Genomic DNA, 71207 nt, shown 5'->3' with positions numbered 1-71207 from the left:
TACATGACAGCCCTCGTTTTGTCTCGCAGACCTTTTATTTGTCACAATTTTACGTTTAATTTGCGTGTGTGTGAGAGAGAGAGGAAGCATGGCGGCAGATGGGTGTGCTGGAGACTCCAAAAGCTGCTGCAAATAGCCTTTCGGGGTCGGAGTTGGGGAAACAGAGCACATACTGCCGAGCTTAAAATCATGGCAGTCTGTTCTTGTGAAACATCTGGACTCTGTAAGCATGACTGGCTCATTTGTGTGTATGAAAATGTAGACAAAACAATAAAATAAAGCGACGGAACATTGACACGACTGTCTCAATGTTTATGTAACGCGCGCACACACACATCTCATCCTTGCTCAATGTTTTGGATGATGGGGAACTTACTACGATCGGGCAATCTCGCGAGAGTGTGGCTAACAAGAGTGTGGTTGGGCATTGTAGTCTTCCCTTTTGGGGAGCACATTTTTGCATGTTACGACAGAAATGTCTGTGACGGAGTTATCTGGAACAAAGAATTTAATCGGGGCACTAAAAAACCCTTCGCCGCACTTATCTCTGCATATTTAGTAGTTATCAGCAGTGTGATGCAAACAGAATACCTAAAATAGATGACTAACTCGGATCTAGCTAGGAACAGGCTGACCTCACTGATTGGCAATCACTTCAGCCAATAAAGCATGTCCAAATGCTCTCCATTGGGCGGGAGGACGCGCACATTTTTCACCAATGAGAGCATCCTTTCATTCATAAAGTGGTGTGGGCAGTTTTTTTTCGCAGGCGTGGGTTTGGAGGGTTTCATAATCCTGACTGAAACCGTCAAACCTGTTCTGGTGAGAGCCAATACCTGACTCAGGATGGGAGCTGCCGTAATGTTTGTCCAATCACTCCTCATCCCGGTCTCCCTTTGACCCACCCCATTTCATACAGAAAATCGAATGAATGGGGGAAGCTCTGCTTTTGACTGACGCGCAAAGCAGCCTATAGAGGGGCTGGATCAGTCGACGGGCACCTACTGCAGGCAGTGAGGAACAGGGAAGGGCGGTGCAGAGTAGGAGGTGGGCGGTGCACTTTAAATCAGGCTAGACAAGTGTTGGGGGAGTGTGTGTGATGCTACAACCTCCTTATAAAGGGACTCTCTCACGTTGTGGCTTGGAAATTAGAGCACATTGCCTAAAATTGAGGTCTCCACATACACACTCACACACACGCAGAGTCACCGAGAGCCGCTGCCGTGAACTGGATGAACGTTGAGGAAATGATCAGCTGGGCCGAAACGCCTCTCTTCTGGGTCGGTGCATTCACTGTGGCCTCCCTGACGCTGTGGTTGCTCTACAGGCTGCTCACAGGCTTTAGGATCTGGGTTTTGGGAAATGGACAGCTGCTGTCTCCGAAGCTAGGCAAATGGGCAGGTGAGTAGGGTCACATCAATTTCCAAGCCACCTACAGCACATTCACGGTCACGAAGAGGGCAGCTCAGAAGTAGGCAGGTGGACTCTGCTCGAGCACCAGAATGAGGTTATTGAGCGCAAACTTGACTTTGGCACACAAAAAACTGCGTTCTGCGTTTTTTCTTTTTTTGTGGATTCATTCAAGGGGAAGTTGGTGTTGCGTAACAGGCGCAGGTAAGCAGCTGATTGACTGAGAAGATAATTGTCCTTATTACCTCCAACTGTTTTCATTTCTTCTCACGTCAAACACAGCACACAGTCTCCTGCCAAGGGCTCCAGTCAGCGTTTTCAAAGCACATTTGGAACGGTGCGGGGATGCCCCACATTGGTGAGCCAGGAGCCAAATTGCGCAGGCTATGCGCACTTTTCACAGAGCTGTTTTATGTGGGTGAGCTCTTAGCCGGAGCACTACTGAACCACATTAACCCATCCGCATGATGTAGGACAAACCCATATGCTTAATTAAAACGTGACCTACATCTAGATCATCTTGCATGTCATTTTCAGTGGTTTACCCGTAATTCTTGAAACGTGCCTGAAAAATGTGTTCCCCTTCCACAGCATATTTATACTGGCGGCATTTTTTGTATTTCTCATGTCGCCGGTTTCTCACTAATCAGGTCTTCTTGTCCTGTCCTTCGGTTTGCCTTGCAAACCTTTCTCATAAGATTAATGTGTCATTATTGGATTTGACTGTATAATTTACACTAAAAAAACGTTTTTGTCAAAACGGAAGTGACTTCGGAGTCATACCTAAGTGCGTTATGGTTTGATAGAGACTTGTCTCATAGGAATCGCCCTGCCATGGCTTGACCCACTTCTCTAGTCCCTGTTTGGAGAAGACTGCTGCGTCTGGAGCGTCTTGCTGCGCAGTTTGGCAGGCGCTCTCTTTCGCGTCGGGATAGGTGGATATTCTACCCCCTTCCTCTCCAAAAGCCAGGCGGATAATATAAATGCTTGTTTTCCTTTTTCTTTCAGTCACACAGATGTTTATCTGTACATTGTGGCGCACTTCTTGACGAAACCGTCAGTTTTGTAAAATGTATGTTTAATTGAGGCCCTTTGCGCCATTAGAGGGGCTGAAATGTATGACGCAAAGGTAGGGCGGTAGGATGCCTTTAAGAACGACTAATGCACGTTTTTAAGTGATTCTGATGGAATATGCGGAGGAATGTCGGTGCACACCGATGAGTCATGCGCTTGTTCATCGCTTCGTCATCCTTTGGCCATATAGGAATGCCACCTTCACGTCATCCCACCCACCCACAGTATGTTATCAAGTGCAGCACTAAACTTCGCATTAATCTTTTTCCTGCATTTTTATTTACCTCGACTGTTTCATTATACAGTTTTATTCTAGCACAGCCCATTTTGTGTGCGTTTCAAATAAATGTGATCTTCGTTATTTGTAAAGCTCCTGAGTTAGGGGCGTAAAGGATGCTCTAAACTAGAAGATTACATGGATCTTTTTTTTTTTTTTTTTTTTTTTTTTTTTTTTTTTTTTTGGAAAAGGATTCTTACGGAACTTTCCCACTCCGTCACATTTGTTCTTCTCTTACGCTTTACGTAAGATGTGAACATGCCACTCCCTGAAACCAATTGGTGCCACCAGTCTGACAAGTCTGGCGTACGTTTCCAATCACAACGGTCGGAGATGGCAGGACGAAAACAGGTGTGCGCGTTAGGAGAGGTGGGGGCATGTGTGATCGGGATGAGGCGTGCGCCTCCGCCGGTTACACCAGATGTGCGGGTTTGGCCAGTTTAGGCAGTGGTCTGGTTTCTTTAACGCATGCACGATACATCGTTTTACTACCGGTCCCCACCTTTCAGAGATCCTTGTTGCAACAAGTCCTCCTTCTTCCAGCTATTGGATAGTGTGGGAAATCGCTATTTATTTATACCCTTTGCAGTTGGGCAGCATGAATTTAATCTGTAGTGCTGTTCAGTTTTAGTTTCCTACAAGAACAATATGTCCTCTGAATTTATAACTTTTATCATTTTAGAGAATTTAGAGTTTCTATTTACTAATGACAGTGAATAGTCCGTCTGTCATATACAGTTTCTTTGTCTAAGAACACATTTGAAACTGAACTGAAGTATTTGATCAGAAATGCAATTTAAACGTATAGCTTCTTAAACGTATGTGAAGTTGTATTTGGTGGGGGAGGGGGTCATTGTACTTTATTTTAGATGCATATTTCTAGAACGGGCTTGCTTTCTATAAAAATCTCAGAGGAGGCGACTAGTATTTCCTGCTGAAACGAGTTTCAACGTTTGAAGGTAGGTTTAGGTGAAGAACTTGCTTCGCTTTCTATTCAGATATTAGTTTGTAAGGTTTTGTTTCCTCGTAATCACTGTACACGCTGTCTGTGTTGGGCTAAAACTCTGCTGCTCTCATATGCAGAGCAGGGATTTCTCAGGAGTTCCTCTGCCAGTGGTTTTCCCCTTAGTGGATGGGACTCCTAGTGGCTGAACAGCAGCGCTGCAGTATGAGTCAAGGCGGCTTCCCCAGCCTCTCTATTGCACTGTTTTCACATACTCACCCTCCCCATCCCCTGCCAGTCTGAACCATCTCTACAGCTCAGTTCTGTTAAAGATATTCAGCAAAAGAATGGCAGCTCTCTAAAAGACATTTGAAATTTACATTTAATTGCCCTTTTATTTATTTTTATTTAGCAGCTTTTTAAGATTATTTGTGGATTCATGGGGGGGTATATTGCACAAATCTGCCTTTCAGGCATTTGATAACAGTTTAAAGGATTTAATATTTGGTGGTATAATGTTATCAAATTGTTTAGCATTTAGCATTGCTTTCAGTTCCAGTAGGGAAGCTTTCCAGTCTAACATGCAGCAGCCCTCGGTTTTCTGGTTTTTCTGCTCCGTGCTCCCTCCTCCAGTCTTAGCCCCCAGCATCCTGTATTATGTAAGGGAGCCGGTGTCGGTCCTGTTGCATGTGTGTAGATACAGGGAAATAAACTGAACCAAAGACATGCCCCCCCCCCCTTTCCTTTTTTGTTAAAGCAAAGGTGGGGGGCATAGTGATGTTACATGTGCCCTGGAATCCACCCCTCCGGCCCTGTTCCCCCAATTCCCTTGACAGCAGAGTTTATTGAGGAAAATGGTCCCATTATATAAGAAGGATGCAGCCATTCATCAGCTCAGCACATGAGTGACAAAGGCTTGGGTCAGCACTTATGCAAGAATTTTGCTCAGTTCGGCTCAGAGAATAAACCAGGGATTGCGAGTTTATCAACAGACCCAGCAGGCAAACCAGAGTTTCAGTGCTGATTATTATGGGAGAGTAATCTTCAGTGCATTTTTTGTGAATAGACATAAGGCTTCATTCATGTTAAAAAAAACAAACAAAAAAACATCCACATGTGTGAATGAAAGCCAGCTTTGTGTGTGTGCGCGTTTCAACTGAGGCAGGGTCTCCACTTTATCCTTGTGAATGTGCCTTCCCTTACTGCTTTGTGTGAGTGTGGGCGGAGAGGAGAACACTGCTGTTCATGTGATGAACACGCTCTGTGACACGTGCCTGAGCCAGGGATGTTGGGTTTTAAAAAAAAAGAGGGGGGGCAGAGAAAAATCTTCCTCATCTCAACCCCCCACCTCACTTCATTTCACCCATCTCCCCATACAGCAAGTGGGTCTGTTTATAGCTACAGTATATTCCTCTGAGTATGTTGGCTTCAGTTTTATTTTTGTTTCACAATTCTGCATCACTTGAAAATTAATGTATTGGGGTTTCAATAACTGAGGCTCATAGAAGAGCAGTTAAACATCTGATCCTTTCTTTGTATATTATCTGTATTTTGGATCCATTTGCGACTAAATTCTGACAGTTGTATTCTTGCATGATTGTTTGGCGTCTCTAGAACTTAGACAACTTTACTACAAATTTGTCTGTTGCTCCACTAAACATTTCTGCTTTCAAACTGCCACTTAAAGCCCTTAAGCTTTAAAAAACTAGCAGAAATCCCTCCAAATGTTAAAATATGAATGAATTACATTTATTTGGCTGCAGTGTTTCTAGCTGAAGCTCCAGCACCTTCCAGATTACTGACATTTTAAGACATGCACACATAACCAAGATGTAGAACAGTTCAGCAACTGTCATCTGAAAGCGCCGTACTGGACCAGCAACATATTTCTTGTTGCTGGTTTTACTGCCTCGTGTCAGGTTACATCAGTAATTTGGTTGCGAGCCAACATGCCAGCGAGGCAGTTTGTTCAGTTTTAAGTGTCTGTTGAAATGAACTGCTAACATTTTGGGTGTCATTCTTTCTGGGTTGTACCTATGCACAATAATGTACTGTATCAAGTTTTAAAAAGGCCCAAAACATCATAAAAGACACCTCACATCCTGGCCACTCCCTGTTCGAACTGTTGCCCTCAGGCAGACGGTACAGGGCAATCAGAGCAAGGACTAACAGACTCAAACACAGTTGTTATCCAACTGCAATAACACATCTGAATACTACAAAAAAATGTCCATCACGCCACTCTTGTGTTAATCTATGCACGGTCTGAAGCATGTGTGTGGGAATGTATGTGAATGTTTTACTGTTAAATCTTATTAGTATTTTAAGTATTCGATCTATTTTATTTATTGAATTTTATTGTTTTATTTATATTTTGATATTGCTAGGGATGATGCAATGATTGGGGACCATTCTTAATTTCGTTGTTCTCATGACAATAAAGATTCTGATTCTGAAGATGGGTACATAACTAACTGCTACATTTACACTTGTTTTAAAGATGTAATCAAGCATACAAGTGGTTGAAAGCTATCATTTTTCTTTTTTTAGTAAGTAATAGAAGCATGGGTGTAATTCACTTTAGTTCTGTACAGCATGCTATTTCATTGTACGCTTTGTCTGAAAGGTGAAAACAAATCTCCTTACTGAACACACTGCACATTCCATCCTTGCCTTAGCAGCACACGGTCAAAGAGCAAAGTTTTTCCAGCTCAGAAATCATCTAGTCTCAAACCAAGTACTTGTGTGAAAAGAAATAGATTTTTAAACAAGGCATGTGACTGAAGGTGGGAGAGGGGGACAGGACTATTTTTTTTGCTCTGTACCCAAATATAGATGCTGCTTCTATCTTTGGCAGCTCTGAAATACACATTCTCTTCTCTGTCTCACACCCACCCTCCCCTCATCTCTTCTCCCTGTTCAAGCTTATTTTATATCAACCATGTGACTTGCCTCCCCTGCTATTTAAAGCTGTGTGGGTGGGGGGCTGGAGAATAGGGGGGGAGGGGTATTTTGGTTAAGGGATGTAGACTTTGGAGGAAGGGGCGGGTTTGTCTTTGGCTCTTCTGCTGCATCCCTCCCTCCGTCCCCCCCTTTTTTTTTTTCTTTTTTTTTTTTTTGGGAGACATAGGAGGGGCTGCTCGTTGATAGGCAAGTTTAGGGTGCGACAGATTACATAACAGTACGTAACAGGAGTGGGGCATACAAGGACCGCAGTCTCTCCTCACTGAGAATCTTAATTGGGGGTTTGGTGTTGGTGGCGGGGAGGGTTCTGGGGAGTTTATAGAATTATTTTAGTTTTGCCCTCCTGTCTGTAAGTTCATTTTTCTGAGATGAAATAAGACTACACCATGCGGGTAAACACCCCTAAAAACTAATTATTTTACTCTCATTGTGCCAGTGAATGATCGGTATATTAATAAAGATTGGATGTTGTGTCTTTGTCCTTTAACAGCTGCTTACCCTCTCATATAACAGCTCATGCAATGCAGGTTAGTCTAAACCGAAGATCCTTTAAATATCATGAGATGAAGACATTGTGCTCTTTGTCTGCCGCTCACCATATCCTTTTTGTTTTATTTATTTTCCCCCTAGCCTGCAGTGCTTTAGTTGGTGTTGGGGCTTCAGTTGGAGAGATCGGGATGCAGCAGCAGCAGCCTGGCTGTTGTGACAATGGTTGTGGGGGATCTTGTTGGTATTCAGGTGTTGCGGCAGGCAAGCAGGCAGCTCCCAGACAAGGCAGTGCAGGCGCTGCTATTTTTACTCCTCCTGCTGCTTTTTTTAGACCCTCGAAATAGTGAGCAGGCAGTGGCAGGGCTGCTCCACTGCTGAAGAGGGAGGGAGGGAGACGGAAAAGGCTGGGGGGATGTCAATACCTCAGGACATGTTGTGCAGCACTAAGCACAGCAGAGCTGCAGTGCAAACGCGCCCCCGTCAGGGCGCATCAAAGCCTACATGATGGACCAGTTTTCTCTGAGGTGTTGAAATGGGGTGGGGTGGGGGAAGACACACTGGGGGGGGACTGGGTTCAGAGCTGAATGAGAAGCAGTGGTGCACACACAATGGTGCCAGCGTGTGGCGTCAGTGTTACGGTCACTCACGTGCTTGCTTGCATAGATCCTTCCTTGCGAAATTGCATCTGTGTGTCACTTTTGTTCACGTAAGAGCGATTCTCTCCTGCTGGGAGGCCACTGGCACATGGGTGTCACTGACTGAACTGTGTCTTTTGAACATTGTGTTCTCCGTACATAATTCCATACTTGTAAGTTTCAGGTTATGCAGCTTAGCTCCACTTATGATGGCTCAAACACAAAATCTCTTAAAACCAGAAGAACCGTGTCGTCATCCCACTGTACTAGCTTCCCCATTCTTCACACGGGTGAAGACGCACACGTACACACATTTGACTGTCACTCAGTCCTAGGAAATGATTATTGAGAAAATGGTCCTATTATATAATGGGTGGGAGGAGTATAGTCATTCATAAGTGCAGCACGAGGACTTGGAGAGTGCGGCGAGGGGGCATAAGGCCTGGGGAAAGTGTGCAGGGTGGACTTGGTTGTCTGATGCACTGTGGAAAATCACAATTCACAGTATGGTGACCTTAAAGAGTTCTGATGAGTTCTGAGTATTTTTCTCTTTCATTGTTGACTTTAGTATAAAACAGTTTTGTTTGTTTTTTTTGGTTTTTTTTTGTTCCCACTTTCCTGTACAGCAAACAAATCACATCACCATTATAAACTTTAGGTTTCCACTCTCTAATTGTCACTCCAGAATCATTGCTCATCAAATGGAAGATAGGCCAAATGGGTTTTAAGGGCAGGAAAAAAAATGTTAAAGGTTTTTGTATTCTTGAAATGCTTGATATTCATAACCTGAGCGCATGTATCTAAGTGATAGATCAGATGAGTAATGTCATGTTGCAAAAGATGATGCATTTGTAAGGCATGCAAATGTATTCTTGCACAGGATCTTCTTTCAGGTTAAAGTTCAAGCAGCGTTGATGCGTACGCATTTCTGCTGCATTTTTGATGCATTCCTGCATACAAGTGTAATCCGCAGGTTAGTCATGCAAGAAAATGATACTCGTGTCCCAGCTGCCCATCTGTGGGGTGAATTTTCCCCAGTGTACTGAAACTCAACTGGTTCATCTAGTACTTTGGTTTCAGCTGTCATTCTTGTCATTCTTGGTTTCATGGCTTATCAGTTTGTCGTCCTTTTTTTTTTTTTTTTTTTTTTTTTTTTTTTTTTTTCCCTTTCCCCTTTTTAGTCAGGGCTTTTCCTCAAATGTTGATGCAAGTTGTTTCAGAAAAAGCTTTCTCTCTCCGTTACCTCCAGCAACCTTGTGACTCCAGCTGTGCTCATTTCTGTCATCTAAAATAGTTTCACACTCATCTTTGTTTGAGTTCATTATACTTGAACAGATGAGAGCTAAGATCAAAACTCGCATGAAGGTCATCAGGAAAGAGGCTGCTGATCCAGTTCTCGCTAAGCACGTCTCATGGGATGATGTTTTCACTTACTGTTATATTGTGCGTTTATGGCTTTATTTAAAAGAATAAGGCCTGTAGCTCACAGGAAATAAACCCCATCTGTTTCAGAATGTACCACAAAATATATTTTTATAGACATTTTTACCTTGCAGCGGCTGTCTTGTTGCCTTTTTAAGCTGCCACCTGCATCTGCATCAAGAGCCTGATTTGGTACATCCCATGCCCATTGAAGCTTTTCTGCTAGGAGCATTTCATTCGTAACATAGGGGGGACGTTTAAAAATAACCAGGGATCCTGCTCTCTTTTTCACTTCCGACTTTGTGCTACTCTCTCTCACTCCTTTCACTCCCCTTTATCCCCTCTACCCTCCCCATCTCCCTCTCCTCCACCGCAATCCCTATTCCGTGTCTTTCTCCTTCACTCAGTCGCTCTCTTGCTTCGCTCCTGTTCTATTTTTAGCCACCCCTAGGATCCCTCCTCTCCCTCCCCACCACTGCCACTCTCCCTACCCCACTTCCCCCTCCTCTTTCTCCTGCTCTATGTTCGTCATCGCTCCCTCCTCTCTGCATCCCCTCTCTCATCTTGTCTTTTTTTTCCAGCTCTTTGCCAGAGAATGTCCTATGCCTCCATTAATCTTTCATCATGCCTTCCTATTATATTAATGATTTACAACTATGTGCTTGTATATTTGTAAGTACCCCTCACACTCTCACAGCCTTTTTTTTTTTTTTTTTTTTTTTTTTTTTTTTTTTTTTTCCTCTCTCCCTTCTCCCCACAATCCTCTATCAGTCAAGTAGAGGCTGGGGTTGATGGGCAGTGAAGGTTTAAAAATAACAGTTTGCTTTGCAAGGTGAGGGAAAACTCACTCTGAACATCAGCCTCAATCTCTGCATTGTGGTCTCCTTGTGTTTTTGGCATTTCTTCATTAATTTTTTTTTTTGTCTTTTTTTTTTTTGTTAATCCTCTGCTGTTACCAAACAATTTCATTTTTGCTGCTTTCACCTACAATTTGCAATATATGCACCCCTTGTGCATATACTCTTAATTTGAAAATCGGTGAGTATTTAAGTCAAAATGGACTTGACTTATCGGAAAAGCTGTCGTCATAGAACTTAAAGCAAGGCCTCCCTAAACGGCAGGTGAATAGTATTGTAGGGCGTGTCTGCCACATAAATCAGACTTATGTACATGTCGTTCAGAGATTGACATGCAGAGATGACGTCCGATAAGATGGTGACAGACTGACTCCGTTTTGCAGTCACCTGCTGCTTCTGATGATGAATTGTGGCTCATTCAATTTAGTTTACCTAGATTGGGGAACTAGTTATTTCAGTCCTGAAGTCTTCCTCATTATTTGAATACAATTCAACTTGACCCCGGCCTTGCTGTGTCACTGTCTCAAGAGAATCTGTACTGAATCCTGGCTTCTCTGTTTCTCTACAGTTGTGACAGGAGCCACAGATGGAATCGGGAAATCCTATGCGGAGGAGGTGAGGCTCCCGAACCCTTATTTATTTCATTTCTTTCACTGAAAATCTATGACTCATGCACATGTGTGTGTATATAGATATACACCATGTACACTCGTAGGGGAGAGCTCTTAAAGGCCTATTAACATGTAAAAGTCCTCCCTCTCTCTCTCTCTCACACACACACACACACACACACACACACACACACACACCTCTCTCTTATTGGTGCTTGTACAAGGTAACAGCCACACGTTGAATAGGGGCTACCCTGCCACGTGTCTTCGCACATAACAGAGTGGGAGATCCGGCTGTATCATGGTCATGTAGAGCCTTTGACTCATACTGTTAGGGCTACAATGTGTCTTGTTGTTTGTCATGCAGTGATGGGCAGCATTTTGTTCCTTAAATGTTTAGGTATATTGGTAATTGTGCACAAGCACTTGATAGAAATGCTACTTTATTTGTGTATCGGTTCAAAATAATGAGATTCACACCAGATTCAGTCAAAGGGCTCGACCTGTGCTATAGAAGCAACAAACAACATAAGTGGTCAACAGGACAAAGATCTGAATTGTCACAATCGCTAGTCTAAAGCCTTTTTAGTTGGAAGGATTTCCACAACACAGTTGACAGAACAAATGTGTTCATATATGAAAGTTTGAGTCTTTGTACTGGATACTTTTTGCATTATTTTTGTATGCTGGGTTTCCTTCTTTGAAAAATTATTGTATTGTAAAACACAAATTTGCCTTCTAAGCTTTGTGTGGTACACAGTTGTAGTCACAGCATTCCAAATTACTGCTGTTTAAAGGCTGTTCTGACCTGATTTGTTATCTGAACTTTTGGAAACTCTGTGGGTTCTTCAGCTGAAAACCTTTTGCTCATGGTTGAAGTTCTGATCACCAGCAACAATCCTCCACCTTAAATTTATTTAAAGCAAGGTTGTGTACTCTGCACATGTTTGTGTGCCAAGAAATCACTGTGCGCAGTGAAAGTGGTTTTACAAACAGAATTTCCGGAGAGTGACATTTAAAAAGCTGCTGTGGAAGCAATGATGACAGGTTTGAGAAGATGATCTTGAATGGAAGAATATAATAGACTAACAAAATCTGTTGCATTCATCTGCAATGCTACAGAACAAACATTTACAGCTAATGGCTTGTTACCTACTGTGACATTGTCCTCTGTGTGTTGAAAGTATGGTTGAACTTGTGTCACTAACTGTTTTTTGTGCTCTAGTTGGCTCGTCGAGGATTTGCCATGATGTTGATCAGTCGTTCTCAGGAGAAGCTGGATGATGTGGCCAGGTCAATTGGTAAGCGTGCATAAAAGCGTGCGTGTGTGTATTTGTCTCTTCAACCTGTTCAGGGTTGAGAGCACAGCGAGTGGGATGATGAGGATGCGTGTATGACAGCGCAGTGCTGCCTAACGGGCCGTCAGCTACAGGATTTCCGTTCAAGTGTTTAGATATTGAAAATGAGGAGTTGGACTTTAGCCAGAAAGTTTACTTATTTTAAAACAAAAAGATCTGAAATGTTTCACTTTGTTGGGGAAGGTACTAGTGTGCATATTCAAAATTTGTTTTACAGACTGTAGCATTGTTGAGAGCAGTTTCACTATTTAGATTTGTTCTCCAAATCCCGTTATTTCACGCTTTGTGCACCCTGCCAACTCAAGGTTTACTCTGCTACAACACTGACCAACTTGTAAGCGAACAGAGCAGGGTGTGTTTTATTTCCTTTGTGGATTAAGGCTGACGGGTCAAATATCTGGCCTGATTGAGGAAACTCTCAAACGTATTCCTGTTGCAATATGTTTCACACGGATGAGGTTTCCCCATATTTGAGTACATGATGAATGGTAAATGAGTGTCCGTATGATTTTGGGTGTGGGTGGATAAAAACTTTTGTCCTCTCCTATTTTGTCCAGTTGCCAGATCTAAACAGAGACCCCCACCCCCTTTGCTGTTTAATGGTGTCCTCTCTGCAACTCTCTCTTTCCATGTCTCTGACGTCTCCCACAGCGCAATTTCCCCTGTCGTGCTTAAAGTCCACAGAGGGGGCTGATGGGTAGTCACGAGCAGGGTGCAGCGTGCCAAACTCTGGCACTCCTCCCTCACGATTAATCTGACAAAAATGTCCCTCCTTAACATGTAACCAAGACAACCCACCCTGTCCCACCTATCGTCATGGGTTTTTTTTTTTCTTCTTCCTCTCCTCACTGCAGTCATTTCATTTGACTCTCGATGGCACTCATCAACCACGTCAAATTACTTATCCCGTTCAGCAATCAGTGAATTAATATTTGTGCTTCATCACCACATCACCAGCCGCATTTAGCAATCTCACTGACAGTAGCTATGATGGCTAATGATGATCTGAAGTCGATAAACATTTTTCAGAGAGGCCCTCTGCTTCTTTTTTTTTTTTTTTTTCTTTTTTTTTTTTCTCTTCCCCCTGTAAATCTCGTCTCAAGTCTGACTGCACACACACTGACACACTACTGGTTTTGGCCAAGGCACATCAGAGGAATTTTCCTCTTGTAACTCCCTTGGCCGCCTATCAGCTAAACGAGTCTTTGGACAAAATTCTAATTGCAGCAGGCACGTCAAACATGACGAAGGAATGGGGGGGAGGGTGCATGACGGAGGGGGAGACCAGCAGGCTGGTTTGTTGGTGCACAGTGCCCTCTGCAGTTGATCTGTCACAGAGTGGTTTCATGCTGCTATCTACGTTCATTTGAAGGTTTTGAGACACAGAGCTGCACTGTTGTTGAGCCGTGTAATGAGCTTTTAAACAAAGTCCTGGATCATTTGTGAGACATAATATGAATATTTGACGTGAAGGCATCACCCACTTGCATGAATGCTTTTAAACAAAACCTAAGTCATGCATCCTCCTTGCCTTTTTTTTAAAACTTGTTGTCACACAATTTGTTCAATACAACTTGGATTTTTTTTTTTTTTTTTTTTTTTTTTTTTTAATGGTTTTGGGTTCTGGGGGGTTATGCTTCCATTCCTAAATATCACTAACTATGAATAACTGAAACGTGTGTCTGCTTCACAGAGGAGCAGTTTAAAGTGGAGACCAGGACTATTGCTGTTGACTTTGGCAAGACTGACATCTACTCGAAGATTGAGGAAGGTCTGGCTGGTCTGGAGATTGGAGTTCTTGGTAAGGGCTGACTGCAGCTTTTCTTCTTCTTTACCTTTTGATGAGGACAGCATTAAGAGGCTTCCTTGATCTTCACTTTACTGTAGACAACTTCACACGGCTTCTCTTTAGATGTCAACAAAAAAATGGACATTCCCCTATCATATACATTCAGTCATCATAAATTGCTTCCTTAGCATGTGGGTGCGATGTTTATCAAGCCGTGCTTATTATAGAATTTGAACTTGATATTGAAGATTTTGGTGAAGGCAGATGTTTCATACTTACGTTCTGCATGTGCGAATCAAATAAAAATGAAGTTGGTCTGAACTTCTTCTGAAGAGCAGGTTTAGGCACTTTTTTTTTTTTTAGTTTAACATTAAGGGCAAAGCTGGCGACTTGTACTTGCTTTTCAGTCATGTTTAGCGGTGTTGGGTCATCTTCAGCATAGTTTCATAATAATTTAGTCAAGGACTCGTTTCATATATTCCACCTTTCTTTTGTTTGTCCTGAGATTAATCTTCATGTGTTTCATAAAACAAGTGTTTTCAAACTGAATTTCTCAAGGCATGTTACATATTTATAGATGCACTCTTGGTTCAGCTGTTGCTTTTTTTTTTTTTTTTTCTTTATTGCTTAGGCTCCAGAATTCACACTGTCATTTTCAGCTTTACATTTAAGGAACCCTTTGTTCTTTTTATGATACCAGTTGTGCTCTACTGGTTACAAGGTGTGGCTGTGTCTACTGTGGAGTTGAATGCCCGTTTCTACCTTTTTTGCTTTTGCTGCCACCTAGTGGTGAATAATTGAGGTGGTTCCAGTTCTCCAGCTATATGTAATTGAATTAAAATAGCAGAATAATTGATGATTGCTCCCCTTTTGTCATTAACAGTTAACAATGTTGGTGTGTCTTACCCCTACCCGGAGTACTACCTCCACATTCCTGATCTGGATAATGTGAGTAATCTTTACTTAAAGATGGGAACTTTCAGTTATTGCATGTTTTCTGTGATTGCAAGTGTAAAGTCCCGATATTTTTAGTCTTTCCTGCTCGTTTAAGACATACTAAGTATTTGTTTCTACAACTAAGAGCAGGCAATCAACACAAATGGTGCTTTTTTTTTTTTTTTTTTTTTTTTTTAGTTCATCACAAATATGATCAACGTCAACATGACCTCAGTATGCCAGGTAAGTGTGTTTCTGTCTGAAAAAAATTTCCGAATGGATTGAGCCCAGTGATTGCAAACTACATACACTTATGCATGTACTTGGTGTTTTGGGGTTTGTTTGTTTTGGCTTGGATTAGTTTTTGTATGGCTCAGGCTTTATTTCCCCCTGTTGTCATTGTTCTCCATTTTCATTTTCCTCTTCTGCTGTTCCTACCATGGTACCTGCAGTGTCTCAGTTGTTCCCAAAGCAACGGTGAACTACACCAACGCTGTCTGTGCTCACCACCCACGCATCTCTCTCTCTCTCTCTCTCTCTATTTCTCTCTCCCTACTTTTAGTATTTCTTTTTAAATAAAAGTCTATCCTCTGTTTTGCCCCCCCCCCCCCCCCCTTCTAAGTTGTCATTGTCTCTGATTTTTCACTGAACTTGTGTTATTATTTTTAGATGACCCGTCTTGTGCTACCAAGAATGTGTGAGAGGTGAGTTATATGATGGGGCTTCCATGTTTTGCGACATTACTGCAGTCAAAATATTCCTGTAGTAAATGATGGATGGTGGCACCGAGCTACTCAGGGAATCTTTATATTTAACAACACCCCTCCACCCTTTTCTTTTAGAGCAGTATTTAGGAGATGACTGTAACAAAAGATGGCTTTTTTTTAGGGGGGGGGGACAAGAAATCTTCACCTAGCATTTTCCATGACTGCATCTCTTTCCCTCTCCTTTGTTCGCAATGCTGACAAGCTTTCAATTCACACAAAGTGCTCTTCCCACCCGATTGGCTGCTGCGTTCCCATGTGATTCCTGCCAGCCAATGGTAGTGCAGGCACATTTGGTGCCGTGTGAGGCTGGAGCGTCTCCACTACATCACTGCAGCAACCGGCTGCCATGGCAACGCAAACAGCCACTACCACACTGTTTTAGTGTGTGTGTGTGTGTGTGTGTGTGTGCAGTATCACTTTGTAATTGTCGGTGCAATAAGCATGCATAGACACAGGGCTTCCACGGGTAAAAATCTTATTCTGTGGATTTGATGATTAAAAATAAGGTCTTAAAGTGTAGCCATTGATCTGTGATCAATGTTTCAGGAAAGCTTTTTAATGTAGGATTGTCATGATACTGAAATTCCAGGTTTGACTTAGGCTTTGTTTGCTTGTTTGTTTTGATGTGGCAAATATGCAAGTAAAAATCAACCCTGTAATGTGTAATTTTAAGTGATGATTGTTCCTGGAACTTGATGATCTCTGTGTGCTGTAGCCCAAAAAGAGCCATCTTCATTTCACATACAAAATAAGTTCAACATTTACCTTCCTGTGCTTTCCCCAGGTCCAAAGGTGTTATCCTAAACATCTCCTCTGCCAGTGGCATGTACCCATTGCCTCTGCTCACTGTCTACTCTGCAACTAAGGTATGTACAGTGTGTTTGGCACTTCTAAAGAGGCAAGACTTCTTTTCTAGGAAATGAGAAGATGAACACAACCTTTTTTTTTTTTCTTTTTTTTTTTTTGTTTGTATATTTTGGACTGTCTTAGTAATTTTGGCGATCTTTCATTCGTGCAGGCGTTTGTGGATTTCTTCTCTCGTGGCCTTCAGGAGGAGTACAGACGTCAGGGGATCCTCATCCAGGTAAGTAGAGTCTGAGAAACATGACAATCATTGAAGCCTGGATATGAGTCTATGATCTATGAGAGACTAACTAGGAGCTTTCATTATTTGTCAGCGTGTGTGCACATTAACTTTTAAAAATGTTGTACAAAATCATGTAAAGGTCATTAAAAGCTTTTCTGAACTTCACTCTTTTGGACACAAAGTAAAGACTGGAGTGGCTGTTAGACCAAAGTCAGTCAGCCCTATTCTTGAAACAGAATCTTGCAAGTTTTGGAAATCTTAATGCACTTAGGTTTTTAATAACAAAGTTAAACATCTTTTTTCAAAGAGTCTTCATTGAAGGAGTAATGAAATGAACACACAGAAGTGTTCTGCTTTTAATGAGAAGCATTTTTTTTTTTAAACCTGATGTTCCACATAAAGCTGGTTTGTTCTGTTTTTAGAACTCTGTAGTCTTCACTCATGTGCCACCTTGTGGTTGGACCAGGTATAGGAGTTTAAGTATAACACAAAGTTCAGGGTCTGCCTTTTGTTTTTTCCTTGCATTCCAAATCATCACTTTACAGCAAAGATTTTGTCTTTTGGGTTAAAGAGCATGTTACATATTAAATATGGCTTACCCGAAGTTAGTTTAGCTTTCGTGATTTAAACAGTCTGCTGGGAGTGCTTTGCATATTTTCTAAGCTTGCTGCATCTTTTTTTTTTTTTTTTTTCTTGCTCCTGCAGAGCGTGCTCCCCTTCTTTGTGGTCACTAAAATGACTCGTATCAAGAAACCCACCTTGGACAAGCCCACCCCAGAGCGCTATGTAGCAGCTGAGCTCACCACTGTGGGTCTGCAAAGCCAGACCAATGGCTACTTCCCTCATGCTGTCATGGTAAGAGATGGCAACCTCAACAAAATTAGTAATGTTGATAGATGTGCAAAATGTTGGGGCCCAAATGAATAATTCTTATTGAAAAGCTTGAATGCTGAACACATTTTAAAGTTGCAGTTTAAATTCATTTTAATTGTGAATCCAGGGCTGGGTGACCACCAAGCTGGTTCCAACCAGCATTGTTATCTTCCTGGGAGCCACAATGAACCGCCTGCAGCGTACGGGATACCTGCAGAGGAGGAAACTGCGAGAGCAGAAGAACGGACAGAGTTTGAAAACTGAATAGGACTGTGGCTGATGACGCTGCCAGCAGCCACATTGTTGTGACCCACTGCAGCATTTAAGGAAGAGGGGAATGTGTATGATTTATCTGCCAGGGTTGCCTGAGATTTCACCTTTTGTGCCTACAGTAAATTTGCACATCAGGGCACGTGTGGCTCTGACTAAAACTGCAACCTTCTATCCTTATATTTATCTGGGCAGACATGACCAAAGAAGCTTGGAAGTGAAATGAGGATAAAATGCTGCTTTTGGAAAAGGACATTGATATTAGTCACTGACACTGATGGTGGAAATGATACAGCCAAAAACAGAGGGATTTGTTAACCCTGCTGTTGTAAGCAGTGGAAAATGGTGGTGGGCATCTTTTTATATACATTTATAGGCTACACCAATCAGCCACAACATTAAAACGACTTGCTGAAAATTGATTAGGTATATCTTGTGCTGTTAAAACTGCTCCAGACTGTCTGCATGGACATGGGACCACTGAATTGTTTGCAGCAGATTATTTGGTGCTGTGGGTTGAGGACTGGTGCGTCTGTGTCAGTCTTTCTGGCATAAACCATGAATGCTCATTCAGATAAGGATCTGGGGAATTTGAAGGCTGAGTCTATATCCTGGATTCTGCTGTATTCCTTGAACTTTTCCTGAGCAGGTTTATGTATTATGGCAGGACGCACAGTCTTGCTTTAGGGGCCTTAGGGGTATGTTCGGTCTGCATAAATGTTTAAAATTTATATTGTGGAAAAATAATCAAATTTATTCACCTTACTTGGTGGTTTAAATGTTGTGGCTGAACGGTATTTATGATCTATTTATTTTATATTTGTATGAACACAGAAGCCAAACTCTGACTTTAAAAAAAACAACAACAAATTTTTAACTTAGTTCTATTTACAAATTGAGCTGTTAAATGATGGCAGTGCCTGCTTTCTGTTGTGCCAGTTTATTTGCACCACTGAGCTCATCTTATGTTGCCTCCTTTTCTTTCTTTCTTTTTTTTTTTTTTTTTTTTTTTTTTTTCTGATTGAATGTTTAAAATGACACTTTGTGGTGGGTTTTTAATTGCATCAGTGTAATATTTGTTGTAAGCCAAAGCATCTGATGGTTAACTGCCTTTCTTCTGGCATTAATGATGGAAATGGTCTGATTTTGTGAACGGGTGCTTAATGGTTCCATTTATTATGAAAGGATGTTAACTGGTGCTACGTCCAAAGGAACTACTGAATTGTTCTTTTTCTTACTACTCTAATCAGTTTTTTGTTGTTATTTTGTTTTTTTGTTTGTCTGTTTTTTCCACTGGTTTTTTTTTTTCCCTTTTTTTTTTTTTTTTTTTTTTTATATCTGATTATGTTGGCTAGATCATTAATTGTGTGGCAAATTTACATCCAGTTAGAGTTGAAATGACAAAGTGGAACATTTTTTTACATGAAGACTGGTTCACATGACACCAAATGTTGGCTGTGAAAATGGGGGAACTGTTTCTCTTTATTTCCCAAATCAGTCCCCCATATTGAGCTGTACCTCAACTAAGTGGCTTTTCTAGCGCCATTCATTTCGTAGAGATCCAAACTGGAATATTTACATCAAAATGCACTGTTTACATTTATCTTGCCGATTGCAACTTGTCTTTTCTACTGTTTGTTAATAAAAGCTTTAGCAGATAGCACAGTGTCTTGCCTGGTGTTTGGTCTTGCAGATTTTTAACGACTTTAAAAATCTGTGATAAGAAATCACAATATAAAAGTCTTTATTTCTTGATGTAGCAAATTTAATTTCCAGACTTGGGGAAATTCAGTTTAATTATATAGCACCAAATAAGTTATTAGCAATTGTTAAATAATATTACAAAGAGAAACCCTACAATCATATTACCAAATATGTGCTCCCTATGAGCAAATTCTTAATATGATTAGAGGAAAGAATGGACCCTGGAAAAATCATGTGCCAGTAACTTAAGTTCAGGAACACGGATCTGTTGGAGGCATGCAACGGGAATCCCTGTAAGGAGAATGAAAAGTGGACAGGCTCAGAATATCCTGGAAAGTCTAATGCCTAAAGCATAGTCCCCTAATCAAGCCTTATCCTAAAAACATTTTGAAGCCCAATCTTATTAAGCTTGAAAAGGGAAGCTTATTAATTGACAACTGTCTTGCCTTCACCTGCACCATTTGGATATTCTAATGAATGATGGTCACTAATTAAAATGATTTATTTAAATTGTTAATTCTCACTGTCTAGAAACGTTCATTGTGTCCATGTGTTAATATACGTTCACTTTTTATGTGTTCTACAAAAATGTATTATTAGTTTTATTCGTGACATAGTTCACATTAAATTGTGCTAAAAATATATTTTAAAAAAAGAGCGGGAGAGAGGAGAGCTAGAGACGGAACTATAGTTTCACATCTCGGTTCCAGGTAGGATTTATTTTCCCTGTTACACTCTTGCCATGGCTGACAGCGCTACAGCTTAAATTAAAAAAAAACAACAACCCATCTTCTCTTAGTTCTGTAGATATGCTTTAGCGACCACTTGGGTAAGTCATTCAAGTTTTTTTTTTCCCAACATTAGTTAGTCCTGGTATTTTCTTACGAAGTATGACATTTAAAAAGTGTTATTTAAAGTAACTTTTTGTTACGTATACTGAGCACCAAGCTAATCAAGTATTTCAGTTAAGAATAGCCAGTTTACTATCGAAATTATCCTTTAACTAAAAGGGACAGAAATTATTTCGTTTAATTATCGAACAATTTATTAAAAGCTGCTTTGTTCAATTTGATGGCTGCATATTTTATTCTCAGAAACCTTAAGATTCTACGACAAATCCAACAAATTGTGCTTTTCATTAGGCACAGAGGGAAAAGAACGTAGTACAACTACCACTCGAACAAAATATATAACTCACAACATCTGATTACGCATCACAAAGGACTGCAGATCTGAGCAGCACTCCACGCACTCACATAAAGGGAAAAAAAACTGCATGCAGGGGTAGACATTGATAAGACATTAGTAGGAGTGCCATTCTCCGTTCGACTTATAGAGTAGTATTTGGATAGTGGCAGAGTGGATTTTAAATAAAATTATGAAGACGTGATTGAAATTTAGATTTTTTGGATTGTGGTAACTATACAGAAATTACAGCCATTTTTTATACAAAGTTGCTCAGAGGTTAAAAGGTAATTGGACAAATGGATGATAAGCAGTTTCAGGGCCAGGTGAAGTCTGTTCTCTCATCTCATGATGGACTAAGAAGATAACATTTCTGGAGTTGTTTCCTTGCTTGCATATGATGTCTTTATTCTGGAACTCTCAATATGTGGTGTGAAAGAGTGATGCAAGTGTAGAAAATTCTCACAGAGGTAGGTCTATGGATCTCAGTCAATGGTGTACTTAGAGTCTACAGTCCAGAGTCACCTTCATGAATGTAAATTTACAACAAGGTGTAAATCACTGGTTACACGTAAAAACAAGATCAGGCTTTGTCCGAAAACATCTAAAACAGCTTTCACACTTAAGCTAAAAAGAATTCTGCGAACACATAAAAGCAATCTTAACCAGAATGACGGGAACAGAAGAAGAGAAATAACTCACAATTATAAGCATAACACATTATCTGTAAAACATTGTGGAGATAATGTTATCGTGTGGGCACGTATGGTTGCCACTGTAACCGGGTCACTAGTGTTTATTGTTAATGTGACTGCTGGTACATATAGCAAGATGAATTGTGAAGTGTACAGGACTATACTCTCTGCTCATGTTCAGCCAAATGCGGCAAAACTGGTCAGGACTTGCAAATGTATGATGAGCCAAAATAACCCGCAAAAGCAACCCAAGAGTTTTTCAAGGAAAAGAAATTAAATATTCTTCAAAAGCTGAGTTAGTCAGTCACCTGACACTTGGAGGAAACTTTAAATTACTGATGACAAAGGTGAAGACTGGGAGACCCACAACCAAGCAGCAATTGAAGGTGGCTCTCAAAGGCTGTGGGTTCTAGACTTAAGACAGTCATTAACTATAAAGCAGTATTAAAAACAGTCCTTATGTTTACAATTGTATTAATTTATCCAATTAATTTTGGGGGGCTATATATACGAAAAACATTTAAAAAGCTATAACTCCTAAATTTTTAATGCTGTATTTTTGTTAAGCCCCTTGAATTAAAGAAGGAAATCTTGATAGATGAACTGAACTCCAGTGTGGTGTTGTACAGGTGGGAGAATATTGTCCAAATACTTCTGGTTGTAAAAGATCTTTATCAGTTCTGATATTGACTCTTCATGATTTGTTTTTGTCTCATTATCTCACAGTGTTGAAACTGCTGAATAGAATAAAGGCTCACATGCGTGAAAACGTTCCACTGTCAAATGTTTGACATTCCCGTTTTGCAATGTACAGCTGTCAAAAAAAACATGCCAGCATTGACTAAAAAGCTTGATAAGCTTGAGATTAGAGTCAGGTAGCTAAGATAATCTAGAACTGGTTCTTAGTTAGGAACTGTTCTCGATTCTTCCCTAATGTCAGTTTGTGTGAATTCCTTTTTATGATATGGCATGTACAGAGCCAGTTTCTGTGTTCAAATAAAGAAATCCTATAGTTGTGAATGAATCTGTTTCTCTTCTTTCTCACATCATAGACTTGATGTGATGTCAGATAAGCGTCAGCGTGCCAGAGTTCAGGGCTGCTGGGCGAAACGACTGCCAAAACACTCAAGTCCAACAGGTAAATCAAAGTGTAGTGTGTACTGTGAAATGCAGGATTTGCATGCTTTTGCCAGCTCAGGTCATTCATAGAGGTAGATAAAAAAAAATATATATATATAAGGAATTTTCTTCCTCTCTTATGAAATACAGTTATGTGTTTAAATAAGTGTGATAAATTGGGCTGACATTTACGTAGGAAACAAGATTTTTATTCTGTTTTTTTAAACAGGTGCAGGCCCAAATTGCAATGAATCCAAAAATGCCAACGTGGCCTCTGGTTCTTGGGGTTTTGGGCCTCAGAAAACAACTAAAACCTTTGAGTTTCTCCAGCCCTCCCAGGTAGACTGTCCATGTGAAGAAGTCAAAATGAGTCTTTGCTGCCAATAAAAATGAATGTGAGGATACTACTTTTTATTTTTTTTTCCTTTATTGCAGCCAATTAGAGATGTGCCACCAGAGAAGATGATAGAGTAAGTTACTAATTTCAATCTTTACTTCCACAGCTTTGTTTTTATGACAGATAACGTTTTTAATCACACAATTTTTAAGGTGGCTTAGTGAGTCCTCTACTACATACTTTTAACGTGATTCATTTTGTTCTGGTCAGACAGGCAGGTGATTTTGAGATCAGCCATGGACCATCAGGGGTGTCCAGGTGTGTAAAAAACAATTAAATGGAAAATAGCTGAATGTGTGTTTATTGAACATTGCACAAATCAGTGCCTGAGTTTTAAATCCACTAGGTGGCAGTGGTCGCATAATAAATATGCTTTTTCTTAATAAAAGTCATGCTTTTTACTTTATGGTCCCCAGTAAAACACATAAAATGAGCTTTGTTTTTAATAATTAAGTATATTTCATAACTTGTGCTTTATTATATAGTGGAAGGTACAATTAGGCTATTTTCACATAGATTTTTAGCATGTCAATTTTGATTTTATTGTTATTAGAAAAATCTGATTTACAGAGAGACAATGTTATTGTAGTCTGTATTTTGTTACCGAGGTTCAGTTTGAATTTTAGCAGGTCATTTTGTGAGCTTAACAGAATGGTTGTAGTGGATAATAAACCAAAAGTAACTGTCAGTCATTTGATTTTGCTATTTGATCTGGATGTTGAAAAATTTTACTATTTTACACAAGAGCCTTTTCCCTGTGTATTTAAGGTTACACGTTCATATTGTTAAGGAGGAATTTTATGCCTTACAGAAATAATTGGAATGCCCAGACTTTAAACTCTTAGAAAACCAGGGTAAAGTACATACTGTATACTCTTACTTTATGTTTATGGGGATTTAGTCTGTGTCTATTTATCTTTCATCTGTCGAGGCTGCGGCTGCTGCCTGGATTTCTCTCCCCAGAAGAGGCCGACTGGATGTTCAGTAAGCTGCTTGCAGAGCTTCCATGGTCCCAAAAGACCAACTACAGACAAGGTGAGCACTGGTTTCTTAACAGTGTAAACTAGGTGAAATGTGAGTTTGTGGTTTGTAGAGAGGAGCGTGAAGAAGGATTCCCCACTGCAGGAAGTTTGCTGTTGGATTCAGGTTTGTTCCTGTTTCATGTATGTGCAGTGGTGACCTTTTAAAACAGTTTTCGGTACATGTATTTTAAAAGTACTTAAAGATCTCTAAATAATAACAGAATACTTTTTGTTGGCAATAGATTTGGGTGATTGTTTAATATACTCTTTTTTTAAAATTATAGCTTTTTAATGCAAAGTTTTCCAAATCCAACTAGGTGCCTTGCTCATGTGGTAATTTGTGTATGAACTTTATTTTGAAAAAAAAGCTGACACTGAGAACACTCACATTGTATTCCATATACGGTGACAGACGATATACAGGGGAATGTGCTGAGATGAAGCCAGACTTTGCCTCACAATCGTCCTTTTCTCTCAGCTGGCTCTTGTCCATCTTTTGTGCAATTCTGCAGTAGCTACACAGCAAACAAACAGAATGATGAAGACAAGTGGTCATGATTTCCAAACACTCACCACAGACACAGGGTGTGAAATCATCAATGTTTGGGTTAAGGAAGAGTGGAAAAAGAAGTGGTGGCTGGCTCTTTAATGTATCACCACTCCTTCATTTATCCTGCCCTGCTTTAAAACAACCTTTAAATGCACTGACTCAGTTTTTCCGATCATTTGGTCTCACAACTTTGAAATGGATACTTTGAATGGGTTTGGCTTTTGCTTATCTTTCTGGCATTTGAGAGTTGATAAATAATAATGTAATAATGTAATAATTCAGCACCATAAAAAGCAATGGCTGCTCAAGCAGTTTGTTTTGGTTTCACCGTATTCTGATACCAGACGGCTGGCCAAAATACACCGAAGGCAAAAAATTGTTTCTTGGAAGAGAACTATTGGTTTCCCAAGAAAGGGAGGTACACTCAGACCCACAGAGGAAGACAGAGAAATTGGATTTAGATGTTTACGTGACCCCTGTTAGAAAACCAGTGACAAAACAGGCGATTATTGTACATGTTTGTTAGACACTGAAAGAAAATCCAGTAAGAACAAATTTGTCAGTTTTCTGCCCTGACTGAATTGCCTTCATCAAATTACTGACGCATATTAAAGGGTATAATGTGATATAGAGATTGATTTGATGGTTTACTCTATGAAACTGTCCACAGGCAGAGGTCTGGATTGGGGTTTGAGTGGTTGAGTGTTTTATACTCAAAAGACCAATCCATCCATTTCTGCAGTTTATCTGGGTCTGGGTTGTTGTGGACATCAGTCTAAACAGAAACACCCAGACCTCCCTCTTTCTGGCCACATCCTACAGCTCTTTAGGGAGAATACCAAGATGTTCCCAAGCCAGCCAAGAGGTGTAATCTCTCCAGTGTCTCCTGGGTCTGCCTTCTCCCTCACCTATAAGGTACCCATAAGGCATCCTGGTCAGATGCCCATCTCAAATGGCTCCTTTAGATGTGGAGGATCAGCAGCTCTACTCCAAGACACTCTTGAAGGGCCGAGCCCCCCACTCTATCCCTAGAGCTGAGCAAAGCCACGCTATGGAAGCTTGTTTCTACAAGTGTACCCACCCCTGCCTCTCACTAAGGTGCAACTCCAGAGTGAAACAGAATCCATCCCCTCTCCAGGAGACTGGTTGTAATTGTGTGTTCAGGCAAGCCTTACCATATCTAGCCAGTATCTCTCCACCTGAAGCGGTAGCTTAGACTTCTTCGTGTTCATGGGAGGTGGTGTTCCATATACCCAAAGCCCGTTTCAGCAAGTTTGAATCAGACCGCCAAGTCCCCCGCTTTTGACTGCCACCTGATTGCCTCCACAAATCACCACATCATTGTGGTGGAGGGGTTTGTGTACTCTGGTGATCCTAGGTCCCATATTGTTAGGGCATTTTGTCCCTGGTAGGGTCTCCCAAGGCAAATTGGTTCTAGATGAAGGGACAGACGAAGTGCGATTCACAAGACCTTTATGTAGGAAAAACCAGTGGGCCAGTGTACCACACTCAGATTAGGGTTAACGGAGCCAGACCCAAGGGTGGGCCTTGTCAATGAGCATCTGATGGTTGGGAATTAGCCTGCAGTGCTGGTCAGGCTCAGCTCAAAAGAGCCACATGGACACATTTCCTGTGGACCAACCACATGCAGGAGGGACCGTAGGGGCCCGGTACAGTGTGCATCAGATAAAATTTCTGTTATTAACCCGGAAATACTAGCACAGCTCTTTTATTTAAGCTTTCAAATAACCACGTTATTTTTTTGTGTGTGTGTGCACTAAGACTGGGTATCAAATATCAGCAGATTTTAAATATTCACAGAAATGTGTCCCCCACTGTGCAATACCAAAAAAAACTTTTGTCTCTTGTTTAATCTGGGCAATTTCCTGATCTGTTTGGATGTGTGCGTGTATTCTGGTCCAGGTGAAGCATACGAGGAACCCAGGCTGACCTGCTGGTATGGAGAGCTCCCATATACCTATGCTCGCTCCACAATGGCTGCAAACATGCAGGTTTGACAACTGTAACAAAAATGTGACAGAATTTTTTTTTTTCACACAATCTCTGGCAAAGTCTTTGGTTTGTAGTCTAATTGTAGGGAGAATAAAAATTGATCTAAACAGAGTGAAATATTTGCTTTTGTTATATTATTTTAACATTGAGTCTTTCATTTTCCTCATTCATCATTCTGTTTTTCTATCCTTTTGTCATACATTCATTTGCTGAACTCTGCGTATTGTTCTTGCTTTTTCCTCCAAGTGGCATCCATTGCTGGTAAACCTTTGCAAGGCAGTGGAGCATGCGACTGGATGTAGCTTCAACTCCCTGTTGTGTAACTTGTATCGGGATGGCCATGACAGCATTGGCTGGCACAGTGACGACGAAGCCTCATTGGGTCCCAAGCCAACTATTGCTTCTCTTAGTCTGGGCGACACCAGAGTCTTCAGTCTCCGCAAGCAGCCTCCACCGGTGAGTTAGCTCACTGGGTTTCATTCTTAACTATAATAAAAACAAGATGAAAGTATTCTGGTAAGATGAGATCGTCTCACAACTAACTTAACTTGTGAAGAAAGGCAAGACGAGTTGGGAAGTGATCCAATCAGAAGTAATCTCCTTGTGCATTAAAGTTAGATGGACACATTTGATCTGCCTCAGGAAACAGTACAACTTGGGAGGAAGAGTGAAGCAGATTAATGGACACATTTCACATTCGATGCCCAAAAAAATGAGATGCTTTGCAAACTGTGTGAAGCAAAGCATCAGCATTAGGTGTTTGCATATAGACTGAAGATTAACCTTTGGACTGCACTGTGTGTTTTTGTCCTTTAGGAGGAGAAGGGTGACTACACTTACGTGGAGCGGATTCGGATTCCTCTGAGTCATGGCACACTTCTGCTGATGGAAGGAGCCACACAGGACGACTGGCAGGTAGGCTCCACCAGGCAGGCAATAAAGTTAAGCCTTGATTACGCTCTCCAAGCCCGCTAAGGTTTGCTTAGGGCTGAGTGATGTAAACTTTGTCATCAAAAAGTGAGTGTGAGTGTAATAGTAATCGCTACTAAGCTGCTGGGTCTTCAGTGAGTATGACCAAAGCTTTATTCAAAGAGAGTCCAGCTACAGGATAGATTCAGGCAGAAATTAAGGTGCCGGGTCATTCGCACTACACCAGGGGTGTCTCAAGGGCCAGTTTCCTGCAGGTTTTAGATTTGTCCTTGATCCAAAACAGCTGATTTAAATGGTTAAGCATGTCTTGAAGTTCTCCAGAAGCTGCTAATGAACTCATCATTTGATTCAGGTGTGTTGACCCAGGGTGAGATCTAAAACCTGCAGGACACAGGCCCCTGAGGCCTGGAGTTCGATACCCCTGCACTACACGTTGCCAGATTTATTTGTTAGCTAACTCACATTACATATTAGAAATAAACTATACACATATTATGAGTTGGTTCCTGTGTTCCATTTGTAAGGATAAAGTGCAGAAAAATGAAAATATAAAACTCACATATTATTACTTCAATGTTTGGCTTAGCTGTTGGACCTAATTAACCTGCTTGGTAACAATGATTTTATCCATTATACTATATTTACTGTCAAAATGAACAACATACATCTTCAGATAACAGAAGAACAATGATAGTTTGTTTTTAAGGTTCTTTTCAGCCTGTTTTACATATAGTTTTGTACTGTGATGCTTTTGTAAATTATCTTTCTTGCACAAACTAAGTTATTATTAAAACAGCAACCTTGAAAAAAACACTTCTAATGAAACACTGGACATTCACACTGAATAGTCTCCTCGCTGTTGTGCGATAGAGGAGTGTTAGTGCTTCTGACTCACCATGTGAGCATATAGATGTGTGGTGAAGGCAGTCAGGTTCCTCTTGCCTGGACAACCAGTAACAAGGATGAATGGAGAGGCCTGGAGAGAAGAGTAAGGCTTCAACCTAATGAGAGTCTTCTTTCTTTTCTTTTCTTTTTTTTTACGATCAAAGTCAGAGCAGCCAGATTTATATGAGTGCAAGGCTCTTGTGTATGTAACAGAGAGAGTAGCTGGGTTCTGTTGAAAATAACTGGATCACACTCAGGTATGAGAATGAGTTATTACAGCATATTACAGCTGCTTGAATTTCATTATGGCCAAATCTGTTTGCAGAGCAGGTAAAATGGGCCATGCTGTTTAGGTATCTTTTTAAACTTTGTTCAAGGATGCATAGCAAAACATAGACGCTTGGAGAGACGCTCACACTTGGCTCTTAATTCCTATGAAAGCAATAAGGACACTTTCATATTTTCACTGGACTATACAGAGTTGTGTGGAGAAAAAAAATTCCACCTGACTGTACATATATAAAACGGTTTATTACATAAGCAAATTTAAACAAGTTTTGTCCACCACTAGAGGAATTCAATGATCAAAACAATACCACTGATATAAATCAGGACGGGCTCCAAATGGAGCTATCCTCAACTTTCCACTACACAATGTTCACTTACTAAAAACTAAGTGAGGTGAGAGAGTGAGAGATACAAGTTGGGGCAAGGAGATGAAAAAGGTTTGAGCTGAAAGAAGGAGAGGATAAGGTCACAGGTGTTTTATGACGACACCCTCCTGAGTAACTTAACAGGGGCTTCATTACTCTCTTTCAAGAAAAAGATCACTTCAGACATTAATTCTATCTCCATTATTGCAGTCATGGTTGGCCTAACAAAACCATCTGGTTCACGGAGCAAGGTTTAGAAGTGGTGGCTAAATATTTAACTAAACCCATCAGTCCTGCTAAAGTACTTCACGTGTTTGAAAATGGATACAGGAATCATTCTGTGTTTACGTAGCTCTTTTTTTCTTTTCACACTGTTGTGTATAAGCAAACCTTGCACCTCCTTCTCAGATTTTGATGGAGGTGTAGTGGTGTTTCTGCACTTGTGTGTGTCGTTGAGTCCACAAGCTGCACAAAATGTATGAAGGCCATTATTTTCTTGTGCAAAAGGTAGTAGTGCTGGCTTTGCACAGGTGAATAAATCGGACTTTTCCATGTCTGATGGTGTTTCTCCGGACTGTATACTTGTGTTGTTGTTCGTTTGTTTTCTCAGATTTGTCTATTATCACTTTACACTCTTTTTTTCTACATAGAACAAAATATAGCTGGCCTAGCTCATGGCTATTCATGCATTTCTTTCTTTTGATTCTAGTGGAAAATTTGTAGATGTTGCCCATTAATAGAAACTTAATAGAGCAATACTTGCCCAAGATTGTTAATTGCTCATTTATTCTTTCATAAAAATGTAGTGTAACTTTTAAATATGTTGCTTATGAGTCTCTCTGTTCCCACCAGCATCAAGTGGCTAAAGAGTACCATGACAGGGGCCCACGCATCAACTTGACCTTCAGAACTATCTACCCGGAGCCAGAGGGCCAGAGGCCGGGTACCAAAATGCGATTCACAGCCAAGTGACTGTAAATCTTCCTCAGAGTCGGGTACTTGAAGCTGAAGAAACTCTGATTCTACATTTCAAACAGAGTGCTAGATCTGAGGTGTGAACGGCTCTGCTTGGATTTCCAGACTGTGTAAGTGATTATTAATATCAGTGTTGTGAGCAGTCAAGATTATCTGATATTAGTATTATATCAGAAGAGCCAAATGGCCCCTTTTACAACAATAACAGCCACACCAGCCCTGTGAATGAGAACAAGTTCCAACAACATCCATCTCTTTGGTCTGAATATTGCTTTGGTGAGTTACGTACGTTTATTTGATTTAACTTGACCTTTTGTTCAATTTTCATTTGAGCCACATTTTTTAGGCTGAGTTTTAGTTTGAAGCCAAAATGTGTGATGTCAATAGTACCATGTTATTGAAAAGTTTGTCCTAAAGCAAGATCTGAGTACTCACTGTAAGGAAATGTCCTTTAAGTAAATTTACTTAAAGCTTTCTATCTTTGGAGCTTTTTATAAAGAGCTACCACAAAAAGAGAAGAATGAAGTAAAGTGGCCACAACCACTGAAATGCATTTTATTTTTCTTTTGAATAAAAGTTAATGAGTCTCTTAAAGAGCGAGTTCATTTTGCATTGTTGCTGAAACATGTTCAAAGTCAAGGGAACACGACAATGTTAGATTCTGGAATTTATTTATTCAAATGAATGTATATTTGGTAATAAATCACTGGGGATTGCTGGAAACCTCAACTGTTCCTTTCTCTGTTGTATGTTGTGGTTCAGCTTGTTTGGTTAAAAACTCTGAGTTTGTTCACATAGAGATGACGGAAACTGGGTTTTCCATTTCAGAAAAAAGACAGATCAGGTCAAAATAAAATCTGTACATTCTCCTTCTTTATAGGACTGACTGCACTGACATTAAGGCAGCTGTCTATTCTACATAAAAAAAAATTTTAGACACAGCATCTGTAACATTTCTGTTCATTTTTTCAGATACATGAATGCTACCTTGATGAGGAATTGCTTTTGTGTCTTTGTATTCGATGAAAGCATCCAAAAAGAGAAGAGGCATTAAAAACATGGTCATGCAAATGATACAGGTATCTCAAATGCATTACACAAGGCAGATTCACATAGCCAAGGATGCACCAAGCAGCACACAGGGAAATGGTATGCTGCCATCCATGTCACTTTTTGGAATTGTTGGCAAAGTCCTAAAGCTAAAAGTTTGACCCTGTGTGGTTACAGCTCTTACTGAGCTTTCTGTATACTTAAGCTATCTTCCTGATTTTTTTTTGTTTGGACATAAAACTACTATAATAATAAATTAGGGATACATTCTGTGTATTAACATTTTACTAGTAACTTTTTATGGAAGGATTGTTGTCCTGTTGTTGAATGAGAAGGCCCAAACACAGGACACAGAAGCAGGTTGAACATAAACTGATAATAGATAATAGTGAGCCTTTTTTGGCCGACTCAATGAATCCACAAGTGTAGCCCAAGAATCGTGAGAAAAAAAGGAGATGACAAAGCAGATTCTCACAAAGGGAAAGAGTTTGTACATCCTCATTTCCTCTCCACACATCTTGGTGTGGCCCACCAGACATGGAGGCATGCAAGCAGTGGAGGTGAAGGAGAATTATCCTTTATCCCTTTAAAGCCAAATATCTCCCCCATATACATACATGCACACATAAAAATGAAGACCAAGGAAATTAAGAAAAGCCTTGTTGATATATAAAGTTGTATTTATACAATGAAACACTGACAGAAACAGGCCACAGGTAGAAACAAAGAAGACAGACTGCAGACAGAGAAGATACAAGGCCGCGGTGAAAAGAAAGGGGGTTAAAGTTCTGGTAACACATAAGGAGAAGCGATTTCCGAAGAAGCACAAGAAGTGAACATTAGAAAGACAAATGCAGACTAGAAAAATAAAAGCCTTAGAAACACAGAATATCAACAGAATCAAAACAGCAACCAAACCTCCACGAACAGTAAGAGAAACACACGTGGACAACAGTCACACATGGACGATCATAATTTTACTTAGGCAGACTCAAAGTCCTGAGCTGTAATGAAAAGTTTGTCATGTAAATATTCTGGAATCTGAGCATGGTGTTTGCAAAATACAGTGAACAAGAAAGATGGTGCTCCAGGGCTGAGAAATTATGTAACCAGTGTTTTCATTATATCTAAAAAAAATTGTGATAAATGTATTTAATGGAAAATTCTTAATCAGTTTATAGTGTGGCTGTAATACGATCATGTGCTACGGTGTACAGACAATGCCTCAGGGCAGTTTTTGGTGTGTTGCTTTGTTTTTTGTCCATTTAGGTCAAACTCAATAGATGGAAAGAGCAAAGAGCTTCAGTTAAACTGGCTTTCTTCTTTGACTGTGGTCAAGACAGGTTATTTGACTGTGTATACATCCACAGAGAGGAGTGTCTCTGCAGTCAGAGTCGTTCAGGTTGATAGTCCACATTCTTTAATTGATCAAAGCTTAAAAATAAACCTACAACTAAGGATCCATTTGAACAGTTGTAACCGAGTCTCTGGGTGATTCCTAGTGATATATAATATGTGTGTGTAAATTTAGATATTAGGTCACTGGCCATGTAACCTCAACTTGTTGGTGCAAGACCAATCATACCAGCCACTCTCTGTATAGTGTATTAATAGCTGTTTGTGTGGTATGGATTGCTCAAATCTAAAAGTTCAACATAGCAAACTGATCCCTTGGTAAACACATATACAAGTATGATTTAACTATTCTAGCTGCGAGGAAATAGAAAGCCTGTTCAGATACTAAAGAATCGCATAGCAGGTCTGAAGTGCTACCTCTGACGAAAAAAAGCTGGTAAAAGCAAACTGTCCTGCAGATCCAGTAAGGTCTGTGAAGACTCTAACAGCCAAGATAGCTGCAAAGAAAAAATCCAAGAAAGAGATAAAATAAAATGGATTCAATGATTGATGATAAACCAATCATTATGTAATCAGCTGGCTACATACAAAGTAAGGTATCTACTACTCAGCAGAGTTGGTTCAGTCTTGACAAAGCTTCATGTTTTAAAGTACAAGTTAGTGAGATATGTTTTGATTAATGTAATGCGTTGAGTAACTTCCCTGTGATTAGCTGATTAATCTAATCAGCTAATCACAGAGAAGTTACTCAACGCATTTAGGCATGTAGTCAAGATCAAAACAACCTTAGTATCAGAATGGGTAAGAAAGAAGATTTTAAGAGACTTAACATCCTGTTATTGGTGAATATTTCTGCTGATCTGTTGGGATTCCTACACAGTCAACTCTTGGGTTTACAGAGAATGATCTTAAGACGGGAAAATATCCAGTGAGTGGCAGTCTATGGGTGAAAATACTTTGCTAATGCCAGAGGTGAGAGGAGAATGGCTAAACTGAGTTAATAGGAAGGTAACATTAACTCAAATAACCACTCTTTGCAAGCAAGGCATGCAAAAGAGCAAATGCATACTGCTATCAAGTCAATATAAATGATTCCAGCTCCTTGTTGATCTGTGTCATAAAGAATTAAAGTAGCTCTGAAAGTAAAATGGGATACAACACAGTATCGGCGAGGCGTAACTGCAGACAGAGAAGTGTGTTATGTCACTTAGGATTATTGAAAACTTTTGTGAGTTGTATTTTATCATACCAGTTCCAGTTTATTAAGATGCTGCTGTTTTGTTTAGTCCTGATTTATTTGATAAAAATCTTTAATTTATGCATTTATTGTTCCCTTCACAAATTTTATATGACTAACAAAATGGCATCTCTACAAGAACAATTTAGTTCAAAGGTAGATTCTGATTTACCTTTTTAAAAAAAAACATCTTTAAGATTTTAATATTTACCTTCACATATGCTGCATGTATGAAAGTTATTTTAACAACTTAATACACTTTAAACACTTGGCACTGCTAAATTGCTGCAAAGACTCATGGTAAACATGTCTCTCTTTTTTTACCCACAAACAGGTGCTCACCTTCACTAATAATTTAAAGTATTTGGTGCAGCTAAGTGGATGAGGGATGTGAATGGTAGGGAAGATGGACACTAAAAAATCAAATCTGTCAACCACCAGAAGAGTTCACAGGGATGCAATATTTGATTTTCTGTTTCAGATTGGGCCGTATTCAAGCACATTTAGCATTTACTACATTAAAAAAAAGAAAAGATTAGATTTCAGGTTTTGAACAGCCCTGTGGGATATAGTCACTGACACTGTAAACTCCCTGCAGCGCTCACTTAACTCAATTTTCCATGTACCTTTGCATCAGTACAGCACCTACGGTAACCATGACAACTTCCTTGATGGTCTAAACTGTCTGTAATGCCTCTCTGGAAGACTGAAGATTTTGAGAGAGTTAATGAGGGAGACCCTCACTTGTAACAGAGTGAATGTTACAAGTTGTATAACGGGTCCTAGGAAATGTAGCATGCTGTGCCCAAATTTCAGTGCCTGCTTAAAGTTGGGACTAAAGAGGCACAGAACATTTTGTATGTGACAGAAACATCACGTTGTTAGAAGGTTTGGGCTGAACACTGTTTGGTAATGTTCCAGATCACAGCCCATTTCCTGTAGCAAATCCTGCACCTGCTTCCCAATTCCTGGCTGCCTTCTAATTGCTCTGAAGATTTACATCTGTAATAATCAGAATCAAGAAATTAAGTAGAAGAATTTTTTATATGAACATTGTTGCTAATATTGTATAACAGCATTTTTCAATGTTTTATTAAAAACTTAAATAAATCATAATGCACTGATTTTTAGATGATTAAACATTGAAAACTTTGTATGGTGTTTCCATGTTCTCCCTGGGCCTGTTTGAAATCCCTCCAGGTACCCCAGCTTCCTCCCACAATCCTGACATACATTCATGTTAACTGACTATTCTAAACTGGCTGAAGGTGTAAATGTGGGCATCAATGATTGTCCGTCTCTCTGTGTTGGCTCTGTAACAGGTTGGTGACCTGTCTACTTTTGACTTTATGATACCTGGGATAAACTCCAGTCCATGTGAGATCCTTAAATGTAAAAGCATTTAAGAAAGTTGATGGATGGAGCATAAAATACTAAAAGGCATCAAATTCAAATGTTCGGCTCTTGAAATATGCACTAAATTCTGAATTCGATACAAACAAATCTTTGCAAATCTTTGAAAGAAGGATGACAATAGCCTGGGAAAGTTCTGTAATGCTAAAAAAAAAAAAACCCACACACACACCTGGAAAATCTCAATGTTCATTAGCTTAGTTACAGGAGAAAGTTTAATATTAATTAAAATTTGATTTTAAAAAGTCTTTTGGGAAAAGCTAAATACATAATCCCAATGTTAAACACACAGTTGGCGATATCATCACCTACATTACATTAATATAAGTAAAGATTGAGAGTATGATAAAACATGTCTGTATGATACATGCAAATCTACACCAAAAAAAAAAATGGGGCATTAGCTGGACTGGAAAAACATATCCTCCCACTTTTTAAAAAAATCAACAGCTTACACACTGCAGAAGCCAAACTTTACCTACATCTTGGTAGTGTGCAACGTTTCAATCCCACCCCCTCGTCATCAGACAATAATACACAGGCCATCAGTGGTAAATCATGTTGTTAGTCATGTAATCACATCACATGGACATGATAACCAATCAAAGTAATTTCTCATTAGTATCAAAGAGTTGACAGATAAATAATCATTATAAACCTCTGTGGCGACAGTCTGAAAGTTCATCAGGCTGTACACCTGAAGCATCATCCATTAAAAAAGAAAAAAACATTAATTAACATTATTTTGTGTATTTTTTTTATATAGTACTCAGCAATTTTTCTTTTTATATCCAATTAAATAATGATAAATGAAACTTCATTACATATAAGCAAGACTCATGTGGTTCCCTGTGAAGTAATGGGTTGACTCAGGTAGCTCTTTTGGTCTAAACCTGGTCAAGTGCTAAGACAAAGGCCTCCTAAATAAGAGCCAACAACCCACTCACCCTTGTCTGAATTCAGTGTGCTTCTCCAGGATCCATATCTTGGTTGAAGCTTCTTGGTTTTTGTTTCATATGAGTCTTTACACTTAGATCGCTTACTCACAAAAAGGTGTTGATTCATGATAGGCTGCTCTGTCTATGCTCCTGACTCTAACTATGGCCACACACTGTGAACAGACACAAGTGTCAAATAATAAACTTCTTCCAAACACTGTCACAGATAGAATGAGGTGTTCAGTCAATCAAGGGGATCTCAAAGTACAGCCGTTTCTCCTCTGGGTTGAAAAGATTCATCTGGGATCATCTGGGAGCCTGTCTAGGTCTTATAACCCCTGATAACCTCCCAGGTGAGATGCTCAAGGTGCTGTTAATCTGAAAATTCTGAGGCAGACTCAGGACCTATTTATGTTAGCTGATTTAGGAGTACCTCTACATCTCCCCCACCCTGAGAAGATCTGTAGGAAGTGAGGAAGGGAAGACATAACACGCCTGCCCCCAGTGACCCAGACCCAGATTAGTGGTGGAAAACTGACAGATGGATGGATAATGTACCTAATTAACAAAATTCTAATTAAAACTTATCATCTCCCTATATCTTCCTGTAACAGCAACACTCTAAATCTGCCTTGTAACAATTGGCATTTTCCAGGTTGCTTGGAAAGGAAACTGGAATGTAACACAATAGCTAAGGACAAAGCTGCCTGGCATTCCTGTTAGCCACTGTTTGCTTGTTCCAGATCCTGACACCTGTTGTGCAGAGCTGGAAACATTTGGATTTACAGGAGTTGCATCAGAACCACTGTTCCTGCTAAATCCTTTTATCTCTCCATGTAGCCACTGGAGCCACTTTGTGGATCACACTCAATTAGGCCATACTCCAAAGCTGTTCGTGTTCATGATGTTTACTGCTGCTGGTGCAGCCACCAGCCTCACATCAGCAGGCAGTTGTTAAATCTTCTCTAATTGCAAAGCTTTGAATAGGCTGTGTGACTTATAAGCCTCTGACAGGAAATCCACTGGGGAATATATATCCATGTAAACTAAGTACAGATGCCGTGTTACATAATGTTATAATTAAGTTACTAAGCAGCTTCCATAATGAATCTTAGGTAACGCCACTGTGCCCAAGTAAAGCTTCACTGAGGGCTGTACATTATGAACACCAGTTACAGTCAATAGTACAATTTAGCATGAATTCCCCACCCCACCATGACTTTTGATGCCCTTTAATGTGTTCTCTGTAAGAAGGGGCAGAAATTACTCAATTCTGCAATGATTGTTTTATTACAGCAGCAGAATGCATTTAGAGTTTGGTATCTGTATTCAAATCCATCTCTATAAAATTGAGGGGTAAAGAGTAACTATACACCCCCATAGGTTACTGTTGCAGGACGGGGTTAAATAGGACAGCAACAACACCGACATATACAAGCTTGAGATGGGAAATTTTACAACCAAAAAAGACTGTCCAGTTGTGCAGTTGTGTTGTGTTGGAATATGATTTGAAGAAAGTCAGAGATGTTTTGTTTTTATAACATAAGGCAACTAATCGCCTGGCTTAACTAGCTTACACTTTTCATTCCATATAACTACAGTCAGTAACTACATTTGTAGTCTCATAAAGAACCAAAACATTAGTGTTTGTATAGTTTTGATGCTTTTCGTGTTTTTGTTTGAGTGTGCTGCTGCTAACTTTAATAAGAGAATCGGTTACATGGAAAAAGAAAAGGGTAAGTACCAGCAGTGACCAACCTGTTATGTCTATTATGGGGAGGTTACATGTGTTTGATCAGTATAAACCCTAAACTTTGAGTTAAACACAATGCCATGGAGATATATAGAGTCAATTTAAAAGAGAATACTCCAGGAGCTTCTGTGAATGCCAGTGACAACTCAGCACTGGAGACCAGGTTATTATTGGTTTCCCAGACACTGGACACTCACCAAGTCCTTTCTCACAGGGGACTCCTGGGTTGTTGCAGAGCCTTTACCTTACACTACAAATTCCCTTAAGAGGGTCACTGCAGTGAATTGCAAAAGGTGAAACTTTTAACATTAAGTATCTCTTTATTAAAAGTCTACTGGGCTGACATAGTAAGCATTAATATAGCTTGAGAACCCCAAGCATAGGGAGAAGATGTACACTCAACAAAAGATTTGAACCCAGGACCCACTTACTGTGAGGCAATAGTTCCAACCACTGAGTCACCACGCTGGTTTATTTGGGTTAAAAAGCTTTCCACAGACCATCCTTGTGGACTGTATTGTTGGCTTAATATAAAATGTTGCACTGTGTGAGGAGATGAATTAACCTTGCTCTTGACCTTTGTTCTTTCTCTAACATGATAAACACAGAGGACAAGCCCAGAAAAACTGGGGCTTTCCATCATTTTTGGTTAAAAACATCGAAACATTTCACATGTCAGTTCTTCATGTTTTCATTTCAGTGGCTTGTGCCAGATTTGGAATGGTGGAAAACATGACCTCATCTTGTACTAATTTGTCTCTCCCGCTGTTTTCAGTATCTGCCCCCTGGCCCGTGAAGTCACGTCTTTCCTGTGTGAGTTTTAGAAGCAGGCGCTAATGTCTCATGTTAACAGATGCATCGTCAGTGGCATCTTATAACTGATTGTAATGCATCACCAACGTGCTAACGCTGCACAGACTTCACAGTGGTGTATACAGTCCATCCATTACAAGTGATCATACACGTGAATCCACTGACAGTAGCTTATTATCAACAGATCCAGAGTACACTGGACACAAATCAAGTAGGCGCACCTTAACTCGGGAATCAGAAGGATGGAAAGCAGGACATAACCTCTGAACAGCTATAGGAGGAAAATTCTTGAAAAGCCCTCAAGGTGGACGTACCAAGAATGAAGCCAGGGGTCTTCGCTGTATTTGACCTTTATGTGTCCTTGATGAAGCTGTTTTGATTTGTACCACTAGCTCGCTGTCAGAATGTGCATGAGTGAGCCAGTAGGGCAATTGATATTCAGATGTTTAACTTCCACTATTAAAAAAGACTTACACTTTTTAGCAAAAGCTTAAAGTGGATTTAAACTTTGCAAATGTAACCTGGAACGCATCTCTTCCTCTAATAAAAGTGCAAACACAAGAATACAACAAAAACTATCTTTTACCTGCAAGACTTACGGCATAATGTGTCTGTGGGTGCACGTGACTGCAGCATAAACAGACACGGTGTTCCTGCATGTGAATTCTTCCCAGTCTCAAGTCTCAGTTTATAAATAACCGTGTTGTCCCTATGAAGTCTTACGGAGTTGGTCTCCAGAGAGGGAGGGAAAGGGGACCAGTCCAAGGGCTAGAAAAAGAGTGGCTTGATTTTTACTAGCAGTTTTGGTAAACAGTACTAAACCCACGTCGCTTTATAAGACTACACTGGGGGTTACAGAGGGAGTCCTCTACCACATATTGCACTTGTTTTAAATGTGTAAATATTAAAAGCTAACAGTAGCCTTTGCTGGGATGGTTAACCTTGCTTATCTTAAACAGGGAAATAGTTACCCTAGCTCTTTCCAAATGTTAGCAATGTACCTCGGAGCAACTGTAATAGTAACATGTTTAAATATACTGTATATCTTCATTTTGTTAGCTCAGTTTGGTAAATCCATTTGGTCAGCATGTTTCAGTTTCAGGCATGCAGGCACGCTATGTGCTGTTACGTTAGTGTTTTGTTTCATGTAGTAGTTAATAATCTCTTCTTAATAATAAAGATATTTTAAATGTGCATGGTTATTGTTCTTTGTGAAGAACAAGAAACGAAGTAAAGTATTTGAGTTTTGCAGCTTGACTTTGCTGCTTCCCTCCTTTCTCCAGCTCACTGACATTTTGTGGTGGGTACAGGAGGATTTGCATGTTCAGGAATGTGGCCTGTGGAGTGTACCTCCCCTTTTGAACTTGTATTTCTGAGTAATGGGTTTCATGCTCGCTCTCGCTCTTTAAATTCTGTTAAAGTATGCTAGATTGCAATGGCTCGTTTTTATTAGTGAAATATTTAACATATTTAATCAATAGCTTAAAATCATATTGTTGCATTTGTCTTTTGGCCAATGGATTTTTTAAAAATGTATTTAGTGTTGGACATAGAGATTTCTACAACAGAGTATTAGGGCAACAAGACCAAATATATTCTTGATCATTTTGAGAATAAAGACAAAAATCTATTTTCAGAAAAAAGGCAAAATGTGGAGTTTTGCATCCTTTTTATTATAAGAGGCTGTAACCATTGATAAACCATAACGATCATATGTATCTACATCTGTATGTATATTAACTTCTCCTTAACAGGTGGGCCACTCTGAATGTGAAACTTAATGCTAACATTATCACACATACAGCAATTACTAACAATTACATGATTTTTTTTTAATCTATAAAAAAATGCCAGTTTGTATCCTTGACAGAATTTAGTTTGACTCATTGCTAAATATAGAATAAAGAATTTGAAAAAGCTCTGCAGGCCTGAATATTATATGGAACTAAATGGCAAGCACCAAAAAAACAAAGAAAAAAAATGTAAACTCTCTATATGTTTCATGCAGATAGTATTTCCTTTTTACTTTACTAAACCCATCAACCAAAAGAAGCACTGCACTGCAGAGCTCACTGATGGACACAACAGTAATATTTACATTGCCACACTACAAGTGGAAAATGAGACATTCATAACAGGTCAAGGGTGAAACAGCTGGTGAGTGCAGTTTGTTACAACAAGGCAAAAATAAATAAACTTTTAATGATATTTATGTTTTTTTTATTATATTGTTCTCTTTTCTGAGCTTTAATGTGTTTCCTTTGCTTTTGTGCACTTCTATTTTCTCTCTTAATAATAATAATAATATTAATAATAATAATAATACATTTTATTTAAGAAAGGGCCTTTCAAAACACTCAAGGACAATGTACACAAGCAATAACAGCAACAAACATAACAATTTACAGAATAATAAGGATAAAATGTTGAGCAAATACATAAAATAAATTAAAGTAGCAGGATGGAAAATTTATGTGGAATGGGCTAATGTGAACTGATCTATCCCTGACATTTGAACACACTTGCAATTCTTGTTACCAGTGTACACATATAAACACCTTTTGTCAGTCTGTCTCTTGTGACCCTGCAGACAGAACTCGTGCAAAGGGATCTAGGGCAGTATGTCCTAAAATATCTGACAGACTATTTTAAATTGCCTATACACCACTGAAAAAATGCAAACTAAAATAAATAAGGTTAAGAGGTGCTACGCCACCAATTCTGTGAAGTTGTGCAAAATCAAACGGATTATCTAGCTTGATGCTAATGCTAGCCTCCTAACAATAACATTGTACAAACTAGATATTTGGCACATAAGACAATTGTATGATGAGAACACCAGCTCACTGAAGTGTAGGTTAATTCACTAGGGAATGCAAATATCTGTACAAATTTTCACAACAATTAATGTGTAGTTTGTAATATTTTTTCTACAAGAACCAAAGACAGTCCAAAATTTAATATCCTACCAGTAGCCTGGTTAATAACAATGTTGCCTCCAAAGTATAAGTTAGTGGCTTTTATTTGTCCGTACAACTGCTTCTTGTCTGGGTTGGATCAAAAATGTAAACACTGTTCATGCCTGGGTGTTTCTGGCAGCTGTTTGTGCTTAATAACGCAAATATATTTTTTGTTTCGGGTTACGTCTGTAGTTGTATATCCGATAGTTATACATTCGATATATTAGATTGCCATAGTGTGCCATACACTTATGTGTATAATAATCATACTATTAGTGACTTAATCCATGACTTACATTTAGCTTTGTAATTCTAACCAACACATATTCATAACAAACATGTAGACTCACACATTCCCTAATGTATCATGTGATGGAAGTTAAACCATGTTTCCTAACAGGACTCTGATATTTATACACACATTGCATCACAGATTTAATACTATTTAATAGTAACCAAATACCAGTTACTATAGAGGTTGTAGAGGTGCTATTTGTTGCTAACAAGCGCTTCAGAAAGGGCACTGCCGATCTTACAGATTTTCATTAATATGCAATCTATTACTTGTTAAGGTCTGTTTAGCAACAAAAAACATTCTTTACTTCCTAGTCAACTGTGAGGTTGAAAAAAGGGCTATAAAGCTACAGACTAGAAGACCTGAAAATAATTGCACTGTAAAAACAAATAGGTGAGTTAAATATAACTTAAAATTATTGAATGGCTTCAATATTGAGCAATAATTTTTTCTACATAAATCATTGCAAAGTCATTTGACAGTGTTGTTGTTAAACCTTTTCTGTAGGTCCTCCCTTTTACGGATAAATTATTATTATTATTATTTTTGTATAGACCCCTAGCCCCCATTTTTTCATATTGCCTCATTAGCAAATACATCCAGAAAATCACAAGAAACAGACTTCCCATCTCATGTAAATGAAATGCACTGATGCATCGTGACTGCACGATAGTAATTTTGAAATGTTTCTACAAACACAAACTTATCCAAAAAGTCTGAAATAATATTTTAAAGAAGTGTTTCTAAATGCTTTCATTTTCAAGCTATAAAAAGATAAATGGAGAAAATCAGATAATATTCTAGCCAAAACATTGGCCTTACTCTTATCTCTTCTATTCAGTTTAAACTCTTTAATTATCAGATTAAAAAACAAGTCCAGGAGAAAAAGGTTTTCATACTATTGTTTTTGCCAAACTCTGTCCTTGTGTACAGCACGTGCAGCACTGTCTGGGTCTTTTAGAAAAAACATATAATCCCCAAGGACATACAAACCAGCTCTTGGCCTACTTGGTTCATCCACAGTACACAGTCATTCCCTGCAAACGTGTCATAAAACACGTACGCTAAAGCAAATGAAAAATCAACTGTGCAGCATATGTTTATGCATCAACTACCCCATATCACAAACATTTACGTCTTAACTGTCCTCTAATGTCATTTGAAAAAAGTGGTTTGATACTGGTGTGCCTTAGATACACTCAAAACAGAGAAAACAGGTGTTTGCACATTCACATATGCATCTGACACACATATGCACTCTTCAAGATTATGACTCCAAAGTGTAAGCATGAGAAATAGGATGACCTCGTTGCCCACAAACTCCCCTGAAGTGTCATTGAAGGAATGCATGACGAAATGAGGGGGGCTGTTTTAAGCTGTACTGTCACTCCTGGAAACTCCACAAGGATGGCAAAGGAAAGCCCATGAGGTCAGCCCTTGAAATGCAAAGAACTTGTCACCTCAGTGAGGCTGATACTACGATGCCTAATGTGCAATATGCTGTGGGTGATACTAAATACTAAGTAATAATAAGTAAATGACATTTAGCTTTAACCATACATTTTATTGTGTTTTTGTTGCTTTGCCCACTGTAATGCATTTGAAAAACTAACTTTGGGTTTTATAAATAACCCTAATCACAATCCCAGATTCATTATGTTCAAGAGCCATACATTGAATATAGCGACTATTTACCAAATGCCAAAATATTTTTGGCATCCCTGAAGAGACAGCACAATAACTGAGCAGACACACCTCACAAATCATCACAGAAGTAGATAGAAAAAAACATTATATCAAACACATCTAAACCCATATGACTATTGATATCTACTTTAAGTAATTTGTCTGTTCACTGAACAGAACCATCACTCTTTATCTGTCCTTGATTTTGCTCATGACATTGCTGTATGCAATAGTAGTTGCAACCTGCATGAAGCATCCCAGCAGAGAGAGTTCAGAGTGACTTAGTATGAATTAAACATAACAGAAGTCACTACATCTGTTTTGTTGTGATATTTGCCATATGAGCACTAACAGTGTGTGGGATTTTTTTCTGACTAAGTTGTTCTGACTAAGCTGAAGTGCACTTCAGTGTCTTTTTTAATCCTCTGTCTTCCACATGAGGTCATTGAACCACTCATTGGCTATAGGAACATCTATATGGATGATGATGTGACAAATGCCTGCTGCTGTCTTTTCCTTTCTTTTTCTGATGTGAGAAATTCTGTCAATGATTTATTCAGAATAGTCAGAAATAGAGTAGATGACTAAGTCGGTGATTTTCATTTTTCACAGGAGAAATTGAGAACTTGCCTCTACATAGGTACACGTATTTCTGTTTGATCAGGTGACATCTGACCTGTGTCACATGTGGAAGAAAAATATTTGTCAGCTACAGTGTGACCACGGCAGTCTCCACCAGCCCTGGCCTGCCAGCGTCAGCACTGACACTGATATATTTAGTCATTACAGTTACAGTCAAGATGACGTAATTGGGATGATGCTGGGGCTGCTGATCAGTCTGTGCTGTTTTATGCTTGTGTTTGTTTACTAATCGACAGTGACGTTTACTACATGTCATGCTGAGAAAACTGGATCCATTTTTCTGGATCCAAAATTTATACTCCCTGAACTAAAAGCCTACACCCATTGAATATGTTTCATTTACAGCACACTCGTAGTAATCTTAGTCAAAATCTAAAATGCAGTTTTAACCTTAAATCAGCAGCTGTAATTTTAGTTGTTGGAGTCATTGCTAAACTTGAAATTGGAGCAGGTGCATTCACTGACTAACCTCCCCATTTTCTCCCAGTGCAGTAATAGCTGATGCCACAAATATAAAACAGTATGTAAAAAGATCAATATAATGAACTTTCAGTGACATCTTACCCTCAAAGTACGATTTTATGTATATACTACTACATCTGTTTAGACTTTTGAGGCAGACACATCTGCATTTGCAACTAAAACATAATTTTGGAACAATATTTTGAACAATATCAAATAATAAATTTGATTTGTGTTGTTGCAAATTATTTATTTATTTATTGAATTTTTTACTATATATTAATATTGTAAAAATTAAAATAATTGTACATTCACAACAAAAATTAGGGGCTTTAAATATTTTAATGTGAAATTCTTGGTCGATTTTGAATCATGTAATACTGCACTGCATTTTTTTTCTGTATGTTATTGCATTAAAATGCAAATAAACATAATTTATTATTAGCCTTCACTGCATGCAGAAAAATTCACAGACACACACAGTGCCACAACATGCCAAGATGCCAAATGTCTCATGGGAGTGCTGTCTAATACCAACAGTGATTCCAGTAATCTTTGAAAGTTTTTAGATTAAATTAATCTGGAGCAAATTGTTGTTTTATTTTGTGCCATAAAGTAAAATCCAAAGTTGCTCCTCCTTGTGGCTCATAACACCAAAAGCTGCTTATTTCAGGTTTACCTGCTCCATGCTTTGGCCATTTGTTGCAAGTCCTCTCGAACTGAATTTGAGTTCCCTTAGGTGCTTCTGTTTTCTTCACACACAATGCATGTGGCCCAGATAAGTTTTTCTGCTGGTTGTTGTACATGTAGACTGTTTTATGCATTTGCAGATGCCACTGGGTAAGAAATGAGATTGTTGTGCCAACACAGGGACAGTTATAAGTCACACTACTTGCCTCTCCTACAGTCATGTTTACATATGAACCCTGCAAGCATCGCTGCCAGATGTGTTTCTGCTCAGATGGGTCAGATGAAGGGCAGCTGAACCCCTTTGTTAAGCACAAACTATTACATAATATATTATGATGGTGTATAGAGGCATTTATCAAACACAATAAAATGAGTCTGTTACATTTCAGGTGTCAGTTGTTTTTATTAAATGGGAATAATGTGCAGAAAAATAAAGCCTCATTTTTTTTAATCACAATTTTAGTTTTTAGTGCCATCTTGTCTTTAAAGATATTCTGATTTTAGTTGTTCAGTTTTTCCTGCAATCTTACTTACTGAGTTTATTATTTGTTTTATCTCTTTTTGATTTTTCTAATAATTTTCTGTGGGGTTTCTTTTTTTTCATTCAGTTGCATCTTCTGTTTTTACCTGTTGTAAACAAGGCCTCGACTTCAGTGCATCTCTGAGTTTAGATTATTACCGTGTGTCTTTTTATTATTTATTTAATGCTGACCTAGGAAACAAATTTCATTCTTTTATGTTTTTGACATCATGAATGACATGAAATGAATACTGAGATGGATATTTACTGAATGAATGTGTGAATCTGGTAAATAAATAGAAGCTTCTTTGGCCAGGTATAATCTAACTCTGGTGTCTTGTGGCATTCCCTTAAATACAGGAGACTGAAATAGATTTCTAGCTAAAAACAAAAACAACAGCCTGAGCCACTGTGGCAAATCTTATGGCTTCTGAGTCTCCTACTCTCAACCTTTGGTTTGGTTTCTTTCAAATGACTCTGTTTCTGTATCAAGTATCTTTCTCATCTTCTCTGTGTCTATGAACCCCACTTACAAAACCTTAAAAGCCCCCTACACAGAGATTCACTTCTCACATGTTTATTTTGAGGGACTGACTGCTACAGAAACTGGAAACATGACTGGAGGAAAGGAGAGGAGTAGGAGGAACCTGGCAAATAGAGAGTAGGGAGGGAAGGAGAGAGAGAGGCTGAGTGGGTAGTGAGGAGCTATAAAAGAGAATGCTGGAGCTGTCTGTGGCATTAGCCTCAGCAGACTCAGAGTCTCACACACACACAAAACGAGGAAGAGTGGAATCAACAGGCAACAGCAGAGTTGAAACACACTGAGTGCTGAAGAGCAGAAGCTGACCAGAGTAGTTTCAAAGCAGCTGTATCTTCAAGAATACTACAGTGTACTTGGACTTGGAGCTTTCTGGAGTGTTTGTTTGGCTGAACTTTGGACTGACTACTGCTTTGTTGCTCCTGAGAAAGAGTCTCTTCGTTTAAACTGGAAACAGCACAGAGACAAACTGTCCGCAGAGAAGTATTCAAGCTTTCACTTATAGAGCCTTCAGTTTCACTGGACTCCTGTTCTACCATGGCTGCTGTACGTCAAATGGTTATGGAGGCCTCTGGCTACCATGTCCTGCCAGCTCACCTTATGGCATCAGCTATGGAGGAGTTTCCCCAGCAGTTGCCCGTCCCAAAGGGCCCAGCAAAGGGCAAGAGCCGCTCCCGTCGACCTCGCGAGGCTCGCTTCAAAACACAGCCCGTCACCTTCGCTGAGATCCAAGAGGTAGAAGAAGAAGGCTCCTCGCCCCTGGAGGAGGAAAGGGCACGGCGCTCCTTCTTGCAGTCACTGGAAAACCTGCGGCGGAGCACACAGACCCTCCACTGCCCACCTGCTGCCCATCACAGCTGCACCCCTACACCCACACAGGCCAGCCTGGACTCCAGCGACTCCGACTCCACCCAGTGAGGGCAGAGACATGACCTTCTCCCGGCTCCCACGTTCTTCGCTTTGCCTTGACCCCGTTTTGAACTTAGGTCAACTGAACTGAACCAAAGTGGCCTGTCTGCCAGGCTGCCTGTGTGTAAACTGCTGCTCTTCATTCAAAAGCCTGCCTTTTAAAAAATACTAACATGCCAACACAAAGTATAGAGCTTAAAGATGCACTTACAGCATATCTGTAATGAGCTCTACCACAGGCTGGTTACACTGTTCCACAGATATGACGAGTGTAAAAGTAACAGTGTTGAGCGCATCACTCTTCATACGTATTCCTTTTTTACAGTAGTCTGATAAAAACTTGAAGGATGAAAGATAGATGGTATTTTCCCATTTTAAAGCTGTATTTTTTTTTTTTGTTTGAATCCATATTTTTCTACTTGAGTCACCATAGAAAGAACTCTTAAAAGGTTTTAGTATTGTGACTTACAAGGCTGTAAATACTTTGACTAAGCAAAATGCCCAGCATCGAAAGTGACCTGGCTGTCACTGGAGTAGTAGAGTACCACTGACAAAGCTTTGTCAAGAGTTTGAGCTCTTGTTTTCCAGCTTCGGTTCATGTGCAAAAACATACTTTCTGCATACATGTCTTTATTTATTCCCTTATTTTGTTCATAACCAAGTGGAGCTGTAGATGTAATATTATTTTATTGTTCTTTCTGACTTCTAAAGTCACCTCGACTTTCAATGAAAAATATAACCTTTATACTTGTTTTTTTGTTTGTTTTACTTTATACATATATGTTTGTCGTATGTACCTATAAATAAATATTTTCAAATATTTTGAACCATTTTCTGTTTTCCTTTCTTTGTATATTCCTGTTTGGGAAGGATTATCATAGAAAAAAAAAAAAACTTCAGAAGTTAACAGTTATGACTTTTGATACGATTAGGACTACAGCAAACTCATAGCCTACATAGATTTAACTGGTTTTCCATTACCAGTGTTATTGTTAAGATAAACTTTTGCCTGACTCGCTTGTAAACACACTTGTCAACACATGACCAATGGCTTTAAAGGTGACGCAGTGTCAGTAATGTTGGGTAATGTTGGGTTTCTAACAGCAACGCACAGAGAGCCACTGCAGCCAGTTGTGTCATGGAGTGACACGGACTAGAGATGAGACAGTAAGTGGGCAGCAGTTACATGATAGTGTAGGATTTACTCACTAATTTTCTTGTTATGAGTGAAAACACAAAAACACTTTCCTTACCCTGCCAGTAGTATTCATGCTGCCTAGTAGCCACCAACTGTCTTTTCTATTGGATTTGTGTACCGGTACTTGGATTTGGCTCACAAAATAAATTTAATCTCCCATGTTTATCCTAATGAAGTAACATGTCAGCAAGTGCAAAAATATGTCCTATTAACATGCTTTTAATTGTTGCTGTACAATTAAACTATCTTTGTTTCTCACACTTGGTATTGGTAGATTGTTGGAAAAGTAACAAATACTGCAATACAGATTTTGTATATTTTACAATAACACCTACACTCTCATCTTTTAGTTCAAGACTCAGAGAAAGAGCACTTGCTACAGCAGGCCAAAAAAGCATCTTGAACTTACAAGCCGTAACATCCCTGACCCTGTTGCTGCTTCTGACGTAAAGCAAAGCACAACTGCGCTTTTCTTTACAAAAAACAACAACAAACAGCCAGTTCCAGTTATCCAGCCAAAGTGGACATGGATAAAGACCAGCCGGTAGCACATAAAAGGTCTCCAGAGCTCTTTCCCCATCCTTTACCCAAACACACTCATTAGTCATTGTTTTTCAAGTGCTTGTGGAGCTGTTGTAGTTAACCACATACACAGCACACTGTTTGACGACGCAGCTCTGGAAACAGCTGAGTCACGGAGATATTGTCTGGTTTGAAAAATAGAGAGAGAGAGAAGAAAATCACATTTGTCATCTAATGCCGGAGTGACAGATTGATTCAGTCCATGCCTCCTCTTCCTGCCCTCTTTCTTCAGCAACCCAGTTTTTATTTTGCAGAGGAGCTGAGGGAGTGTTCAAGGGCATCACTGAAACAAAACCTTGCATGTGAAATCTTCTTTTAGTAATTAGTTTCACTGTCTGACTGCAAGACAGATTGCTCGGTGCTTTAAAGGAAGACGGATTACAACGACTGATGACTGATTTTTAAAGTTTTAAAGTGTCTGACAAATGTCCAGGGACCAGCAGTCCACTTTTTGCCTCAAAATGAAAAGTTTTAAAGGGCGTTTGAACAACGAAGGGTTGCCATTCTTGGTCTGGGCACTGCACTCAAATCCATCAAGGGCGAACTCTTCCCCCTTTTAAAGATCTGGACAAAAGAGCAAACCTAGCACTGAAAGCAGTCAGTTAAGCATGAAAAACAACATGAAACCACTGTTAAAGAGTCCAAACTGGGGTAGTGTGACCCTGTGAAGTGCATGATGTCTTTGTAAACAACTTGATAGCAGCTAAAATAGCATAAAGGGGCAATCATCTGATAAATGAATATGTAGAACATGGAACAAACTGTATAGATGCTCTGTTTTGTCAGTTAACGAACTAGATAGCCTGTAAGGAATAAAAGAAAAACTGAGAGGAAGCTGAAAAGATATAATCTTGTTCAGTGTCATTTTCCTGTTAATGTTGGTGGAATACCAAGCTCCTTGAAAGGCGACATCACTGTTTAAAATACACCACTGTCTGGAGCTGCTGTCTTCATTCTTCTGCTGCTTTGCTGACACTTACATTTATTCAAATGCAAAGGAGCTTGTATAAATACATGCATACAAAAAAAAGTACATGCATGCCTGGACTATTGCAAAATAAGAAAGAAATGTGCTGTATTGTAAGCTAAAAGTAGATTCAATGTTTTAATCTAAATATTCTGCTCCTTAAGTAAAATATGCACCTTGTACCTATTTTTCACAAGTTTGTTTAGAGTTCTGGTTTTAAACATTTTATTATTGTAAAATCTGAAGTGTATGTACAATATTCTGAAGAACAGAGGACTGAAAATTTAATATTTTAACATGGACAACTCTACTTCATGTGATCATTTTTTAAGTTTTAAGGTAAAAATAAATTTAACAAAAATAAGGTTTTAAACCTTTAATGTCGTGAGTATTGAATCATTAGAGCGCTGAATAATGGAAACAACTAATCCACTGCTTTTATGTTACCCAGCAAAATAAACCTTTTGAAAAATTGTTCACTTTTAGGTGAAAAGTCACTCTAGGTATTGCATTACAACCAGCTATGTTATCTGTTTTTTATTATTCCTTTTGGTTTGCACATAACTATCTAAACATGTGAAAGCCTTTATATTATGAAATATGTCCTTTTATTTATTTGAGATATGTCTTAATTAGGCGTATATTCACATATCTGGGGAAACCGTCTGAAGGCCACATTATTGCAAAATGTTCCAAAAACAAGAATAAAACGTTCCATGATCATGATAACTATTTGACTTGTATTTATTGGAGTTTTTTTTTTTTTTTAGGGTCACAGGGACTTGCATGTTAGCAGGGTTGTTCTAGTGGTGTGTACCGAGAGCTCGGCATAAATAGCTGGTACAATATTTGCTCTGGAACAAGAGTCCTCTCTCCCAAGTTCAAAGCATCTGCTGAGTGATTCCACCCACAGCTGAGAACATTATGACAAGCAGCACGTTCATGCCTTTGTCTGTTTGTACAGTGTCTGTCTCACCCTAATTTTTATGAAGCTGTTGACATTTATAGCCATGGATGTATGATGGTCACTTGTCTGGTTGTTGTCTAAAAAAGCACACAGTGAGGTCCAGACTTAGTTGATAAATATTTAAAGCCTTTCATTAAAAAAAATAAAATAAAATCTAAGGCTATAAGCAAACAAAATTCATGACTGGTTAAATTAAAAAAATTTAAAAAGTTGGCATTAATAGCAAATTTTCCTCTACTATCAGATAAAAGTGTCATGATGGCAAATTAGCATTGAACAAGGAGTTCTTAATTTAACAGATGGACCACAGATGAAATGACAAAATATGCACATCACGCTGTAGCTTGTAGAACCATCTTTACCATCTTGAAGCGCTCAGTTTCTGTATGTATTAATCGGTTTCTCACATCATTGTGAACGAATTTGGGCCCACTCTTCTTTACAGTGTAGCTTCAGTTAAGATTATTTAGGTTTGTGGCAATTTTATTTATGTACAATTCCAGCAGAGGATTTCAGTCAGGTTGAAATTCAGACTTTGATCTTGATTCTGTTCTTTTTCAGCCATTCTGTTATAGATTGCTGGTGTGCCTGGGATATTAGTGCTGTTGAACGTCCCAGTTTCGACAATCTGCATGACCCAATTTTGGACAGATGGCCTTGAACTCTAAAATGTTTTAGCATACAGAGGAATTCATGGTTGACTCACTGACCACAAGGTGTCCAAGTCCTGTGGCTACAAAATAAGCTAAAATCATCACCCCTCCACCACTGACTTGACATTCTGTATAAGGTGATATTCTGATATGCTGTGTTTTGTTTTCCCCATATATAGTGCTGTGCTTAATGGCCAAAAAGCTCCACTGTGGTCTGGTCTGTGCAAAGGACATCGTTCCAAAAGTTTTGTGTTTTGTTCGGATGCAACTTTGTAAACTGTGCTGTCATGTTCTTTTCAGAAATAAGAGGGTTTTCTCCTGGAAACCCTTCCACACAAGACGTACTGTACTTGTTCAGTCTTTTTATAATTGTGCTGTCATGAATTTTAACATTTTACATTTTAACTGAAGCTTGTAGAATCTGAGCTGGTGCTGTAGCTTGAAATTTTAACACTTTATTTTTGAGCACAGCACGGACCGTGGGACCTGAGAGATGCATCTGGATCTTAGGTGGTCCATCTACCATTCACTGAAGCCTCATCAGAAATCACTGTCGGGTCACATCATTGTCAGAAAACCATTCTTAAAGAATGGAAATGAAGAGAAAGGGTAAGGTATGCTAAATTGCACAAAACTGTAATGAAAATCAATGGCAGCAGGTCTACAGCTGCCTGTCTTGATTTGAAAGTGTGTTTCAGGCAGCTGGGGTGTTAGTGATCTTGTCAACACTGATTGAATTTTGAAAATAGAAAATAGATTTTGATTGATCACGCAGTAGTGTCAGGGCTCTGTGTGCGGGCAGGTGGAGGCGAGGACCCAAACGCAGGACTCGTGAAGGCAAATTTCAACAGAAAACCACAGCTTCATTGCTGGCAGAGAACAAAACATGAATAGAACAATGAATACTGGAACGGGGAAAACCCCCACGCACACACAGAATCTGAGGGTACAACACAACAATGAGCAAGGACAAACACAGGGCTAATATACACAGGGATGTAGTGAGGGAATGGAAAACAGGAGGGAGACACAGCTGGAAGAAATTAGACTAACGAGACAGGGGAGCAGTAAAACTGAACACACTGACAACAGATTGGGACTATCAAAATAAAACTGGAAACATGAAACAGATCACAAAGACGCAGACTTAACACTAAACTAAATCTGCAATAATATCAATAATCAAAACAGTCTCACTAAATAATCAGAACATAAATCATAATTCAGAAAAAACACCAAAACCCAAGAAACAGAAAGAGCTGGGTCAAACTGATCCAGAACCGTGACAAGTAGCATCTGGAAAGCATCTAATTTACAACCTAAAGAAGTTTTGAAGAATAAAGATGGTAATACAAAATATTGACTCACATTCAAGAAATCTCCCCAGCTATTTGCCACTTTCAGTACACGCAAAATATAGAGAAATGGGGCCTCAAGACTTTTACACAGTTTTGCACCTAAAAAAAAAACAGAAGTCATTGTGTCAAAATGCCATGTTCAGAATGATATACATTTTACTGGCATTTGAGGATTTATAAATGTATTCAAGATTTTAATGTTACAGTTGGAGTTTTCATTAACTTACACATAGGTAGCTTTAGAAAATGTACATAGCAGAATATTTATATGTAATATTTACATCCAAAATGTAAAGGAATAGAAGCAGGGCACCACATGTCGCTTCTGGACTTGCATTTTATTAAAGCAGCTGCATTCATCTTGTCTCATGACTTAGGAAGGAGGCAGTCACAGAAAAGGTACAAAGAAAGCAGGGTCCAAGGCATTATTCTCCCTCTATTTCAAAGCTTCATTTCTAAGCTCTTCATCTCCCCCTGCTGCTGAAAAGAGCTGATTACTGATGCAACGCAGAAGGTGACCCACATATCACTTCACCCAGTGTCCTTTTCCCTTAAATCTGTTGTCTGAAAAACAAAGACACATAGAACATAGATAGATAGATAGATAGATAGATAGATAGATAGATAGATAGATAGATAGATAGATAGATAGATAGATAGATAGATAGATAGATAGATAGATAGATAGATAGATAGATAGATAGATAGATAGATAGATAGATAGATAGATAGATAGCATTACCAGGCCAACTCTTGCTCTCTTTTTCCTTAAAAAGAGAGAGCAAAAAAAGAGAGAAAATTTTAGCACATCTCTTAAATTATAAGAAATAAATGTGTAAAATCGCAGGAAAAGTGTATCTTACCTAATTACTCTGCTGTGTATTACATTTGGTATCTTTCCATCTACTGACTACTTTGTAGTAGTGGCTGATTCAGTTTACAATATAAGCAACACTGGTTCTGATTTCCTGCCATAGTCCTGTTACATTGTAATTATAATCCAGAATACAATGGAATTTAGCATTTGAATAATAAACTGACAGTTTTAAATAAATTATTTGTAATGAAGAAATTTAAAATTCTATTCTTGGGAATTCTTCTCAAAAACTTTTTTTAAACCTTCTATTACATCCAACATGTAGGAAAGGATTGCATTATTTTTATTTTAGTTATTCATATTAAGAGCATTCAATATTAGGCTAACTGTAAATGTCAATATGAAGAGTCCTGGAGTCCTTTTTGGCAATATATGAATTAAGTTTGATTGTATGATCGTAATGATCATAATGCAAATACGATCATAATGATAATGATAACGGGTTAGTTTGATTAACTTTTCTTGATTTGTTCTTGTTGTAGATATGATGGGTTGTAACAGTCATATGTGGATGAGTTTTATGTGATTATTCATGTGATTATTAGTAGTAGTAGTAGTAGATGTATGTGTATGAAAGCACATCGTAAATGGCCTGTATTTGTATAGCGCTTTACTAGGACCCCAAAGCGCTTTACACATTCAGTCATCCACCCATTCACGCACCCATTCACACACTGGTGATGGCAAGCTACATTGTTGGTATGCTTCGGTTGAACTTTGTTTCTGTATACAACAGTTTTGATAAAAAAAGACAGAGCTGTTAACGTTTGCACTGTGCCTGTGTTTATAGAGAGCCAGTTCAAGTATTGAATTTCCCTGATGCATCCTTGGAGATTTGTGACGCGTTAGCAGGAGCAGGTTTAAAAGTTAAATACAAGCGTCGCCTGTCAATCATTTATTCCTGCCTTTTCTTGCGTCACACTTCATGAAGTACAGTTCAGATGTGAGTGATGGAAAATATTGACCAATGAATAGTTAAATGAGACTTTTGACGCGTTTTAAGCTTCACTTTGGACCAATGACAATTGTGTTGTCGTAGGCTTAACCAATCAAAATTCAGGGGAGGCGTTTCATTCAAGGAGCGCGAACGGTTAAGGGGCTACGAGAAAATGGCGAATATGGAGTTTGGGTTTGCGGGTTACACTATATTGATACTTTAAGCACTTTTAAAAACCTGTAAATACGATAAGTGTGTTGCTTTTATGCCTTATCCGAGCGATAAACTTGTATGGCATACTGAAGCTGATTTTTACTTAACATTAATGTGAGTCGTTTCAGCAAGCGTTATCATAGTTAGCTAGCGGAATGAGGTTAGCACAGAAACATAATGTTAGTTAACGTCAACTTCCTTTAGTTAAGGTCGTTGACGTCTGCATTTATTACATTTGATTAATACTGCCTATCGCTGAATTTGGGGATCTGTGGGCACTCTGCGTCTGCAGTTCACGGTATGGCTTTACATAATTTGGTTTTTGTTATCGATGTGGATTATGGAGATCACGATTCGGGCGATCAAATGGATGTCAGGGGTCATTTCGTGAAACGAGGAATATTAAACATTCTCTTACATTTCGGCTACAAATATGGATTTGAGAAAGTGCGATGGGGTTACAAGTTCTTTGACTCCAAGACTGCCCGCAACGCCAGTCTCATATCAAGAGTATCTGATTTCAAGGAGCTTCGGCACAAAATATTTGAGGACTTTGAGAAAGAGTTTGAAGCCAAATTTGATGTGAAGGAGAAAGCGTGCCCATCTCAACAGAAACAACGATCAAATCACTCGGTTTCGGTTCAAAATGCACTTAAAGAAACCCTATTGGACTTCCAGTGGGACAGACCAGACATCACGTCTCCTACTAAACTGTCCTTAAGGCCCAGGAAGTCGAGTCGTGGAGGAAGACCCAGTGTGTCTCATGAAGATGACATTTTAACTAACGAGAGGAATGTGGTGTTTATTGTCTCGCAGTGTCCACTTTCAAGGGCGCAGCTCGTGGACTACCTGTCTTTGAGAGACAATAGCCTTCCTACAGATATGACAGACCACGTTATAGCCAAAGGACTTCAGGATATGCTGGTTCAGAGACAAGTTGTCCTCCACTGGATTGACTGTAGATCACACGTCCAGGTGAGTACAGTAGTGTTCAAAAGAGCATAACCAAACCACTGTCCAGTATCCGCATCTGACAATAGTTGCCACAGTTAATACACTGCTACCAGCAAAGTGACAATGTTTTGAGTATACAGATGTCATACCTCAAGTTTAATAACAATAATGTAAATGTTATAATCTACAAGTTAGACATACTAACAATAAATTTCAGGGCTCATAGTGCAGACTATATGATTTTATGTTAGTAGTACTTTTGATACCAGAAAACAATCTACTTGATAATAATTCTACAAAAAGATCCCTTGCAAGCAATTTATGTAGTAGAAAATGCAATTTTACGAAGTATTTTGAACTACAGAATACTATATAATCAATTAATCAACATACATAAAACTAGCATAAATGTTCAATTATCTTAACTATCATCAACCTAAATTTAAACTGATGATTAATACCATGGATCTAACCTAGTAGTGTCTGCTCTTCACCAGTCTAATGTAGTACATTACTGTAAAGTGTAGCACAGTACTGCAAACTGACTGGTTCAGCATGTACCAAAGTCCCTAGAATTTTCATAAAAAAATTATACCCACACAAGGATATTCACAACACCAATTCACTCACTTACATAATTTTGCACACCTCCAATGTCTGATTTAACAAAACAACTATTTGAGTTATAACATAGCCCATGAGATTTACATTTTCAGCTGATCAAATATTACTTGGTTAGCAGTTCTTCTATTTTAAAATAATGTCTCATCTTCCTCTTCTGTCTTTTCTCTTTATATATATATATATATATATATATATATATCTTTTTCTGAGTGAACTTATCACACATAGACATTTTTTTTTCCATCATGGAAAATGCCATCACTGCACCTTTAGACAGATTGTGATCCAAACTCCACAGAAACAGCTTTGTTTGTTGTGATGTTAGTGGTTTTGAGATTAGTTATTCTGTTTCTACTCACTCCTATTCTGTAAAGTTAGTCTGATGCTTAAGTGCTGTGACCACAACTTCATTGACTAATGCATATGAGCACATGACATGGATGGGAATGAAAAAAGTTTATGCTTAGGATGCAGTGTTACTATTAAATTGTTTATCGGGCTTAATTATTCATTAATTGAACATCTGCTTTGACACCTGTCTGTAACTATGTGTGTTATTGCAGGTTATGAGGTGTGAGGACTATTTTGGCTGTGACAAGCTGTCTGAGGTCCTAGCTCAGATGGATGGCAGAATAATCCCTGTGGTTGCACTGCTGAACCTTTGTAGCGCTCAACAGCCCAACTCAGGATTCATGAGGGAGTCTTTTGCATTCAAGTCCAGCATTGGATACCTGTTGTCTTCTGAACAACACTACCGCCTGGCTTTTCCTGTTATAGGAGGTGTCCTGCAGTGGCAGCAAGGTTAGTAGCCAGAGGAGATCTCTTCAACAAACTAAAAGCATTCATGATTATTACCAAATATCCCTCTGTGCAGAAGCACAATGTTTTTGTGCTTGAATTAAACATTGGGTGTAAGCATATCTACATCCAGATGATGGAAAAGTAGTTGCAATTCTTACGGCAAAACAAGCAATTAATTATTTTAACGGCGTATTAACATGCAGTAAATAATGTGGCAACTGATGTGAGCTAAAAGGAGTTTATCTTTAACATGCTTAATTTCAAAGCTGAGAATAGCCTGCAAAAATTCACTTGTGATAATTTTCACTAAACCAGGTGAAGTGACACAGAGCTGTGGTGTCATGATGGAGCCAGTGACTCGAAGACAGAAGCTTCTCCCAGAATCTGTCAAAATGTCCTTAAAAGAAGTTCTGAAAGGCTGGGATGCTTCATCACTGATGCAGACCTCCACAGAGTCGTGGGTGATTCATGGTTCCAGTAGTGGTGACCAGGGAGCTGGTGCATTCCAGCATCTCTTAATGGATCTATCTACTCATGCTCTGCACGTGGTGAGACTCGAAACACAATGGTTCTGTTTTACACAATTTGTAAAAAAAAAAAAATTCTCAGTTTTTTTTTTTTTTTTGGCCGTGCTGATTCTGATTGTGTAAAGTTGTGCAGATGAAAACACCAACACTATAATCCAGATTCAGCCTTTCAGAGCTTTTGAGTAAAGGTTGGTTTAGATGGATAGGTTTGGACTGTCATTTTTGCATTGCAAAATCTGTGGTTTCCACAGAATGAGATTGTTTTTGTGGCTGTAGCAAGACTTTGCATGCTGACCTGCTTGTGAACACATGTATGTGTATAAAAGGACCCGAACCTATGCTTTGTTTAATGAATTAATACAAAATATATGTACTTGGTCACAATAAATAACCAGGTAATATTAAGCTGCCAATAAGTTCCCTTAAGATCTACTGTTGCCCACTGCATTTCACTATGCAGGTAGAATGTGTCTGATTTCCAAAAGACATATGTTTTGCATTGAGGTTGCCACATGATAAACCTGATCAGAAGCTGATCAGAAAGCTTAGAATTGTTGTTATTGAAAATGTTGTCCATGTGCAATTGTAAAAAGCTGAATCTTCATCTTGTACTGTCTTATACTCTATACTGTACTGTATGCATTTATTGATCTGCTTATTTTCTTCTTCTTTTTTGTTTTTCTCTCTCGGTCTTCTTGTTACCCCAGCTTGCTGAGGTGAATGACAATGGGCTTCTGTGCTCGGCTGTGCTCTCTCCACTATCATACTCTACAGCTCTGCTCTCCATTCTCCAGCCTGTAATTGCGCAGTCTAACCAGCGACTGACCACTGAAGTCATTACCCCTGCCTTGTCTGAAACCTCTGCTGACCTTCCAGACATTGTGAACAGTGTTCTGGGAGTAGTGTATGACATCATGAAGCAGGATGGTGATAGTGTTAATGGTAGGAATAGGATCAAGGCTGTTTGATATCATGTCCACTCATTTATTTAGTGTTTTTTCAAGAGAGTATTACATGATGTTTTAACTGTAAAATATCTTTTAAATATATATTTTTGAAACTGTCTGTAAATGTATTAATAAATGCAAAAAGAAAGTAAATCCACAATCCATTAATTTCATCATTATGGGTTAATGGGTGTACAATTGACAATCTTAATACTTTTAAACTAATAATATTTTTAAGAAAAGATCAAAATCAAGTTCTATATCAATCTAATTTTAATCTTGTTTATCTTATCTGTCAAATATTGGAAATGTTATTTTCAGTATCTGCATTTTTAGGTTGTTGACATTGTTGTGATTTTTTATTTCTAAGACCAGTTAAAGGAGAATCCCATTCCTGAGTGGGCTCAGCAGGAATTCAGCCACAGTCCACCAGCACCAAACATGTTGGAGACTTGGTTCTCTCAGTCAGACTATTCTGGAGTGAGCTCTCATTTAATGGAGTCCATGAGGTACAAGAACTCAAAAATCTCATATTTTCTGTTATAGCGCTTTTGAAAAGCTTATCTATGTATCAAGTTATTAAATAGTGTAGCTTTTGTATAATATTTCAACATAGAATAATAAAAAGCCTATAAGCCTTTGGTTATAATGTCCTCCTCACACTGTTGAACAGGTTGCTACATGCAGTACCGGAGGAGAGAGAAGATGAGAACTTACCTGCACTGCAGCAGGAACTCCTTAGTGGTCTGGCTGAAATATACCAATCATCCCAGGACTCAGAAAAGAGGGGAAAGAAATGTAAGCGAATATCTTAATTTTTTCCCCTTTTTTTGTGAAGATCACAAACTGTGGATAATCATAAAACTCAAATTTTAAGATTATCCAAAACACTAATATCATTTTAATGTTTTTCTCATACATAGTCATGAACGTCAGATATTTTTTTTCCTAAATAATTTCTTGTCGATATCTATAGGTGGCACCCACCGCACACCAGTAAAACAGAAGATGAAGACCATGAGTCGTTCCTTGCAGATGCTAAATGTGGCACGCTTGAATGTAAAAGCCCAAAAGAACCAGGCTGAGTCTGAGCAGCTTGGAACTGAGGGTAGGGAAGCAGACAGAACAGGGAAGAGACGGTCAAGTGACAGGAACAAACCTGGAGTAGCAAATGTGATCAGTACGTGCACCTTTTCTGTTAAACCTTACTATACTCTTCGACTCCAATGTTCACTTTTATTGAGTTTGTTGTATGAAATTGTCTCTGCAAGAAAGAAAATGTATACATTTCCCAAAATGTCAGTTGAACTACTTACTTTACTACCTACTTGCTTGTGTTACAAAGCTTTGTGCAGCCTGTTATGAAAATACTATTTCTCTTTTATTTTTAAGATAAAACCTAAGCTAGCATCATTTTCCGGGTGATGCGATAATATTTTTTATTGAGACTATTAGATCTCAGTAGTTTTTTAAACTGTAGGTCACTGTATATTGGAGCTCTCTGAGACAGAACTTTTTAGTGAGTGTTTCTTGATTATGTCTGATCACTGGTTTTCCTCATCCAAGGCCCAATACTGCTTGTAGTATTTGCTTCATTTCAGGAAAATAAGTCATCTTATAATAAGTATCTTTGTCCTTGAGGGAGACACTGAATCCCACTTTGCTCCTAGTGCACCAATAGATTAAATATGCACAAATGAAAAGTTCTTATATCTTTACCAGATGAAGAGATTGTGCTTTTGAGATTGGAGTTCCTAAATTTTTTAACTCCCTCCGTAATGACTTAAGAACTGATTTTTGGCTTTTAATTTGAACCGATTTTTCATTTTTCTTTTTAGTCTTATTATGAAACACTTTATGATGATTTTTTTTCTTACTTCGAATAGTCAAGTAATGTATCTTCTCCCTTCTCCTAGGTTTTAAGAGTGAGTCAGAACTGCTGTCCCATCTGAAGTCCAGTTATGAGAAGTTTATGGCAGAGAGAGAGGAGTCTGTCTTTATGGGTGTTCAGCAGCTTGTTTCTTCTGTAAAGGCCTTCCTTGCAGCAGAATCAGATTGGGAGGTGAGACAGACGATGCTTCTAAATGAATAATAGATACAGAAAAACTTACATTTTGATTTCAGTAAAATAAATGCTATATTTTGGTTAAATCACCTGATGAAAACTTCATTACAATATGCAAGATGTTCACTTTAGGTCGAAGAATGCAAAATGCTGATAGAAGATGGAAGAATCTTTGAAATATCATGGAAATATAATGCATAAACTAGGCCAGTGGGGGATCTGAACTGTGATTATGAAGTTCTATGTTTTCTTTTTAGGCAAAGACCTCCTTCCTTGTTCAACAGCATCTCCTCAAGACCAGCAAGTCAATCAGACAACTCTATGGAACGGCTGCTGATGTTGATAGTAAAGTCAGGGAGTGAGTGGTTTCCAAGTTTTACCTTGGGGACAACCTGTGTCTCCATCTGTCTGAATAATAAAGTTTCTGTTCAAGTCATTAATATTTAGCTGTCAGTAACACAGTCTGTTTATTCTAGGTGCCAGCTGCAAGTGGTGCTAAGGCTGGAGCTGTGCAGACTTTTCTCCACAGAGCAGTCAGACTCACTGGATGTTGGTCAGATGGCAGAGGAGGTAAGATGATCATGGCTTAGACTTTTATGCAGTGAGGTCTCCTTTGTAATTAATACAAACATGGAAAAGGCTGTGACTACAATGTATATGATTTTTTTTCAAGCAGAGCAATACCTTCTACCATCATGATGATTTTAAAAAAAGCTCTTTATTTAAAGGTGACTATTGTTCGAGCTATTGGACTAACACAGTATGTGCCATTAATTGTGGCAGTAATCTGAATATAAAACAGTATTTCCAGTTATATTGAAATGTTCTGTCTTTTGATACACTTTTTGTCAGTCACTTCAAATTGAGTGAAATTTAACTTTAATTCATGTAAAATACAATCCCTGTGCTTCAGGTGGCTGAAATGCTTCGAATAATCTCCCTGACCAGAGACCCAGTTTTCCTAACGAGGTTCCTTCAAGATGAAGTCATGCCAGGGTAAGGCTTCAGAAATAATTTTTTTTATTGTATTTTCAAAATAAGCAATACAACTATTTTTCCTGCTGAAAGACAAAGCAGCATTAAATAACTTTTGTTCAAGTCAAGAATAAAGTCATAAATAAAAGTGCCTCAGATGAATTGAATTTCTGTAATTTTGTAGGCATATTTAATGATTATACTTTTACGCAAAAAAAGCTAAGCCAAGGTTGGCTTACTGCATCACACAAAACATGTTTTGTTTTGGGATTTGTTTGTTTTTTGTATGATTTCAAATGAGCCAGTTTCTCACTTGCAGTTGTAAGAATCTAACAATAGTGTTTTTGGATTGTGGCAGGTTCCTGACCGCAATCCCCAGAGTGCTTGCAGAAATCTACCACAGTCTGGGCACACAGCTCCCTGAAGTTTTGCTGGCAGTCTTGCCTCCAGACTTCTTCAGTGATGACTCGGTAGCCAAGGACAGCATTTCTCCTTCAGCCTCTTCACTTCCCCTGTCTGCACAGTGCCTGGTTTCAGATGACAAAGATGGACTACAGGACCTGCGGAACCGCTCAGGCAACAAAAAGAGGTGAGGAGGATGTTTAAAAGACTCTTCTATTATAGACAATCTGGGAGGACTTTAAATTACAAATAATCTTAGATGCTACAATAAGAAGTGGCATTTGAGTGAAATATTTTGTTTTCATTTCACTGGACTGGAATCATAATCAAGTATTTTTAAAGTGCCCAGAAGTATGCACAGAATGTAATGGGGGTTTTGTTTTTGTTTGTTTGTTAGGAGTGGGATGCTGACTCGCCATCGCAGCATGACAGAATCATCACAGAGTCTTCGGCAAATAGAGATCCCCAAAAAGGCTACAAGAGCTGTAAGATAAACACTTCTGCTGTCTCTACTTAATATAAAACCTTGATCAACTTTCTGAACCAACTGTCTGAACCTCTCTAATTGCAGAGTTGACCTGTCTGAAATAGAAAAAAATCCCAATAATTTTTTGATTCATTTTAATCCATGCCTTTGTGAAAACATGCTTTTCATGCAGTTAGCAGTGTGTGCTACTCTGCTTCTTTGTTGGGCTTTAAATAGCCAAAATTAAAAAAAAAAAAAAAAAATTCACAATGCTGAATTAATCTGAGCCTTTTCTTGAACAAAGTCCTCATCTTTTGAGCATTATGGTATGTCCTTTTGGGTGTCATGTTCGCTCATGGTCGAGTTTTCATTAGGGTTTTTTGTTGTCAGTTATTCTTTTATCTCGCTCACACTCCTAATGTACAGCTGTTTTTAGCTGCAGTACCCCAAGCACATGTGCTGCTGTTTCCACCTATGCTTTGTCCACCAACCCGACATGATTAATTGCATTCTAGCCACATGAATGGTTTGGCGCACTGCTGTTTAAGTCACTGGATTGTCGTGTTTCGTGTCGAGTTCTCTCCACTTTATATTGACCACGTCTTGTATTTCAATTGAGGAAAACTATCTTTATCATTTTATCACCCAGCCTTATGGCCATTGAGAGAAATGTTGTGGATGTTACTTGGACTGTCTGATTTGTTAAACTGTATTTTTGGTGAAGATAGCCACCCACTATAAACAATGGTGGTGTAATTTGCTCATAATTTTCTTTATCTCATCCACCTGATTTCTGCTTCTTTCTTTTTTTTCTTTTTTTTAGTCGAAATCAAAGGGTCGTGTATCTTTGGATAAACCGGTTGAGGAATCACATCCCGCAAAACAGGAAACACAAGGTATGTCCTTTTGTTACCGGTACATCTTTCTTGATCACGTATAACTTGCCTATTCCACCCTCAAAACTATTCCCAGATCACATGTTAACCAACCAACCCAGTGGCATCACATTGAGTACAGACACAATATGGTATTAAACATGTTCTAAAAACTTTAACTTTATGCACTTATTTCTTAAATCCAGCTCCACAGACAGTGTTAAATCTAGATCAGTTTTTGAGAGCAGGGCTCCTTGGTGTAAATTAGCCTGGTTACATGTATTGTTTCATGCACACTAATACCTCTTGACATTAAAAAAAAAAAAAAAGATGAGTGTTAAACACCTAGATTGTGCTAATTCTCAGAGGTGACCAAGGTTAGAAGAAACCTCTTCAACCAAGAGATTGTTTCCCCTTCAAAGAAAGCCAAGCTACAAAGGAGCTGCTCTGTGTCTGCTGTGGAAGGAGTGAAACGCAAGCGATCCCATGAACCTGAAGGTAGAAGAATGCACTGTTATAGATTAATTTAAATACGTAATGTAATAATTGTCCATGACTTCCTGTCACAGTTATTCCTATTTTTAAACTACTTTAATGTTTTCCGAATATTTTTTTGTGTTCAGAGAGGCACAGGCTTCTTACCAAAAAAGTGTGTGAGACTCCCCTCCACAAGCAAGTGTCTAGTCGTCTACTACACAGGCAGAAAATTGGAAGGTATGTTTCTGTTAATGCAATTAATATTTTTACTTGCCATACCTTTATTTTAAATTTAATCAGACCTGAAGTACGTAGTAACTCAGGTTATTTATTTTTTGTGAAGAAAACCTGTCCTAACTGAGGAGTGCATTGTGGAAGAATCACCAGTGAAACCTTCAGAAGGTATTTTGCTAATACCAAGTTGTTGTTGTTGTTGTTGTTTTGTTTTTCTACTTAAATAACATTTACACAAATGCATGATTTATAATTGTATATGTATGTAAACTAAGTCAGTTTTATATATACAATTTCACCTTGTGCTTTTTCTTTATACCTGGTTCTTTTCTTGATTAAAGACAGCAGGAATTCTGAGTAAAAAATATTTACATATATATTTGAATATTTAATTTAACAGAAATAACTTCAAAGATCCACAATAATTTTGTGTGTATCAATTAGACAGTCTGTTTTGTATCGTTTTGCTGCTTTGGATATTTTCGTAAGATTGTAATTTTACACAACTCACACTTTCCATATAGACCATAAACTCAATACATCATTGTCCTTTGGTTCTGTGTTAGATCTAAGAAGGAGCCCAAGAATAAAGAAGTTCGCTCGGAGACACTCAAGCACTTTCTATTCAAGTTCTCAGCCTCGTTCCCGCAACCTGGACCAGGCTCTCTCTGCATCCCAGCTTAGTCTGAGTGATGGCAAAATATGTGGGGTTAATGTAAAAACAGTTCGGTCTCCCATGCGTCTTCTTTTTGGAGCTGCTGAGTCTCCCAGTCATTCTAACCAGTCAGGTGCAACCAGGCCCAGCAGGTCACGGTTATCCACAGACTCAAGCGTCTTTGAGGTAACTTCTCAATTTAATAATCAGTGTGTCATCCTAATGTGCTGCAATTTGAGATGATTACTAAAGATCAGCTTTTTTCAAGTGTGTTCATGTGATCTGAGAGCAAATTCTAAAACGTATTTTTTATCTTTTTAGACTCCAGACAAAACCGCAAAATCACCCAACAAACGAGGGAGGGCCAGTATTGCAAACACGACTCCAAAAACACCTAGGACTCCTCAGACCCCTAAATCCCCCAAGACCCCACCTTCCACCAGTACACATGTTTTGTCACTTGCAGAGAGTCCTGAGGTAGCTAGCACTAGTGGACTTGGTATGTCTCTGAGGGGCACTCCTTTCAGATCTCCAGCCAAAAAGCCTTTTGTTCCAGAGACACCTACAAAGCAAAACCCCATAAGGAGCCCTCTGAAGGGTATTCTCAGGACTCCAGTCAAGGCTTTGATTGAAGGATGCACCTCTACTGATTTACATCTGATCCACAGCCCAATTTCCAGGACTCCCAGGAAGAGTGTCACGTGGTCTCCCTCTCCACAGAAATGTAGGATAGTGGAGAAGAGTGCTAATTTTAAAGTGCCACAGTCACCGAGTATTACATCTCACAGTTCTCTGAGACTGGTGACATCCAGTAAGTTCAGCAGTCCTGTCAAAAGCACAAACACTAAAAGAGACATTTTCAAGACCCCAGAAAAGACGTGTCAGGTACACCTAGTAAGAGTATCAGAAAATGTGCATAGTAGCTGTTTGACTCCAGAACAAAATCGAGAGTCTTCTGTAAAACCTCACTCCAGTTTTAAAACACCAGGAAAAGGTGATGCTGTTCTGGTTGAACCTCAAGCTAAAACCACACCCCCACCAGAACACCACCTTTCCACTCACACTACAAGTCAAAATAAAACGCCTAGTCCAACTCACCAAATGGTTACTCGTTCTGGGCGAACTCCAGGTAAAAGTTCAAACACTGCTTCACCATATAATCCTGAAGTTTCACCACTTTTAGATGCCACTCTTTCAGATAGCTCAGATGCCTCAGCAACGTCTCCACCAAAGCTCTTAACAAGAAGAAAGTCTGGTCAAGGGGGTAAAACAACTACACGTGTGTTAAGGTCCCAGTCTAATGAGAGTTTGCAGTCAGACCCAAAGGAAGAGGCGCAGACTAAGGCCTCGCAGTCCACTGCAAGTGACGCTAGTTCTCATACCGATTCTCAGCAATCTTCTCATGGTACCTCTGGAACCACAGATGATGATAGCATTGACATAGTTGATGCAGCCATTGTAAAAACAGAGTTTAGCGGAGGTCTCAAGATGAACATTAGCTTTACACGGAAGCCTTCACTGTCAAGTGAAGACTTTGTGTCAAACACTGTCTCTGCTAAACCACGTGTCCCATCCCATAACACACCAAGCCGGAGTTACGGCTTCCGTCAGACACCTGATCGGCAGCAGAGGGAGGCTGCTGCTCGTTTAGGATACGGAAATGATTCACCTCGATTTTCAACCCCTAGAGGCTCAGCAAGACATGGCCGCCAAAAGGGCGCAAGTACGCCAAATCCTCTTACCTACCAAGTAGAACTGGAAATGCAAAAATCAGGACTTCCCAAGCTAAAAATTAAACGCACAGATTCCACGAATGCAGGAGAGTTTGTCTCAGATGGAAGTCCTCGATCAGGAGCGCAAAGCCCTGTAGTAGGTGTGAAACCTCAGTTTGAAAGCCCCTTGGCCTTATTTTCCAAATACCGAGATCCCGGATGCATGTCACCATCTGTCTGTGCTCATGTAACCCCAGCCAAGGGCACACCCGGGAAAGGTGGAAGCGTCCAGACTTACATCTGCCAGTCTTACACACCTACGCACCATCCTGCCTTGTCACCAGTAACTGCAGAGACTGTCCCCCTGACTCCTTCACCTCAAAGTGCTGGTAAAGTGACCCCAGAAAACCTTAACAGCTGGCCTCGCAGGAAAAGAGCTCAGATTAGTGTGTTAGGAGGCAAAGATCGTGGCCTGAAGGGGGAGCCTCAGCTTGAGGAGCTCCTGGAGGAGGCTGAACTTGGAGTTAGTAGGTTGCGGGACATTGAGGATACTGATGAGCCTTTGGACAACAAAGCTAAATCATTAGCTCTGACTTCCAAACAATCCCCTCCAGTTGGATCAGATGTGTCTCCTCTTTCTCCACTGGAAGAGTTGTACTGGATGGAAAAGCTGGCTGAGTGCACGGACTCTCACAGGGCTGAAAACGAAACCGGCTGGGCATCTCAAAATGAAGATGGCATATCAGGTAAGCCATGGTTTATTTTTGTATTGTATGCTTTAAATATATAAGTTTTGTGTTCTAAATTTTTGAGATTATGCATGGAGAGTTGCAACTGATTTATAGTTTAATTTAATGATTTATTTAGTGAGTAATTTAGTGGTTTTATTGGATAAACAAATTTCAGCGATTTAAAAGGTCTTTCATTTGATTTATGAGCCTGAGCTTCAGTATTTCAATTAGAATATTTACTCTTTTCATTGCTTATTTATTACAGAGAATTTAGTGATCACACTGTTTTGTTTTTTAAATGATTGCATGAAGTCATATGAATGAAATCCATCACAAAGTGTCTGATTTTTGCCATTTTCTGCAGCAGTGACTCCTCCCAGCTCAAAGGTGCGAAAGCCAGTGTCTGCCAGTGGTATTTTGGCCCTTACCCAGTCCCCATTGTTGTTCAAGGGCAAAACAGGTTCTGCCAGTAAGAGAACACCAAATTTTAGAGGTAAGTTGTACATTGTTATAAAACCTTTTTGTTTTTTGTATTTATTGTTCAAGGCACCATCTATTTTCATTACTCTCACATTTTCAATATGCCGTAAAGGCTCTTCTGTTGTCTTTTCAGTAGGATTTTATCGGCTCATTCTTTTCAAGGATTTTAGTTCATGAGCCACAGGCAACCTAATTTGATTTAAAGTGGGATTGACCAGAAAAGCATTGTGTCATAACTCATAAAACATCTCTTTTCCTAAAATATATGGCAAACTGTATTCTTTCCATAATGTTTTCAGAAGAAGCTGCATCAGAGAGGACAGAAATTGATGGAGTGGACCTGTCTCCCTTCAGCCAACCAAAGAAGCGCTCAAACACAGGAAAGACCTACAGCAGGAAGAGACTAATTCACTGAGTTACAAAGGAAAGTGGCCAACAAAGCAGAAAGTTTGTCCATTCTATGCTTAACTCTGAAGCTGAGCCTTTTGATGACAGATCTGAAACAGGTCTTTAAAGCACCACTTGAAAATGTTTTTTTTTACATGAAAAAATGTTCCATTCAATCAGCTCTCTCGGCACTTTTGATCTGGACATTTTCTCTTCCAACCCGTGGGATAGGTTAAGACTTTGGTTTCAAACCGAGCTGAAAGTTGTGCCATTTTGCCAAGACTTTAAAACTTGCCTTTTCTGTTCCTTTAGTCATTTTAAAATACCCACTTGGGTGTTTCTGAAGCTAAAACCTAGAAAACAGGTTTGCATTACATATCATTGTTCAACATGTGTAATTAATTATTTTATAATCAATTCAGAGCTTTTAATTTGCTGTTGTAAATATGTTCTTGTGTATTTATTAGTTGTATACTTTTTTTTAAAAAAATAAAAGGAACAATTTTAACAGTTTGTAAATAAGTTGCTAAAGTCTTGTAAATAAATATAAATTTCTTAATGATTTGGAAGCTACATATGTATTTTGTGTCTTGTACCTTCTTATCATTTGAGTATTTGCAGGATATAGTCAACCTATTCAGTGAGACAAACTAAAACCTTACCGAACTTTACTCTGCAGGCTTCATTGTCTTTGACTGTCACCATAATAAATAATTTTATCAGCTGCCAGCAAATAAAAGCAAACCTGGTGTTATCTCTTAAGTTTCAAAGGTCACTGCTCTAAAACCATAAAACTGAGGGGTACAAAAAGTAAGGAAGAATGTTCTAATAAATCTATATAATTGACTTCATTTTGTAATCATCTTCTCAGGAGTATATGTTGGTGTGAATGTTATTTATTTTTTTTAATCCTCTGTTAATTGAAATGCTTCGTTAGCTCCTGCAAAGCCCCATAAATGGCACACTTCTTCGTCCTGTGTTTGTGTAGCAGTTCAGATAGCTACCACAAGTAGAAAGTACACTCCACTAGCTTGATCAGCTGTGGCTCAGGGTCCTAGTGTTAAAGTAATTGTGTGCAAAATACTGCCCCTGATGCATCTAACAGATTGGTATTTGTGTGCATGTGTTAGCTGTTAAGGCACGGAACAAAGCTGTATGAACGTGTGTGAAAGGACAAATGTGGTCTGTGTACCAGATGGTTTACTATTTATTTGCTCCTGAAACATTTCCCGTGTTGGCACGTTGAGTGTTACAAAAGAAAAAAAAATCTATTTCTTGTCTTGGCTGTGGTTTTGAAAGCTGGACCCTTTCACTAGTAAAATTCTGAGTATTACTATAACGAATGAGGTCAGAATTCCCTTTGACTGTTTCAGTTTTATGGCCCTTGCTCTGCCACACGTCTGACTTAGCGGTTTATTGTTAATAAGTAACAATTTACTTTTCCTATTGCGTCAAGACAGTATGTCTCGTGTAACCAGGCTTTTCTTTAATGCTGAAAGTGAAGCGTCGTGTATATCAATGTGTTTACAGGGCGGCCCTTAGCGGCTGGAAACACAGTGAGATGGACCAAGGCAAGTGTAGTGGAACAAAAAGTATTCATTTGCTATACAGCTCTCCTTACAACAATTTACTCGTCGAGCTTCTTCACAGTACAATATCAACCCTCCCACGACAACCGGCAGCCTTAAATATGTTCAGCTGTCACAGACTAACCCATTCTTCCACTCAGGTAAATTCTCAAATCCCAACCTTCCACCACAGTATACAATATCTCAATTAGAATACATAAATATATTTCACATTTTTATATTAATAAACATTTCACACTTTAATTTTACACCAAACCCAATATTATATAAAAAAAAAAAAAAAACAAGCACAAAAAGATTCACCACTCTCTCTTTACCAATGGTCTCTCCCGGAACCTTTAAATGGTGTCTGGACCCCTGGGGAAGCGTTTGCCCAAACACCTTGAAGAGGACACAGGCAAGAAAGGTGAGTAATTATATCTTACAAACTCTTATTTGCACCACTTTTATTCCTAGATTTCACTCCCACACATTTGCATTAGTTTTCTTTACTGGTAAGCCTTAATCACAATCTCAGTCACCATGCTTTTCTCCTCACAGACAACCACCACATTCCTTCATTCCTTGACGAGGAGCAGCTGTGCAGGATCTGAAACAAGGCTACCAACTGATTTTAAAATTCCCAATAAATAGTCAATAAATAATTAAACTTCTTGTGTGCAAATGTTTTACTGTGCAAATCCATGCTTGCATTGCAATGCTAAATAAAGTGCTTGATAAGGTGCTTTTAATAAAGTGAAAGGTGTGCTCTAAAGTGCTATTCAAAGGAGCTTGCAAAGAAAGTGCTATACAGATAATATAATATAAATGACTGTAGTAAGGGAGTCCTCTTCCTTACACTCACACAATGTTAAGTCAGTAGTTGTGTCTCTCAGCCGTGCAGAGCTGAGCAAAGGTTGGTATTCCTTCACATAGCAGCCACATACGTTCTTTGATGTAGTTTTCGGGGCCATCACTCAACTGCAGCTTTCTGCTCGTGCCAGGAATGGTGGATTGTTTTGAGCTCTGTACTCTAGCCAGACTTCTCCGCAGCATGAACATTTTTGCACTGTGTCTTGGTGCATTCATATAACCCCTACTTGTAGAAGACTCATTTCTCCCTCTCTCCCACACACAGCTGCTGCCACATGCTTTTTTTTTTTATGTGAATGGGACAGGCCTCGTCGACTTTCCATGGAAGAAAGTCAGTTTTGGAGGGAAGGACTGCTTGAGGCACCTTTGTCTTAAGTAGTCTTTTTTTTATGTTAGATTAGGATTAGATTTTTTTTTCTTTTTAATCCGAATAATTATGTGAAATTTTGTGTGCTTATGTGTTGATGTAAAAAGTCTCAGTTACTTTCATTCTGTTTCAGTCTTAGCAGTAAACTCCATGTCAGGTGAATAGGCTTATATGCAATCAATC

The 71207-nt window shown here is 39.0% G+C and overlaps 4 protein-coding genes across 6 annotated transcripts; all 4 read left to right on the top strand.

The window, feature by feature from the left end:
* The first annotated feature begins 1093 nt into the window (after window positions 1–1093).
* Window positions 1094–19422, top strand: hsd17b12a (hydroxysteroid (17-beta) dehydrogenase 12a). The gene is made up of 11 exons (XM_085412875.1): window positions 1094–1401; window positions 10640–10686; window positions 11908–11983; window positions 13734–13841; window positions 14713–14777; window positions 14964–15008; window positions 15435–15469; window positions 16317–16398; window positions 16551–16616; window positions 17325–17474; window positions 17620–19422. Exons 1-11 carry the CDS (start codon window positions 1233–1235, stop codon window positions 17758–17760), a joined length of 984 nt encoding a protein of 327 aa, XP_085269001.1. The 5' UTR covers window positions 1094–1232; the 3' UTR covers window positions 17761–19422.
* Window positions 19423–20182: 760 nt separating this feature from the next.
* alkbh3 (alkB homolog 3, alpha-ketoglutarate dependent dioxygenase) lies at window positions 20183–32386 on the top strand. The gene is made up of 10 exons (XM_085412874.1): window positions 20183–20295; window positions 22399–22484; window positions 22695–22804; window positions 22901–22935; window positions 23073–23120; window positions 23794–23897; window positions 26358–26446; window positions 26694–26903; window positions 27264–27362; window positions 29768–32386. The coding sequence occupies exons 2-10, from the start codon at window positions 22409–22411 to the stop codon at window positions 29885–29887; spliced, it is 891 nt and encodes a 296-aa protein (XP_085269000.1). The 5' UTR covers window positions 20183–20295; window positions 22399–22408; the 3' UTR covers window positions 29888–32386.
* Window positions 32387–46450: 14064 nt separating this feature from the next.
* Window positions 46451–47911, top strand: lg7h11orf96 (linkage group 7 C11orf96 homolog). The gene has a single exon (XM_085411118.1). It carries the CDS (start codon window positions 46781–46783, stop codon window positions 47159–47161), a length of 381 nt encoding a protein of 126 aa, XP_085267244.1. The 5' UTR covers window positions 46451–46780; the 3' UTR covers window positions 47162–47911.
* Window positions 47912–54841: 6930 nt separating this feature from the next.
* ticrr (TopBP1-interacting, checkpoint, and replication regulator) lies at window positions 54842–68780 on the top strand. 3 transcript variants are annotated; one of them, XM_085412872.1, is made up of 21 exons: window positions 54842–55879; window positions 57046–57283; window positions 57599–57831; window positions 58518–58752; window positions 59128–59266; window positions 59431–59555; window positions 59734–59937; window positions 60674–60819; window positions 61080–61180; window positions 61299–61392; window positions 61736–61818; window positions 62156–62386; window positions 62597–62684; window positions 63489–63561; window positions 63907–64038; window positions 64164–64254; window positions 64361–64419; window positions 64818–65092; window positions 65228–67364; window positions 67717–67842; window positions 68129–68780. In XM_085412872.1, the coding sequence occupies exons 1-21, from the start codon at window positions 55205–55207 to the stop codon at window positions 68242–68244; spliced, it is 5601 nt and encodes a 1866-aa protein (XP_085268998.1). In that variant the 5' UTR covers window positions 54842–55204; the 3' UTR covers window positions 68245–68780. The 3 variants fall into 3 exon arrangements, with proteins under 3 accessions (XP_085268998.1, XP_085268999.1, XP_085268997.1); XM_085412873.1 differs by having other exon boundaries at window positions 67714–67842; window positions 68132–68780; XM_085412871.1 differs by having other exon boundaries at window positions 67714–67842.
* The last annotated feature ends 2427 nt before the right edge of the window (window positions 68781–71207 follow it).

Source organism: Rhamphochromis longiceps, linkage group LG7 (assembly GCF_057381845.1).
Source record: "Rhamphochromis longiceps isolate RC_006_pf linkage group LG7, R_longiceps_female_GT1.1, whole genome shotgun sequence".
Taxonomy (NCBI): domain Eukaryota; kingdom Metazoa; phylum Chordata; class Actinopteri; order Cichliformes; family Cichlidae; genus Rhamphochromis; species Rhamphochromis longiceps.
Note: the sequence above shows the minus strand (reverse complement) of the source record. Positions and strands in the feature narration are given on the sequence as shown.

Bases quoted from the DNA above. Each gene is read 5' to 3' on its own strand.
- hsd17b12a (XM_085412875.1), top strand. From the start codon at position 1,233: ATGAACGTTGAGGAAATGATCAGCTGGGCCGAAACGCCTCTCTTCTGG. The intron at 15,009-15,434 runs GTAAGTGTGTTT...TATTATTTTTAG, and splicing joins ACATGACCTCAGTATGCCAG to ATGACCCGTCTTGTGCTACC. The intron at 17,475-17,619 runs GTAAGAGATGGC...TTGTGAATCCAG, and splicing joins ACTTCCCTCATGCTGTCATG to GGCTGGGTGACCACCAAGCT.
- alkbh3 (XM_085412874.1), top strand. From the start codon at position 22,409: ATGTCAGATAAGCGTCAGCGTGCCAGAGTTCAGGGCTGCTGGGCGAAA. The intron at 22,805-22,900 runs GTAGACTGTCCA...CCTTTATTGCAG, and splicing joins AGTTTCTCCAGCCCTCCCAG to CCAATTAGAGATGTGCCACC. The intron at 23,898-26,357 runs GTGAGCACTGGT...ATTCTGGTCCAG, and splicing joins AAAGACCAACTACAGACAAG to GTGAAGCATACGAGGAACCC.
- lg7h11orf96 (XM_085411118.1), top strand. From the start codon at position 46,781: ATGGCTGCTGTACGTCAAATGGTTATGGAGGCCTCTGGCTACCATGTC.
- ticrr (XM_085412871.1), top strand. From the start codon at position 55,205: ATGGCTTTACATAATTTGGTTTTTGTTATCGATGTGGATTATGGAGAT. The intron at 61,181-61,298 runs GTGAGTGGTTTC...TGTTTATTCTAG, and splicing joins GTTGATAGTAAAGTCAGGGA to GTGCCAGCTGCAAGTGGTGC. The intron at 64,039-64,163 runs GTAGAAGAATGC...TTTTGTGTTCAG, and splicing joins GCGATCCCATGAACCTGAAG to AGAGGCACAGGCTTCTTACC.